Source organism: Panthera tigris, chromosome B1 (assembly GCF_018350195.1).
Source record: "Panthera tigris isolate Pti1 chromosome B1, P.tigris_Pti1_mat1.1, whole genome shotgun sequence".
NCBI lineage: Eukaryota > Metazoa > Chordata > Mammalia > Carnivora > Felidae > Panthera > Panthera tigris.
In genome coordinates, this window is record NC_056663.1 from 121,174,388 (window position 1) to 121,235,335 (window position 60,948).

Here is a 60,948-nt window from a genome sequence, read left to right on the forward strand (position 1 = left end):
ACAATTAAGACTAGTGAAAAGTGAGGGTGAGGAGACAATGAAGAATCTGTTGATAAACGTACTGGAAATGCTGACAGTATTCATAGAACATATGTTTTTTTCTCTCATCTCACCTGAAAAGATGGAATATTTACAGCTTAACTAAACAAGGTCTAACATTATTGTCGTGAAGTCGGGCTTAGTAGGCACCAAGTAAAGAGACAATGTGGGAACTGTTTGTTGGGCTGATCTAATCCCTCTACTGATAGGAACGTTAGAATCTGATGAAATGTGTTTCTTAATGCTGTTTATTAGTGGGAAAAAACCATTTTTGCTCTTTCTTCTTGAAGTTCTTTGTGATCTTAAGCCTTTATTTGTTTAAAGAGACTTCATGTTCTTTCATGTGGCCCCTTTTTTCTGAACAGAGGATAGGGGAAAAGCACGTTTTCTTCAGTTCCTTTTCATGACTCAAATTATATCATAAGGACAACTTTTCATATTAATGCAGGACGTTTAAGTGCCTTAAACAGTTTAGGAAAAGCTGTGTTCTGGGGCACAGCAACACTGAATATTGACTGCAAATTTAAATTATAAATTACTGAAAACAGGGACACCTGGGTGGCTCAGTCGGTTAAGCATCTGACCCTTGGTTTTGGCTCAGGTCATGATCTCACAGTCTGTGAGTTTGAGCCCTGCATCCGGCTCTGCACTGATAGTGTGGAGCCTGCTTCAGATTCTCTCTCTCTCTCTCTCTCTCTCTCTCTCTCTCTCTCTGTCCCTCCCCCACTCACATTGCTTCTGTCTCTCTCAAAATAAATAAATAAACTTTAAAAAAATAATAATAAAAAAATAAATTACTGAAGACAATCTAAGTCACAGTTAATGTTGTCTGTTGCTCCTCTGTATGGTACTAAATTTACCTGCATGTTTTTTAAGAGTTACAACTGTATTAGGTGCTGAAATAAAACACACATACACGCATACACACACACACACACACACACACACACCTTGATATATTAAAGATAAGGCCTAAAACAGGAAAACTGAGGCAATGATCTGCATTGTAAAATTATTACTTCTTTACTCTGGTATCTTTTAATGGAAATTTTCAGTTTGTTTATTTGATTTCTTTAAAAATCAGTATAGATGTTTCACTTTGGTAAAGTGAAAATGGTCATGTGAGATATTGCCAGGATTCTTTCTTTTTTTAATGTTTATTTATTTTTGAGAGAGAGAGAGAGACAGAGCATGAACAGGGGAGGGTCAGAGAGAGGGAGACACAGAATCTGAAGCAGGCTCCAGGCTCCAGGCTCCAAGCTGTCAGCACAGAGCCCGATGTGGGGCTTGAGCTCATGGGCGGCGAGATCATGACCTGAGCCAAAGTCGGATGCTTAACCGACTGAGACGCCCATGTGTCCCCAGGATTTCATGCTAATGACGTTTTATCTTGTTATGATGCTCTGGAGTTGAAAAAAATACCTCATGTAGTTCATGCAGTCTTTTTGTTTTTTAGGTTTATTTATTTTGCAGGAGAGAGAGACAACAGGGGTGAGGAGGGGTAGAGAGAGAGAGAGGGAGAGGGAGAATCCCAAGCAGGCTCCATGCTGTCAGCACAGAGCCTGATGCAGGGCTCAAACCCATGAACCGTGAGATCATGACCTGAGCTGAAATCAAGAGTTGGATGCTTAACCAACTGAGCTACCCAGGCACCCTTCTCATGCAATCTTTTTAGATAGCCCTAGAAAAATGCAACACCCAGAGCGAGATTTGACAAAACATCTCTTAGCTAGAAAGTATCAGTGTCAGATCCCTGTTGTCTGAATTCAATTTCCCTCTTTTTCCCCTACTCTGCCTCATTGCTCCTTCTTTTTTGTGGCCCACATTGCTATCCTGTGAACTCTTGCACAAATTCCCCTGCATGTTATTTTAGTAGAGCCAGAGCAAAACAAAATTAACAACAAAAACATTCATACAGATAAACTTATCTGTTAAATACAGCTAAGCTCAACTTCAAGAACATATCCTTTACACGGTAAAACCAGAGTGGCTGAGAAGCCAGCCTGGTTTGTTCAAATCAGATATAGGGGTTGCCCTTTATTACAAAAATGTTTAAAGGGCAAAACTATGATGCAAAACATCGTTTGGGCCCCAAACAAGGAGCAAACTGCATGACCGCAAAGTTGATCAAGTTTCCCTTTTCTACACAAAGATGTCATTTGTAGCACCTTCATTGCCATTTATTTATTTGTTTGTTTGTTTATTTTTATTTATTTACAGAGAAACAGTACAAATGGGGGAGGGGCACAGAGAGAGAGAGAGGTGGAGAGAGAGAATCCAAAGCAGGTTCCATGCTGCCAGCATGGAGTCAGATGTGGGGCTCAAATCCATGAACCATGAGATCATGACCTGAGCTGAAATCAAGAGTCAGATGCTTAACCAACTGAGCCACCCAGGCAGGAGCCTTTTGTTGGAACATTGTGAAGTAAATTCCAAAAATCATTTCCTCTTCCCTCTAGGTATTTGTGTGCATCATTTAAAGTGATACTGTAGGGGGCATTTTCTTACATAACCAAATGCCATTATTTTTTTTCTTAAGATTTTATTTTTGAGTAATCAACTCACAACCCCAAGATCCAGAGTTGCACGCTGTACTGACTGAGCCAACCAGATGCCCCAAATGCCATTATTTTATCTGGTAACTGTAATGCCCCCGATTTCGAATCCAAGAGACCACCAAGGAGCCGATACCGATGCAAACGCACAAGGGTTTATTTGCAAGCTCGAGCTTGGGCCCAAGTATACCCGACACAGCGGAGCAGGGACTTGGACCCCTAGGTTAAGAGGCGTAGCAGTTTTATAGGGGCCAGTGGCCAATGAGATTGTACCACATACACAAAGTTGCATAGTCATGTCAGTCCACACGCAGGTGGCCAATTGAATTACAATTTACCCTATAGTAACTGTTTGAACTAGCCTATCACTCTGTTCAGAATTGGCGTGCAAGGTTGGCGGGCAAAAGGTGGGGTTTACATTCTTTGGCGGTTAGGGGTTCCACATTCTTATATGAGCCGGTTTCCACTAAGGGTGTGCTCAGCGGCTTGACTAGGGTGGGGAGTGTCTTAAGCAATAAGTAGGTCATGTGGGGGTTATACATGAGATGGTGGGTGTAGCACAAAATGGAGTTAGTCTTGCTCTGCTTGTCCAGGGGTAGGGGATTTTTGTTAAATTCCTTGGGTCCCACAATAACATTAACAATAATTCCTGATTATTATTTAATGCTAAGTTCATATTCAAATGTCGCCCATTATCTAAAAACTTAAAAAAAAATTAAAAGACATCAGCTTTCAAACAAAGTTCAACACATTTTATTGGTTTATTCTGAATCTTAATTGTTTGAAAAAAATCTCTTAATCTAAAACAGCTTTCTTCTCCCTCCCTCAACCTCTCTCCTTTCTCCTTCGTCTCTGATCAATGCTATTTTCTCATCGAGGAAACCAGGTCAATTTCCCACATCCTCCATGTGGCTGATGATTCCCTGCATTGCCTGTCTGTTGTCCTTTGATTTCCAGTGGCCTAAACACTTGAATATATATGAAGTCATGTACACGGCCCTGTCTATAAAATATTCTTTCAAAAGAATATTCCAGGTAAGCTTAGAAAGAGTGTTACTTTCAATCTTCAGTGGAATATACTATAAAGACAAGATGGTTTTATCATACACTGATGTGAAGATTACAAAATAGAATTTTTTTCTATTATTTCTTCTGTGTTTATCAGCTGGAATTCTTTAGAAGTTTTTCCTCATCAGTTAGTTCAATATAAATGGAAATGTACTTCACAGTAGAACAATAAGATAAATGTTCACTTCCTCACCTTTAATTATCAAATCTTCAGAGTGATAAGTTGGTGCTATCCACACTTCCAGTGGCATCCAGTGAGTTTTCTCTCCTGTTTCTCTCTCCTTCCCTCATCCTGCCCTTTCTTTCTCCTTCCCCCTCTCCTCTCTCTGTCCTCTCCTCTCTCTTTTTTTATCTTAAATTTGAACTTATTTCTTTTTCTAAATTTAATGTGTTTGACTCAAACTTGTGGTCATTATTCTTTTGATGTTCAAATTACCCCATTTTGGCCAGCGGGAGGTTTTTCTAACTTTTTCCAGTGTTCTTTTTGCAAGGATCCACAGTCTTTGATAGTGTCCTTACTTTCTGGGACTATATAATCTCACAAGTTCATCATGTATATTTTCTGCTGTAGCTCTGGAATCAACTATTTCTCCAGAGATTCCTTTAAGTGGCAAATGGTATTTAGAAACCAAGATCTTGCCACTAAGGATATTTACTGCTATTGGCTTGTCATTGCTTCTAAGGCTTTTCCTTGGACAGAGCTATCTTTTTTAAGAGGACGGGAAAATCCTAGGTTCTCACTGATATTCCCATTCAAATATAAGATCACAGGATCTTAATTTTATTGATTTTATGCTTTTTTTTCTTATGCTAAATTATTAGTATTTAAGAAAAATTGACATACTTAATAATTTGCTTTATCCTGTAATATACATATAATAATTTCTAAAATAACAGTATTGATATAATTTCCGACATTAACTATTGAATTAAGTGTAAGACTTCTTGGTAGTTCTTTTTGTCTTTACAGTATATCTCACTAAAGATTAAAAGTAATATTATTTCTAAGTTTACTTGGACTAATTCTTTTCTATTAGAATATGGCATCAACTTAATATCCAGTTAGGTTTATTTAATTAAGTTTTCTTTCAATATTTATAGATTGCTAATTAGAGGGTTTTTTTATTTTTAATTTTTTTAATGTTTATTTATTTGAGAGAGAGAGAGAGAGAGAGAGAGACAGCACGAGTGGGAGAGAGGCAGAGTGAGAGGGAGACACAGACTCCAAAGCAGGCTCCAGGCTCTGAGCTGTCAGCACAGAGCCTGATGTGGGGCTCGAACTCACAAACTGCAAGATCATGACCTGAGCTGAAGTCAGATGCTCAACCGACTGAGCCAGCCAGGTACCCCTAGAGTTTTTTAAATTACATAAAAACATTTATAACACCCCACAGTAAAAATTGTGAAACAAGAAGTTTTGCTTCCAGTCTCCTCTTTTCTTTCCTCCCCCTTACTATAATAATTTTTATTAATTTTTGGTCTATCCATTCACCATTGATTCTTTTTGCAAATATGCAAACTTTTACACAAAACATAACATACTAGATACCGTATTCTGCACTTATTTTTCCCTAGTATTTTTAAATTTATTTTTAATTGATTTTTAATTTTTTAATATGAAATTTATTGTCAAATTGGTTTCCATACAACACCCAGTGCTCATCCCTCTTAATTATATATTTAAAAGATCACTATATTTCAGTGTGTATTTTCCATGTTCCTTTTTATAGCCCCATCTTGCTTCATTATGTTGATATACCAGTTTATTAATACATTCTCTACTAACGATAATCTGGGTTATTTCCAATCTTTCGCTATTACAAACACTGCCACAACAAATAACCTTTGCATACGTTATTTTGTATTTTTGCAAAGCACCTTCTTTTTTAAAAGTAAGGAATAATAAAAACAAGAATTCTTTAGTAAGGAATGCTTGCCAAAATTCCTTCTATTGTATAGTATCAGCAAATGAGACTAGCATTCTAATAATGATGGATCACACAGATAGAGGTCTCTCAAAGGCATGTTGTTTACATGGATTGTTCTGTGGCCATAAACAAGGTGCATTACTTAATGAAGGCTAACTGCTGTAATAAACAAACAACATTGTGGTAGTGACAACACAATAAAAGTGTTGGTCTGATGCTTCTACTTGGCAGGTGATTTTTTGTGTGATCAATCTTGAGAATCTAAAATCCTCTCTTTCTTTGGAGTCTCTTGCTTTGTGCACAGTGCTCAAATACAGAAAAAGAGAGCGGAGAAGGCGCACTCACTTTTTAAAAGACATGATGTAGAAATGACACATCCCACTTTCACACACCTTGACAAGTATCCATCACATGGCCACCCCTCCTGGCAAGACAGCCAGAGTTCTTGTGGAATGCTCAGTAAGAAGAAGTGGGTTTGGTGAAGGATGATCCAGTCTCCACCATTCTGGGCCCTGATTACCTACTTCATACACTTCAGTGGATTTACTCAAATGTATCCAAATCTAAAACCCATATACAGATTATGTCAGTGAAAAGGCACTGTTTCCTTTCAAGATAGCCTTTTGAAGTGTGTGAAGCAAATGGAGCGAGGGAATTTGTGACAGGTGCAGTCTTACAAATGTCTATATTTTTACATGAGCTATCATTCAAGGCAAAATCTCAGTACCCAAGGGTGTCTTTAGGAGATTTTGGCCACCTCCAAAATATGCAGCTTGAATAAAAATGTAGAAACTGCTTTGTAGAAGCAGTTTTAAATCATGCCCCCCAGTCTTTGAGACCAATCAGATTGCCACGGGCAAGCAACAAAGAGTAGATCCTCAATATCTCAGATCCTGTTCATCTGAAATTTTCAATATGTCATCGGAAATTGAACTATAGTTTGACTTGTCCATAAAGAATGGTCATGAAACAACTTAATAGAGAACATAAGATGTCGACATTTTCAAATATATATTTTAAAAGTTCTTGAGCTTTGAGGGGCACTTGGGTGGCTCAGTGGGTTGTGTGGGGCTCTGTGCTAACAGCTCAAAGCCTGGAGCCTGTTTCAGATTCTGTGTCTCCCTCTCTCTCTGCCCCTCCCCCACTCATGCCCTGTCTCTGTCTCTCTCAAAAATAAATAAACATTAAAAAAAAAAAAGGTCTTGAGCTTTGATACATTTACAAATAATGTTATCATAGAAATCTTTTTTTAAAGCAAATCTACTGGTATTTTTCCTTGGCAATATGTTTAGCAGCTACTTGGAGTGTTATATATATATTCATATGTGAAAGTATTATAAATGTGTTATATATTTATACTTATATGTATCATATATGTATTTATCTTCAAGATACTGTGTTTATCTTCAAGTGCTCTATAATTCATAATATTCATTAATTTGAACAAACCTTTTTTGTAGATTAAAAGTTTTACTACATTACAAAATCAGTGATGTGAAACAGGGACTTCTACATTATAATAATATATAATAACTCTGACTTGCCAGACTTTTCCCTCTCATGTATTTTGTAAAATTCCTGAATTGTCAGCTTATTTTGGAGAAAAAGTGACTCGTTTCATTTTTGAGAATTAAGATGAGTACACTGTTTTAATTTTAAAACAGGAAATAAAAAATCTAAACAAAGAGCCAGCATGTAAATTTCCATATCCTGTGGTGAAATATGATAAATGACCTGGACAGTTCTTGCCTAGAGTTGTTGGATTAATCTATTAATGGAGGAAGAGATCGTCTCAGACTGTTTCCTGCTGAGATTTTGAGCAATAGAGAGAGCTTACTGAAGAAATTAATGACTATTTCATGAAACATCAGGACACTACAAGACAGTGAAAACAGTGTTCAATTAGAAAGAATAACACTGATGTCTTAAAAGTTGTTTAGTTACCGAGTCTACATAGTTCATTTAAGACAGAGAGATTCAAGGTATGTATGGTCAAAGGCACTAATTAAGTTCTCTCCTGAGAAGCTTTTCATTGAGAATCTCCTTAAGGCAACTACAATAGCTAACAAGATGATTCTCAGATAGCTGTATGAGTTAGCTTTCCCTAGGTTGTACTGTGCTCATAGACAGTTTCAAACCGCTCCCGCTCTTCCCCAAATACCACACAAAACAAAGCTGGGAAAACCTAAGGGTGTGGAAAAAGCTTCAGCTGTTTCTCTGAGCCATTTCCGTCCAATTGAGAGGACTGTGGGGTCACACTTATCTCTACAAAGTTTTAACAATGGATGTCACAGCACCCCTTTCATATGGTTTTTGCCCTGGGGCTGAGTCTGTGGAGGGGTATGAAGTATAAATTTCATGGTTTTAGACTCCTCTTTTTTTGCACTGTTTCCCTTTCCTCCTCAGGATGAAGAAGGCATCTGGATTCCCTTTCATACTAAGATAGCTATGCGGAATTTCAAACTTAGAGAATTTAGCCAATGGGCTTTTCTTAGTTATCATTGCCTTGTGACATTGGGCATAAGAAATTTACATAGCAACCAGGAGTGTAGATAAAACCAGATTTAGTCTCAGAATCTCTAGCAACATCATCATTTTTGGTAAACAGAAGAGTAAAGATCCAAAACAGATTAATGGTCATTTCCTAGAGCTAGTGAGACACACGTGGAAATGTTTTGGACATCATCTTCTTAGACATTGTTACTATAGGGAATTTTCTAGTTTAGTAAGGAATCCTGCCTGGTGAGACATCACACACACTTAAATTCTTTGGGTCTTTTCCTTAGGTTGCTCATTAGCTCTCAATTGTATTCACTTTTTCCTTGGTGTGGTTATCTGTGGTGTTACATTAATTAAACAAGGAGGCCATTAGACTGAGGTGGCTCTATAGTCAAGGCAGCCTAAAATCTTAAGCCTGTAAATGCCTCAAGGTTATGAAATAGACTTAAGACAACCAATGAGACAACTGAGCTTTAAACTATAGCTAATCAAGTAATTTCCTTTCTTTGCTTCCACCCTGTATCTAAGTCTTTTTCCCCAGCTCCTGTCAGTGGAGGACCCCTGACTATTTTCTAGTTTGGGGTTGCTCGATTCCAATCAATCTTTGCTCCAATGAACTCTCAAACTTTTTAATGTGCCTCAGTTTATCTTTTAACAGTTTTGACAGCACTACCAAACTTTTGTGTTAGGCATACTCCTTGGGATATACCTTTGAAACTTTTTCCTTTCACAGGCTCCTGCCCTTATTTCCAACATACCTACTTGAAAATTCCTCTTGAATTTTCTTAATGTAAACTTAAATATTTCATGACTTTCCTGACTTATCTCTTCTCCCCTCTGTCTATTCACATCCACCTTCTTGGCCTCCCCATTTATTTTATTTTTAATTTTTTAATTTTTATTTTAGGTAGGCTGCATACCCATCACAGGGCTCGAATCCAAGAGTCCAAGAGCAAAAGTCATAGTCTCCACTGACTGACCCAGCCAGGCATCCCTCCCCATTTCTTTAGATGCTACTTTATATCCCAGACCACCAATCTAAAAACCTAGGTATCTTCTTTTAAGTCCTTTCATTTATTCATGTCCACCTCCCACCTTCCTAAATGTCATATCAGTTACTAAATTTTATTGATATTTTCTTCAAGATGTTTTACATCCTTCTCTTGATTACAGTATGATGCTGGTTTTAGGCTTTATACTTAAGTGACATATGTAATCTTTGCCAGGCGTCTAACAAAATTTTCCCTTTTATGATTTGCTTTATACCTCATGCCAGATTAGTATCATAAAATCGGTGAACGCTGTATTTCCCCTTTTCAGAAGTATTCATTTTTATTTTTTAGTTTATTTATTTTGAGAGAGAGAAAGAACACGAGCATGAGCAGCAGAGGGTCAGAGAGAGGAGAGAAGGGATCTCAAGTAGGTTCCACACTGTCACTGCAGAGCCTGATGAGGGGCTCCACCTCATGAACCGTGCAACTGTGACTTGAACCAGAATCAGGAGGACATTTAACTAACTGAGCCACCCAGGCTCTTCCCTTCTCAGAAGTATTAACTGGTCTCTCAGTTCTGCAGGGTAAGATTTACGATGCTAGCTTTCTCCAAGATTTACGATGTTGGATTATCATGGTTAAGATCAGGTTCAGCTGCAAGTGATAGACAATCCAAAGCGGTTCAAACAAAGTAGATGCAAAAGTTCAGAGAGATCCAGGGCAGGTTTGATACTCCATAGTGTCACTTGGTTTTTCTATCTCATTATTCCTCCATGTGTGACCTATATTCATGGTCCAAAATGGCTTTCCCAACAGTTTTCATTCCAGTCAGCAAGAAGAAGAAAAAGGCTTGTCTTTTTAAAGGAAACTTCCTGGATGTTGTTCCTACTGCTGCTTATACTCTTTTTTTTTTTTTTTTTTTTTTTTTTTTTTTTTTTTTTTTTTTCTCTTTTTTTTTTTTTTTAATATATGAAATTTACTGTCAAATTGGTTTCCATACAACACCCAGTGCTCATCCCAAAAGGTGCCCTCCTCAATACCCACCACCCACCCTGCCCTCCCTCCCACCCCCCATCAACCCTCAGTTTGTTCTCAGTTTTTAACAGTCTCTTATGCTTTGGCTCTCTCCCACTCTAACCTCTTTTTTTTTTTTTTCCCTCCCCCATGGGTTGCTGCTTATACTCTTTAGCGAAAACTCTTTTTATGGCCAAATATACTTATACTCTGATGAGCAAATGTCCCACTAAAAACTGGAAGTTCTATTCCTCAAGAAGATGGGAAAATAGATACAGGGATATGACCAGGAAGCTCCTCCACATCTACCTTCTAACTAACTGCTGCTTCCTTACACGAGCCTGCCAGTCTAGTTAAACTCTCCCCACGTCCATTGAAGCAAACTCTTCAAAAACACTCCAGCCCGCAGTTGTCTCTGTCCTTTAAACTAGAGAAACTGTTGATTTGGCAGCCAATCAGGAACTTATTTTGTAACAGCCTTATTAACACGGTCCTAATGATTAGAGCATTGTTTAAATTTTCTACCTTGTCTGATCCTTTCAGCTAGATCGAGGGAAGAACCTAAGCCCTACATATCCTGTCTCCCAACTGCTATCACTTGGCATGTTGCCTGGCACGTAATACAACTTAATGACTGTGTTCTAGTTTACCTAACAGGCTGGCAGCACCAAACTAGAATATATCACTTCTATTCCTTTATTAGGGAGGGATTTTGCATCCTGTATTATGACGTGCAGTATTTACAATTTAGCTGAAAGGATAGGTGTTGTAAGATACTAATATAGGCAAAATCTTATTTGGGAAAACAAGATCAACACATAGAGTCCCTTCCTCTACCCAATAAATCTTAAAGACCAACAATAGATAATGAAAGGATATGAGAAAAAAAAAAAGATCTTCAATATTTTATTTTAAAAAATAAAAAAACAAATTTTCAAACATTCTGAGGACTGTTAGGCATGGAAAACAAATTGAGGGCTGTATTAAAAGATGTATTGGGCCCCATGACCTTTGAATTGTTTTTTCTGAAATGGCAGTGGATTGGGGTAGAGTAGATTCAGATGATATTCTTTGTAACCTATGCCCTGTATTTATGAATTAAGAGTATGAAATCTGTGGTCATGGGAAGTGCATAACTGGACAACTGAGAATTTAAATCTATGGCCTTGGTTTCATCATTGCTGTAACACATAAGTTTCTCTTAATGTAATCATACTTATACGATGAATTTCGGGAGGATTACAGCCTTTGTTCCACAGCTAATACATTCCTTCTTATATTCTTTATACTTCATGAAATCCTTTCATAGTTCTTTGAGGTTAGTTTATCTGATGCTATGACTCTTTATTTAATAAGTGAAGAAACTGTGGCTTAGAGTTTAACTTACTTCAGGCTGTATAACAAGTGAGTGGCTATCCAGACTCAAATCTGTTTTTGTTTTCGTTCTCATTTCTTAACTCTAGGTCATTATGCTGTATTATATGACATTGGAACTCAGAGTCATTGAAGGCACATTCTTTTCTGGATGCCCTTGGTAGAGACCTGGGATTCTCATGTGGATTTCCTCAAGAGAAGAATTCTGCCATTATCTATCTAGACTAATATCTTTTGAAATAACTTGCAAGTCTGTTTGTATTTGCTTAAAAATAAGTGTTTACAGGGTGCCTGGGTGGCTCAGTCAATTAAGTGGTTAAGTGTCTGACTCTTGGTTTTGGCTTAGGTCATGATCTCATGGTTGGTGAGACTGAGCGGGTGTCAGGCTCAGTGCTGACAGGGAGGAGCCTGCTTGGGATTCTCTCTCTCCCTCTCTGTGCCTTCCCTGCCCACATTCATTCTCTCTCTCAAAATAAATAAACTTAAAAACAAAAATAGGTGTCTGGGGCGCCTGGGTGGCTCAGTCTGTTGGACGTCCAAGTTTGGTTCAGGTCATGATCTCGCAGTCTGTGAGTTTGAGCCCCACGTCAAGCTCTGTGCTGACAGTTCAGAGCCTGGAACATGCTTTGGATTCTGCACCTCCCCACTTGCTCTCTCTCTCTTTCTCTCTCCCTCAAAAATAAAATAAACATTAAAAAAAAGAACAAAAATGGGTTGTTTAAAGCAAAATGTATTTGAGAAATTTAAGATTCCCAAATGTGAGATTCTCAAATGTTCACCATAAGAAGAAAAACAACAACAGTAGTTAACATACACGCTAGTGTTTGACACGAGATAGTAACAGGTTATATAAAGTTTGGCAGAGTTAGGATAGGGCCATTAAGGAGAGAGTCAATAATATTGGGACCATCTACTTCATGTTAATTTAGATTTTTATGACAAAAGAGGACTTAAATAGCTAATTAGATATGGCATTGAACAAAAGAATTATATTGCTCTAGTATGTATATTATATACGAGTATTGGTATAAACACAAGTATAGGAGAGATAATCCAAGAATATTAACATATTTGCACCACACATTTTCCAGGGAAGCAAAAAGAGTAGGCAATCACAAAACTGCTGTGAAACTGAGGAAAGTGGTATTATACTGTTACCCAGAGGAAGAGGAAAACTATGGAATGTATTAAACTAATTTTGGATTTTAGTTTGGAGGTTGGATGACTTGGTTGTGTCTACTTGGGCAGGCCTCAGGCTCGCTACTTTCATTTCAAAGGAAGACAATGTACTAGACAGGAAAAAATATTTAGGAATCAAAGATACTTTATTTCAGCTCTCCCCAGCTTCCAGTGTAGAAGATAATCTCATAGTTATTTTTTAAAATTTATTAGTTTTTAAAAATGTACATCCGAGTTAGTTAACATATAGTGCAATAATGTTTTCAGGAGTAGAATCCAGTGATTCATCTCCTACATATAAGATAAACTCACAGTTATGATTGAGTGCTTACTATGTGACAAACACACATTAGAAGGTACATTGCATACCGTCTCTAATCTTTCAACAACTATGTGAAAGATTTCTTTAAACCGTTTTTTTTTTCAAATGTTTATTTTTGAGAGAGAGAGAGAGAGAGAGAGAATGAGCAGGGAGGGGCGGAGAGAAAGGGGGACAGGGGATCTGAAGCCAGCTCTGGGCTGACAGCAGAGAGCCCAATATAGGGCTCAAACTCACAAACTGTGGGATCATGACCTGAGCCAAAGTCAGATGCTTAACTGGCTGAGCCACCCAGGCGTCCCAATACTATACCCTTCCCATAGAAGACCAGAAGTTCCAAAGAGCAACTAAGATGACACAGTGAGAAAGAAGAGTAGAATTCATTTCTGCCTATTCCTGAGCTCATTCTATTGAACTCTATATGGTGAGGCAACAGTGAATTCCTTTAGTTGAGCCTCATAACAAAGAGAACACATTCTCTACACTAGAAAATGTACTAATGTTGGTTTGTGAGTTATGTATCAGAAAGGCTCAATGGAGGCTAGGTTAACCATCACATCAGGTTTCATAGCTTTTTATTATCATATCAGTGCAGTTGGGGAACTAATTAACTCTTGCTATTGATGACATCATTAACAATTCCTCAGTTCCAAGGGGGAGGAATACCTTAGTATCAAAATTGAGAACCTCTTCTCTAGAATGTATCTCTCAGAAATTAGACAAGTCCTCTAATTTGATAAAATCTTTCAAACTGAAAGCCAATCTAAAGTACGTAAGAATACAGAGTTCACAATTTCTTCACGTCGGATATACTGTTAAAGTGTAATAACTGTAAATATGAAAGATTTAGATCACTACAAGCATCTGGAGATGTACACAGGTGTTATTAATCTATTAGTTGGAAGACTAAGTAGCTGGCATTACGATAGTACTCTGTGTACAGGACTATTTTTTAAGCCCACCATTTGCAATTGATTACATGGACCATCTGTAACTGTCTGTGAATCATGTTAGAAGTTACCCCACTGACATTTATCGAACATTTGTCATGTAGGAAAATGTTTTGTATAGAAAAGTTGACACATAATGGGTTTCAGGTTTCACTAAATCAACTTCAGATTCCAGGCTATAGGTACAACCCATTGATGTGTAGTATCCAGAAAAATATGGCTTATGATTCGATTAAAGAATACGGCCTCGCTCCAAGCCCTCTGTGCGTAGACCAAAAGGTCTTTTGTTGACACCGAGGTGACTTTGCTCCTCCATTTGTTCCCCTGGAACTATCTCGTGGGGGGGGGGGGGAGCTTCAAAAGTGGTGAGGAAAGAAAACGTGGGAGATACAGCTAAAAATGACGTGGGAGTAGCGGGTCGTGATGGGTCGGAGGCAGGGTATTTGCCCAGGGGGAAGAAACGCGAAATGTCTGTTGAGCTTCTGGTTCACGGAGGAGTGGGGGCTACTCTAGCTCGACGCGTACGCGCCACCTGTCAGACCAGAGGAGACGCTGGGGATGGAGAGGGGGGTGGGGAAGAGGGTGCCCCGGGCCCCGGAAAGAGGCGGCCGGCGGGTCTCGTCCTTCGAAGCGCTCCAGTCCGGATGGTAGGGCGGTTAGGGAGGGGGAAAAGAGGGCGAGCTAGACCCGGAGGCCACAACACGTAACCTGCGAGATCAGGCTGGGAGACTGGGGGCGCTACCCCGCGCCCCTCCCCTGAGCCTCTCAGCTCCTCCTCCCAGACACGTGACCACAGCCGGCGGGTCTCCTCGCTCCCGCTGGGTAGCTCGCTCTGTTTCTTCCCTCCCGCCGCCTTGCCCTTCTTCTCCTCGGTTCCCATCCCTCCGCCCTCCCCCCACCTCCTTCCCCACGCCCCAATAGCGACTCGAGCTGCGAAGTGCCCGCCCCTCCGCCCTATTCTTCGTTTGTTCATTGGCTGAGGCCTCAAGGACGCGTCCCGAGGGCGGGTGGCAGCCATTGGTGGGATGAGCAATCCGAGTTCCCGGATGAGGGAACATTCTGCAGTATAAAGGGAGCGGGGAAGGCGGGAGACAGCGCAGTTTGAATCGCGGTGCGACGAAGGAGTAGGCGGTGGGATCTCGCTGGCTATCTGACTAGTCTTTTCTCTGCCTTGCTTGTTTGAGCTTCAGCAGAATTCGGAATGGTAAACTTCGCGGAAGCGCTCGCAGACTCCGCGGGTTTTTGCCGATGGGAGAAAAACCCGTTACACACGGGAGATGGGGGTGAAGTGGCGACGGTTGGGAACGCGCGGAGACAGGATTTGGAAGAGCGGGGGGGAGGTGTTTTGTCGGCGGCGAGCGGAGCAGCCTCCGATCTCGCGGCGGGCGGCGACGGTTGGGTGGCGCGCGCAGCGCCGCTGGGGGCCGGCGGGCGGACGGAGGCGCGCGGCCGCGGCGGGCGCGCAGCGGGGGGCGGGCGGGCGGGGTCGCCCTTGCAGCGCGCGGCTGGCCGGAGACCCCGGCTGGGCACGGGGCCGCGCTCGCGCCTGGGCCGCGCCGCGGTGGGGGAGGGGCACGCCGCCCTGGTAATCCTATATTCCCCGTTCCTTCTTCGCTCGCGGGCGTGTGCGCGCCGCAGGCTGGCGGTAAGGCTGGGAAGGACTCCGGAAAGGCCAAGACAAAGGCGGTTTCCCGCTCGCAGAGAGCCGGCTTGCAGGTCAGTGGTGGTTCGTGCAGTCCGGGAGCCGTGGTGTTTTTCTTTACTCCTCTTTTCTTGTTTATCTTCGCTCTAGACGGGCGTTTCGTCTTTGCGTGGGTGATGCGGTGTCGCGACTTGGTTTGCCGATACGATAAATATCGAAGGGGGGGGCGATCACGTGTGTCGATGCTGGGGCGCGTTGCTGCACCAGCGTCCATACCCCTTGCTTTGGCGCGCGTGTAATATTACCATCTTGGACGCTAACATCTTTGTGCATTTATGTTTGTGTGCTTAAAATTAAGTTCCCGGTGGGCCGTATTCATCGACACCTGAAATCTAGGACGACCAGTCATGGACGTGTGGGCGCGACTGCCGCTGTGTACAGCGCAGCCATCCTGGAGTACCTCACCGCAGAGGTAAATGGGTGTACGCTTTATAATCTGGAAAAGGTTTGGGGGGGTTGGGGGTGGCGACGAGAGGGAAGGAGGAAAGTGATGCAAGAAAAACTCCCAGGCTCTAAACGCGGCAAGAAGCTTCTGAGAACGCTAGAGGGGGCTGGTGTTCATTACGAGATCCTACTGAGCTTGGTTGAGTTTGCTGCTCTTGGAAATAAAATTGCGTGCCCCCTTTTCAAGTGTTGCCATTCAGGTAGGTAGTGGAGGAAGGCGACATTTGGTAGATGTATCTCCGTGAAGATTCGATTCTACCCCTTGGGCATTGGTCTTTAAGGAAAGTTGGAAGGAGATTGATTAGAATCTCCCTTGTAGGTACTTGAATTGGCAGGAAATGCATCAAAAGACTTGAAGGTAAAGCGTATTACTCCTCGTCACTTGCAACTTGCTATTCGTGGAGATGAGGAATTGGATTCTCTCATCAAGGCTACAATTGCTGGTGGTGGTATGTAAATACTAAATTTTACTCCTTTGGAGAAAACATTCTTCAGTTCTTAGTAGTAATTTCTAGTCCAGAAGTACTATTTTCACTGATCTTCATTGTGGTTGCATCATGAAATTTGGTTTATGTATATAACTGAATGAGTTTTTACATACTTGAGCTGTACATGTAAAGACACCTTCCAGGTTAAATGTCAAACTGTCTTGTTTTTAAGTATGGTGTGGTTTTTAAAATGTGTATATTAAAAAGTGGAATTAATCCCTGTCCCTTTCCTAGGTGTCATTCCACACATCCACAAATCTCTGATTGGGAAGAAAGGACAACAGAAGACTGTTTAAAGGATGCCTGGATTCCTTATTATCTCAGGACTCTAAATACTCTTAACAGCTGTCCAGTGTTGGTGATTCCAGTGGACTGTATCTCTGTGAAAAACACAATTTTGCCTTTTTGTAATTCTATTTGAGCAAGTTGGAAGTTTAATTAGCTTTCCAACCAACCAAATTTCTGCATTCGAGTCTTAACCATATTTAAGTGTTACTGTGGCTTCAAAGAAGCTATTGATTCTGAAGTAGTGGGTTTTGATTGAGTTGACTGTTTTTAAAAAACTGTTTGGATTTTAATTGTGATGCAGAAGTTATAGTAACAAACATTTGGTTTTGTACAGACATTATTTCCACTCCAGTGGATAAGCTCAATAAAGGTCATATCCCAAACTAGTTGTGTTTTAAATTTGCTTGATTGCAATAGGAATTCCTTTTTTTTTTCTTTTTTTTTTTGAGTAGGTATCTCCTACAACAGTAACCTAAGCATATTTCTTTTCTTGAAATTGAACTTGTAGATCAACCAAGTCAGAAGACCCAAGTATAATTTTTTTTTAATGTTATGTAATGAGCTATTAAAATTTTTTAAAAAGCCAGAAGCTGGAATGGGCCAAGTTGCTGCTGCTTAGGCTAAGCTTGACAGTCCCAGTTCAGATGGGCTGTGCCTGCTTTATGTGATGTCATTTCCCTGGTGGGCACTTGCTGTGGTGGATATGGGGAAGGAGAGGGCAGGTAAAGGAGGAAGTCCTGTGTTACAGCTACCTCCACAGAGCGAACTTTCAGTTTGGACTTTGAAACGTGTTTTCTTAGGCTACAGTGTTTTGAAGTCTACTTGAATTAAATTTTCAGTAGTTAACCCTTTGGGAGGCCATGCTATTCCCATTCTTAAGAAGTATTTCTTTGTAAGTCCTGAGTTAGGTGTTTATTTGCATGCAAACAATAGCTTGAGTATTATTTTGGTTGAGATGAATGGCTCATTTTGATACTTGCTTTGTGAGCAGTCCCTAAATTTTTTTTTTTTTCTTATATGGAGGACATTACCAAGCAATAAGTAAGTGGTCCCTTTCCCCCCTTCAAAGAGACAAACGTGACATGGTTCAGCATTTCACCAGGGAATGTCCTGAAAATGGGAGAGGGGAGAAAACCCAACAAGTAGTTTATTTCTCTGATGGTGACACATTAAAAAGGTGGCTCCCGCCTTGTTTGGGTCATAAAGGATGAGGATTTGGGCTTTTCACGAGAAAAATTTGCGAAAAGTACAAACAAAGTGTCCACACCTTGTGGATGTACTGAGAGACAATTTAATGGAATATGGGTCAGAAAAATGGGGTGTAGCTGAAATAAAATAACCCATGGTTAGGACCAAACGAGGCTCTGATGCGCTTCTAAACACCTGTGCCGGAAGCGCTGCATAGGGACTGACAGCGCCAGTACTCACCTGACCGAAACCTCCCAAGGCTTAAGGGGGCCCAGAGGCGAGCCCTTCGATCCCTGGGAATTTTCCTGTAGCGAGCGTCCCCAGACCCCTCCGTCGCCCCGGCCGCCTGGAAGGCGGTTCCTGCCTGCGCTGGCCGCCCTGGGAGGTCAGGGGGCACGGCGCTGCCGAGGCGGGTGGCCGGGTCCCCTACCTCGGCGCAGTCCCCCGGCGGGCAGCGGGGCTGGTATCGCCCGCCTCCCCTCCCAACCCCGAAGTTGGTCGGCTCCGAGCCTGCCGGCGCAGCGCACGGACAGGGGAGTCCGCACCGACGTCCAGGCCCGGGAGCTTGGTCCGGGGGCCCGGAGGGATGCAACTCGCGTTGTAGCGGCCCGCGGGGGGCGGGGAGGCCGCCGTGAGGAGGCGGAGCCGAGAGCCCGCCAGTCCGCCGGGGCCGCCGCCACGGTCCTCTGCTCTCCTCCCCGCTCGCCACCGCACGCCCCCACCCCGGGCCGGCTCGCCTCCATCGCGGCCGCGGCTTCCGTCCTCCGTAGCTGCGCCGCTGGAGGAAACGGAAGAAAGCGCAAGCCATGGAGGGGAACCGGGATGAGGCGGAGAAATGTGTCGAGATCGCCCGGGAGGCCCTGAACGCCGGCAACCGCGAGAAGGCCCAGCGCTTCCTGCAGAAGGCGGAGAAGCTCTACCCACTGCCCTCGGCCCGCGGTGAGGCCCTCGGTGTCCCTTCCCTACCTGCCGGGTCCCCAGGCCGCCATGTAGCCCGCCCCCGCCCCCACCATCGCCCCTCCGGGAACCGGCGGGGGGCCCCCGGCCTCCCAGATCCCGCCGCAAGGCCCCCGGGGGGAGCATCCCGACACACCCCCGCCCCTGCCCCGACTGTCCCGGGCTGGGCCGGGCCGGGCCTGGGATGGGCTCCCGGAGATTCCCTCTGCACCAGCTTGCCTTTGAGATGCCGGCTCTCAGCTGACTGGCGAGTGTTGCCGGTACCCCGGTCCGTTCTGTAAAGACTAGCTTCATTCTCCTAGGAGATTTGTCCGTTTTACCTGAGTCGGGCGTTATATATGGATGTTTGGTTGTGTGGCCCCCCTGCCACTGCATCCTCACCCCCAGATAAGGCCTAGGCCCCTAATGAGGTGAGGAATGGGGAGCTCTAGTGGCTAACGTACAGGTCTCGGTTCCACCACCTCTGGGGTAGAACACTGTTTCCAAAGCAAACATTTCGAATACCTGAGATGACACTGCTTTTCCCTAGTCGAGAGTTTCTTTAGAAGAGAGGAGCACAAATTTGGCAAGAATGATAGTCAGCAATGTTTTCCTAAATAGTATCTGATTTGGTAACACCATCATTCTCGATAAATGAGGCAAATCACTAAGGAATAGCGTACTGGACTGACTTTAGTTGAATTCGCTCTGTTCATGTCCTGCTCTGCAGGCTTTAAAGTAGTAACAATAGCCAGCATTTATTGAGCACTTAAAAAGTGCCAGGACTTGTGCCTAGTGTTTTATATGAATTGTTTCATTTACTTCTCAATCCTATGTAGAGGTGAAATTCATTTCACCAGGTTTACCCATGTGTAAACAGACTTTTTGATGAATGAATGAATGAATGAATGAATGAATGAAAGTATTTTACCCAAGGTCACAGAGTAATTAGTAGCAAAGTCATAATAGTACTTGAGCTTTCCAGCTGCAAAAATCCTTTAAATACTCTGCTCTATTTTCTTGCCAATAGGATACTGTTTCACTCGAGGCCCAAGGTATTTCCAGGTTAAAAAATTATTGATAAGTTAGAACTCGAGGCTGTTTTATTGTTTTCTCAATTTTTTTACATTGTTGAAGCCTTTGTATTCTTTGCTTTCCTCATTTTCTTTACATTCCTGTTGAACACTGTACCGGGGAGGACAGGAAAAGGAAGTGAAAGAAAAAGGAATTAATATTTTTTTAAGTGTGGTAAAAATACATAATAAAAGTAAGTGCTTAACCATTTTTGAATGTACAGTTCAGTAGTATTAGCCATTTTCATACTGCTGTGTAACAGATCTCCAGAAGTTTTTCATCTTACAGAACTAAAATTCTGTGCCAATGAAAACAACTCCCCATTTTCTCTGCCTGCTAGCCCGTCACAACACCGTTCTTTATTTTTAAAACTTGACTACTTTAGATACCTTATATAAGTGAAATTATACAGTATTTGTCTTTTTTGACTGCCTTATTTCCCTTAGCATAATGTCCTTTGAATACATGTTGTAGCATGTGATGTGATTTCCTTTTTAAGGCTGTATAATATTTCACTCACACACACACACACACACACACACACACACACACACACACACACACATTTTCATTATCCATTCATCCGCCAATAGACATTTAGGGTGTTTTTATATCTTGGTGTTGTGAATAATGCTGCTGTGAACATATGTGGGGAAGTATCTCTCTTCAAGTTTTTCTTGTTTTCATTTCTTTCCGATATATACCCAGAAATGGGATTGCTTGATCATATTGGTAATTCTGTTTTTAAGTTTTTGAAGAATTACTATACTGTTTTCCGTAGCAGTTGCACCATTTTACATTCCCACCAGCAGTGAGCAAGAGTTCCAGTTTTTCTGCATCATCACCAAAATTTATTTTCTGTTTGTTTTTGATGTTAGCCATCTTAAAAAGTGTGAGGTGATATCTCATTGTGGTTTTGATTTGCATTTCTTTAATGATTAGTGATGTTGAGCATGTTTTTATGTTTGTTGGCTTGTTTATATCATCTTGGAGAAATGTCTATTTAAGTCCTTTGCCCGTTTTTTAATTGGGTTATTTGTTTTGTTGTTGAGTTGTAGGAGTTCCTTATATATTCTGGATGTTAACCTCTTATCAGAGGTATGATTCACACACTGTTTTCTCCCATTCTGTAGGAAATCTTATTGTGTCCTTTGATGTACAGAAGTTAAGTTTGATGTAGTCTCGTTTGTCTATTTTTGCTTTTATCGCCTGTGCTTTTGGTGTCATATCCAAGAAATCATTTTCCAGAGTTAAAATTTTTGCATACCGTATGGATACATGATTTCATTTTAGTCATTATCTAGTCCTAGAGGGACAGTTTTGACATTAAGCAAGTAACCCTTAAGACAATACCTTGGCATTTGAAAGCTCATCTCCTCCACCTACTAGTTTGTAACGTTAATCTTGGGCAAGTAGGATAACCTCGCTAGCCTTTGGCATTTTCATCTGCAAAATGGGACAATAATGTACCAATTTCTTAGGGCTGTTGTGAGGATTAAAAGAGTTCATGCACATGGAAAGCATTTGACAGTAACCTCTCAGGTGGTTCAGTATCATTTCTATTTAACAAATGTGAGGCTCTGAGAAGCTTTAAACTTTTAGCCTGTCATTTTTATATAACCAATTTGAGGTTTTGTTATTTGTTGAATGCTTCATTGAGAAACTTTATTCTTTGACTGTTTGTTGTCATTGTTGTTTTAAGTAAGCTCTCTGCCCAACTTGGGACTTGAGCTCACAAGCCTGAGATCAAGAGTTGCATAATCTACCAACTGAGCCAGCCAGGAGCCCCTATCAGATAAGCAATTTGAATCAGTCTGCTAAAGGATACTGTAAGATCTCAAAGCACAACACAATTTTTGCTCTTAAAAACATGAATATAGAAAAAATTAAGAAAAATAACAGTGAAAATTAGTAGTACAATGCCTTGTAGAGACAGTATGTGATTACCAAGTAAAGTGATAGGTTACGGTTGTGGTGTAGTCTGAAAACCTTAGTTCAGATGCAGACTTTGCCTCTGACAGTTTTGTAACCTGGGACAAGTTACTTAGCATCTCTAAGCCTTGTTTAGTTATATGTGAAATGAAGATTTCATCACAGGGTCAATGTGAGCATTAGCTGAAATAAAGTTATGCACAAATACTTAGCAAAGTGTATGTTACATAAAATGTTCTCAGAAGAGGTTTATTGGAATCATTTAAGAATTTAGGGGAGGGAAAGGTCTAGAACATTTGTGTAAGTCCTGAGAAAATATTTAATGTAGAAAGAAATTGAAGCTGTCAGTTAAAATGAAATTTTAAAGTGTTATCCCTGAATTTCCCTTTGCTCAACTACCGTGAAACTCTTATAACTCAGAGTTTTGACTACAGGTTTCTCTGGATGTGTTTTCATACTAAGATAGATAAAGGAAAACATTGCATTTTGACTTCTGTTATTCTTATACAGTGAATGGGAAAATGTGAGACTAAATTCTAAGTAAATTCCAGAATTTTTATTCTCTTTACATTTTATTTTTGCCAGGTGAGCAGTCTGATTGATAAAACACTTTAAAAAATTGGCAAGAATTTTCCTTGAGGAAAAACTTGATCTTCAAATGGATCTAGGGCATTATTGCTTTCTATGTTTTTCATTGAGGATATTATTTTATGGATCATTTATTGCAGTGGACTTCTAAGTGAATTGAGTTTTATAAATATCCAAATATTTTCATACTGTGAATTTAATTTATGTTCAAAAGGATTGATATGTAATGACTACTACATAGGAAATGTACATATTCTGGAAAAATAATTTCAGCAGGCAGAAAAGTAAATTACATTTTAGTTTCTTAAGCTGTATATTTGTTGAATTATTGATATATTTGGACTTGCACAGAGGGATACAATCTCACTGTTTTAACGCTTTACATTGCTGTTTACTTAGCATTAACTTTAATGTTTCATACTAATCAGGGGGCAATTTTTAGTATAGATTTGTTTGAGGAGGGTTTTATTTGGAGAAAAGTATTTTGATTGTTTTTAAGAATTTCTTAGTAATTTGAACCAAATGGTGGCCTGCAACTTCAAAAAAGGCCATCCTGTGTCTGCTTTAATGAGTGGATACTCGTGTGATTTGCAACATCTCTCGGCACTATAACAATTAAAATAGTCCTCTGTTTTTCCCTCATGTGAGAGATATGTGTGTAGATTTTTCCTTTTTTTTGCTACGTTATTTTAAAATTTAAATCTAATAAAAAATTCAAAGTTCTGTTCCTCTTTTGTTACTTAAAATAGTAAAATAAAGCTTTTTAAACTGTCATTACACATCTGGAGTATTAGCCAACCTATTCCTTTTAAGGCAATTCCATTTTCTTTCTATTTCTGACTTAATTAAAATTTAGTGACAAGTACAGATTATACATTCAGAACAATTATTTCAGTAACATTGAATTAAGTGTTATAAAATGATTTCCAAATTTCAGCTAATAGCCAACTGTTTCAGACAGTATAGTTAAGGAAAGAATACTAGGTTTGGTTTTGAACCTTAATTTAATAGTTGTGTGACCTTGCATATGTGACTATCTTTTAGAGCCTGAATTTCTTCATCTATAAAATGGGGATACATTTATCCTAACAAAAAGGATCTTACAGTAGTATCCTTTAGCAGACTGATTCAAATTGCTTATCTTTATCAGCTATAAATTGGGGATACATTTATCCTTACGGAGTCCACACTTCTTTGTAGCTGGGGAGACCATGAAAAATAAGACAAAAAGCCCTTGTCCTCTTAGAGCTTCCATTCTAGAGGAATGCAATATAAAGTATCTGCTGTACTAATAGCAGCTCAATTCCTGTCATTCGCCTTTTCTTTGTGGAAACTTAGTTATCTCATCTGTAATTTTCACAGGATTATTATAAGGATAGTATGTTATTAAGTGCTGTAAGAATGTCATGTATTATTACTATGGCAAAAGTATTTGGATACTGCCTCGGAGTCAACAGTATATTATTTATCTCTTTTCTGTCATTTTTAGTGACCTCGAGTACAAAATAATTGCTTTAAGTTAAGATTACTCTCAATTTATTTTTATTTAAAAAAATTTTTTTTTAATGTTTTATTTTTTATTTTTGAGACAGAGAGAGACAGAGCATGAACGGGGGAGAGTCAGAGAGAGAGGGAGACACAGAATCTGAAGCAGGCTCCAGGCTCTGAGCTGTCAGCACAGAGCCCGACGGGGGGCTCGAACTCACGTACCGCGAGATCGTGACCTGAGCCGAAGTCAGACACTCAACCGACTGAGCCACCCAGGCGCCCCAAGATTATTCTCCATTTAGATTCAATTATTCATTCCATGCTTAGTTAACATGTGGTTCTCCCTGTGTTGCTGCATTCTTTCCTTGTGCTATGTATATAGCTGTCCTTTTCCTAGATTAAAAAGTCCTTTGCCATCAGGAACCATTTTAATCTTTATTTATTCAGTTTTTTACCTCCTCAGTACCTGATAGTGTTTGTTTTGGCATATATAAGCCAGTATTTTCTGGAGTGATAACCTGTTTATTTAACTTTATTTCCTTCAATAAAGATGATTTGCTGAATAAGTAATTAAATAAAAATCTTATAGCTGTAAGGCTTATCATGATAATGTATTCACAAATGAAGCTTTTCAATAATTGGGTAAGTGTGCAAAAATGTATATATAAAAATTGTCACTAGCAAAATTTGGAAAGAGTATAAATGTTCATCAGTGGAAATTGATTAAATCACATTGCTCTCATATACTATGCACCTACTAAAAATGATAATATGCCTCAGTAATTTTCCACCCACTGATCCCTTCACCCTGCTTATTGGCCATAAATCCCCAGCAGTCTTTGCTGAGTTTGGAGTTAAGCCTGATCACTCTCCTATTGCAATAGTCCTGCATAAGACCTTAAAAAAAAAAAAAAAAAAAGTGAACCAATATTTATTGCTATAAAATGAAACACAGGGATGCCTGTCAGTCTGTTAAGCGTCCAACTTGGGCTCAGGTCATGATCTCACAGTTTGTGAATTCAAGCCCTGCCTCCGGCCCTGTGCTGATAGCTCAGAGCCTGCGGCCTGCTTCAGATTCTGTGTCTCCCTCTCTTTGCCCCTCCCCTCCCCTGCGTTCGCTCGCGCTCTGTCTCAAAAATATGCAGCAAAAAATAAAATGAAAAACATGATGTATTATAAATTAAATAAAGGTAAGCTATAAACGTAGATTATTCTAATTTTGTTTAAATAGGTATAAAAACTCGACAGTTAACTAGAGTAATTAGAATTAAATATATCAGAATGGTTGAGTGATTTTTTTGTGTGTGGGATTTATAAGTGATTTTTACTTTGTTATGTCTTTTTTGATGAGCTGAGAAACATTACTTTTATAATCACAAATAAAAGCTGTTTCTAGTTTGTGAAGAGGAGGGAAAACATCCATTTGTTTTTCAAATTGTGTATTTTTATTTTTAGATTTAGCTAATTATGGACACTCTACATAACAGGTGTGCAGTAGAAACTTATGAAACACAAACATATCTTGGTTCTTCAATTTTGGCTTATTTATGTAAACATTTTTAATATTGTTTATTTACTTTTTTACTTGTCTTTAATATGAAGTATACTTAAATTAAATGCAGATTCCATCAGGGGTGCCTGGGTGACTCAGTTGATTAAGCATCCGACTTCAGCTCAGGTCATGATCTCCCAGTTCATGAGTTCAAGCCCTGTGTCAGGCTCTGTGCTGATAGCTTGGAGCCTAGAGCCTCCTTCGGATTCTGTGTCTCCCTCTGTCTGTCCCTCCTCCACTCAAACTCTGTCTCTCTCTCAAAAATAAACATTAAAAAAACTTTTAAAACATGCAGATTCCATCAAAACCCCAAAAGCAAAGCAATAGGTGTGGAAAGTGAAGGCATAAAATGATGTTGTATAGTTTTGAAAACAAAAGTGAATGTAGTCTGGTGTATAAGTACTGTATCTGCCCAACTAATTGCACATTATTGCAGATGAAATCTCATGTGATAGCTAAGAAAAATCAGATATGTTCTAAATTCTGACAGTATTTGAACTGAATCATATTACCTTCTCTGGCATTGGTTCCAGAGATTATTAATACAGAAAACCTTACTGATTCCATTTTTAAGATGCCAAAAGTGGATATTGAGACCCAGAGGTAATGGAACTTGTCCAAATTTTCACTCTTTGGAGTCAAAGAATGTTGGGTGTGAGTGCATTTACACATGTAGCCATTGTTAAGCAGAGCCCCTATGCATGACATCGTAGAAAAATTTTCAGTATCATAAAACTGTTGAAAATAAAAAACAGTGGTGTGATCCTGCTTTAGCAATACTCAGCATCTATTAACATGGAAGGTGTCCAGAAACACACTGGAAGAGTATTTTTGTGCTAAGAAGGAAAGGGAATGTGCAGATAACGTCTAACTTGCATGCATAGGGACTTTGTGTCCACCTGTAAATACTAAACACATAAAACCATTTTCATATCTGGCTCCACAAGTTTTAAAAAATAATTTCTTCATTTATTAGCTCAACTATTTCTATAAAGAGATATTTCCCCTTACCTCTCTTAGGGTTACACAGTAGTGTAGTTCATACAGGAAAGACCAGATAAGTGCTTGATTGCTTTTATTAGTTTTCAAGTAAAGGAGTTGGTTCCCTTTGTTTTCTCCAAAAGCAGCTAATTGGCACAGTTGACCCTGGAACAACATGGGTTTGAACTGTGTGGACCCATTAATCAAATTTTTTTTCGATAAATATAGGATAGTACTGTAAATGTATTTTCTCTTCCTTAATTTTCTTAGTAATGTTTTTTCTCTGGATTTTTTTTTTTGTAAGAATAAAGTATATAGTACATACAACATACAACATATATATTACTTAATTATTTATGTTATCAGTGAGACTTCCTTCCAACCAATAGTAGGGTATTAGTAGTTAGGTTTTCAGAGAGTCAAAGTTACACAGGGTTTTGTTTTTTTTTTTTTTTTTTAAGTTTATTTACTTATTTTGAGAAAGAGAGAGAGAGCATGAGTGCAAGTGGGAGAGGGGCAGAGAGAGAGAATCCCAAGCAGGCTCCACGCTGTCAGTGCAGGGCCCGACTTGGGGTTCAAACTCACAAACCCAACCTAAAAATCGTGAGATCATGGCCTGTGCTGAAATCAAGAGTCAGATGCTTAAATGACTGAGCCGCTCAGGCACCCCTATGCAGGTATTTTTAACTGCATGTGGATTGGTGCCCCTAACTGCTGGGTTGTTCAAGGGTCAGCTGTATTTCTTAGGTCTTTGGCCAGTAGGGAGCCCCTTTAGATTAGCTCCTGAGTATAGATTCCCAATAGTCTTTAATAGTTTTTTTGCCGTTTGGTATAACAATGTTTCAGTCTCTTCTTATACTTTTTCTGTAATAGATCTGGAATCAATTATATCTCCAAAAGCCCTTGTTTCTTTTAGTGGAAAATGGTGTTTCAACATTACAATCTGGCACTAAGGATGCTGTAGCTACTAGATTGTTCAGTGTTTCTGGGCCATTTCAGTGTACAGACTAGGAAATAACTTTTTTTTTATTTTTTAATTTTTAAAAAAAAATTTTTTTAACGTTTATTTATTTTTGAGACAGAGAGAGACAGAGCATGAACGGGGGAGGGGCATAGAGAGAGGGAGACACAGAATCTGTAACAGGCTCCAGGCTCTGAGCGGTCAGCACAGAGCCCGACGCGGGGCTCGACCTCACAGACCGCGAGATCATAACTTTTTTTTTAAATTAAAACAGCTTATGAGTTTATGCTGTTACTTGTCATTCAAATTAAGCACTTTGGCATGTTAAACTTCTCTAGATTGTATTTCTTTCTTTATCTCTTTCTTTCTTTCTTTCTTTCTTTCTTTCTTTCTTTCTTTCTTTCTCTTTCTCTTTCTTCCTCCCTCCTTCCCCCTTCTTCCTTCCTTCCTTCCTTCCTTCCTTCCTTCCTTCCTTCCTTGTATTTCTATCTCTTTTCTTCCACAATGGTAATACTTGTTTTCAACGCCATGGCAAATGATAGAATGTGTCATGATTATTTTTTTGCTTTCGGCTACATCATATATATAATAGTTTCAGAATAGCATTACCAACACTACTCCACTAATACAATTATTGAAGACAAGTAAATTGTTTTGCATATACTCTCCCCATTTTAAGTTGTTTTTTTTTTAATTTTGAAATAATTAAAAATTTCTAGAAAAGTCACAAGAGTATTATAGACTTCCCTTGTGTATTTCACTCAGGCTTCCTATTTGATAAAACTTACTACGTTTGCTTTATCTTGCCCTTCCTTTGTTCTTCCCAGCTATCTCCCCCCTCCCCACGCATATAGGCACAATTTGTTCTGACTATATTTTTTCCTGAACCAATTAAAAGTAAGTTGTGGACATGATGTCCTGTTACTCCTCAGTAATTCAATGTATATTTTCTAAGGCAAGGACACTCTTACCACTGAATATAACCACTGAATAACCATCAAATTAATGACTGAGCTACCCAAATGCCCCTGGTTAATGCTAATTTTGATCGCTTGTTTGAGTTGGTGATTGTCAGGTCTCTCTATTTGAAACTTCTCTTTCTTTTCCCCTTTGTAATTAATAAATGTTTTATAGGAAAATACTTTGAAACTGTGTAAATGTCCTGTCCCCCAGCAAACTCTCACCAACTCCTTTTAGCATCCATTGATGAGTGTTTCCTTAGTGTCTTATGGTTGGCAAATGGTAGTTTTCTAATTCTGTCATTCTTTCTGTAATTTATTAGTTGACATCAATTTTACTTATTAGTTTGGATTCATGGTTTCTTATTTAATCCATTACTATCATTTTTAATTTCGGCAGAAGGAACCCCTTCAAGCTGACTCCTGTGTCTTTTTGACATGTCTTCGTCATTCTTTGAGCTTCCTTACTCTCTGGCACAAAAAAATTTTCAGGCTCACTTTTTATTTTATTGCCCTGGGAATCAGCTATTTCTCCAAGGAGCTCTAATTATTTTTAGTGGACAATGGTACTTGGAAACTAAGATATACACACTAGATAGGCTCCTTGCTACAAAGGTGTCGTTGCTTTTAGATCCTCTCAGTAGACAGAGGTAGGAAATACATGTTTGTATGAATATATGTACGTATATGTAAATCTCTGTGTTATATGTGTTTGTATGTGGGCATATGCACATTTATAGTAATTTAATCTTTATTAACTTTGATATTTGTTTAAGACTCCCAAGCCTGCCTTTGCAGTCCACCAGAGTTCATTTTAGCCTTCTCCATCTCTATATTTGTAATTCCATTCTCTGACAGTGAGAAATGTGACTCCTGTTATCTTCAGTATACTTATTTGTTCATTTTCCCCTATATTTAATGAGTTGCCTCCTTAACCCCTTTGGGGCAGGCCCTATCAATCTCAGCCATGTTTTTGGCTATACCTGCTTCTTGATTCCAATAAACTTCCTTTGTCCCGGCTTCAGCTGCCAAATGGTAGAGAAGGGAAGGGAAGAGAAGACCAATAATTTGTTTTTTCAAGTAAGAAAGCTGTTCAGTTGATTTTACTAGAATATATTTGGGTGTTGGTTATTTTGGGTCACATATTCTTGAATATGTGATTTGCCCTTTCAGTCAGTTAAGCATCCAACTCTGGATGCTGGCTCAGGTCATAATATCACAGTTCGTGGGACTGAGCCCTGCGTTGGGCTCTGCTGCTGACAGCACAGAGGCTGCTTAGGATCCTCTCTCCTCCCTTCTCTCTCCCCCGCTTACGCTTGCTCTCTGTCTCTCAAAATAAATAAATAAACATTAAAAAATAAAGTAAGATAAGCTCTTACAGGCATAGAAACTCCAGTCACTGCAAACTCTCAAAACTAGTCAGTGAAAACTCTCGTCCAGAACAAAGCCATACTGAGAACCTGATGGGAACAGGACCCAACTGAAGAGAGCAGGGGCAATAGAAGAAATGAGTAATTCCAGATAAAGAGGGGAAAGAGAAAGGAGTGAAGAGATCTTATATAGCAAGGAGCCGTATTTTCAAACATTACCCAAAAACTGGAGAAGGATCTCTGTGTATTTAGAAAAGCTAACTACCCTAACATAAAAATGACTTTAAAAAATGAGTATAAAAAAATGATAGAACTGAAACTTGATACAAAGTTATTGTGAGAAAAAAAAAGCAAATAGGAATAAAATAAATCTCTAAAGACAAAGAAAATACACCACAAAGACTTGCCAACAAAACAGGTAAATGCTATACACCAGTACTTCAAAACAAGCTGAAAAGACTAAAAAGTTACAAACAATATGAAAGTACACCATAAATTAGAATTAGAACCGCCAAAATTATTCATTCAGAGCTTAGATGATAAAACTCAGGAAAGAATAAGAATGAAAAGAAAAAAAAATCAATTCAAAAAAGAAGACTAGAAGAAAAATTAATAAACTACAGTTAATGTTGTGTAAGCAAAAGAGAGTATTAAAAGGAGGAAAAATTTTAAATTAAAAAAATTAGAAAAAATGGCAAATACTGAAAACAGTTAAAGGACATCCAACAAACATATAATAGGAGTCCTGAAAAAAAGAAAAATAAAGCAAGGGAATAAAGCCAATAAAACAATAATTAGAGAAAACATTTCTGATAAAAAAATCTAAAACCATAAATGAAAGGCACCCCATATGCCTGTAGGAGTTTAGTGTTGATCCTGTCACTCATATGCTACTGTAGTGAGCAAAACTCATTCTTTTTTACACACTTTCCTCAGTTTTGTCTTATGTGTTGTAATATAGAAAGTCCCTGTAAGTTATTTTGGAGTTCTTTTGTTCTGTGGACTAGCAAATGTTCCGTTAACACCAATGGCAACACCCACACAGATCTTGTAGCTGTTGGTGGTTCGTCCCTCCCTTCTGGTATTTGGGGATTTTGTGTATGAGGTTTTGATTTTGCTATCTAATTGCTCAGACTTTATGAGGGAATTGGCAGAGATTTAAAAGTTTTAGCTGCTGTTACATCCTTCTTCCCAGAATTCTCACAAAATTTTTCCCATTTAAAAGTTGTGAACCCCTAATCTCCAGACCATGCTGGCTTCTGCACTCAGTGTTAACATTATGATGCATTAAATACAAACTAAACTATAGTTAACAATTAACTATATAACATGTGTTACACTTATCTTGTTAGTAACTAATAGGTTGGTGTCTAAGAACTTTTTTGTATTGTCTAAAGCTAGATATTATAAAAACTGAATTTCTTATGTATTTACTCTTGAATGCATTAACTAGGGAAAAGATACACTGAAAGAAGTACTCATATATACAAAATATGAATGGGGCGCCTGGGTGGCTTAGTTGGTTAAGTGTCTGACTTCAGCTCAGGTCATGATCTCCCAGTTTGTGAGTTCGAGCCCCATGTTGGTCTCTGTGCTCGTAGCTCAGAGCCTGGAGCCCGTTTCGGATTCTGTGTCTCCTCTCTCTCTGCCCATCACCCCACTCACTCTATTCCTTCTTAAAAAAATAAATCTATATCTATCTATCTAGATAGATAGATAGATAGATTGTGTGTGTGTGTGTGTGTGTGTGTGTGTGTGTGTGTGTATGAATAAAATAAAACAACTATATGTTTGCAACCTGCCAACACTGATGGAATCTTTAAAAAAAAAAAAAATATATATATATATATATAAATTTATATATAAAATATATATATATATAAATTTATATATATATATAAAAAAAAATATATATATATATAAATAGAACCGCTTTATTGAGATACAATTCATTCATTTAAAGTATACCATTCCAGGGCTCCTGGGTGACTCAGTTAAGTGTCTGACTCTTGGTTTCAGCTCAGGTCATGATCTCATGGTTCATGGGTTCGAGCCCTGTGTCAGGGTCTGCTCTGACAGTGTGGAGCCTGCTTGGAATTCTCTCTCTCCCTCTGTCTCTGTCTCTCCCATGCTCTCTTTCTCTTTCTCTCCTCTCAAAAGAAATAAATTTTAAAAACGTGTTATTAAAAAAAATAAGGTGTACCATTCAGTGGGTTTTAGTACATTCATAATTATGCAGCCGTTACAGCAAACAATTTTAAAACATTTTTTTTCACCATGAAAAGAAACCCTGTACTCATTAGTAGTCAGTCCTCATTTCTTTTTTTTTTTAATTTTTTTTTTTAACATTTATTCATTTTTGAGAGTGAGAGAGACAGAGCATGAGTGGGGGAGGGGCAGAGAGGGAGGGAGACACAGAATCTGAAGCAGGCTCCAGGCTCTGAGCTGTCAGCACGGAGCCTGACGCGGGACTTGAACTCACAGACTATGAGATCATCACCTGAGCTGAAGTTGTACACTTAACCAACTGAGCCACCCAGGCATCCCAGTCAGTCCTCATTTCTCCCTGATTCCACCCTTTTCTCACCACTAGCCCTTGGCAATGACTAATCTACTTTCTATCTCTATACATTTGCCTATTCTATACATTTCATATAAATAAAATCATACAATATTTGTGACTGGCTTCTTTCACTTTCATCTATGTTGTAGCATATATCAGTACTTCATTTCTTTTTATTGCTGAATAATATTCCATCATATGGATGTATCGCATTTTATTTATCCATTCATCAATTAATGAACATTTGGATTATTTCCAATATTTTTCTATTATGAACAATGCTGTTATGAACATTTGTGAGCTAGTTTTTGTGTAGATGTGTGTTTTTATTTCTCTTGGGTATACGTCTTTTGTATAATGTATGATTTTGCATGATTTCATAAATAGGTTCTCCCTTTCTGTGGATTATCTTTTTACTTTATTGATAATATTATTTGAAGGGATAGAGTTCTTAATTTTGATGAAGTCTATTTTCTCTTGTTTTCCTTTTGTTCCATGTACTTTTATCTAAAAATGTTTTGCCTGAATCAAGGTCATAAAGACATACTTCTATATTTTCTTCTGACAGTTCTATAGTTTTAGCCCTTACATTTAGGTATGTGATCTATTTTAAGCTAATTTTTGTATATGGTGTGACAAAGGGATCCAAATTCATTTTTTTGCATGTGGACATTCAGTTGTCCCAACTCCATTTGTTAACCCACATGTTCTGATAAGTAGTACGTTCATTTTTTTTCAATTCTATTTTTTCATTTCTATTATGATTCTTTGATACATGAGTTGTCTCAATTTTTTTTCTAACCCATTTGTGATTTTGCTACTTAAATTTTTAAATTGATTTCTTACTTAAATGCATTGTGCTCATTCGATTGTGGAACATATGACTAATTCTTAAAAATTCAAAGAGAAGTCATACAGAGAAAGACAGATACCGTATGTTTTCATTCTTATGTGGATCCTGAGAAACTTAACAGAAGACCATGGGGGAGGGGAAGGGGAAAAAAAGGAGGGAAGGAAGCAAACCATAAGAGACTCTTAAAAACTGAGAATAAACTGAGGGTTGATGGGGGGAGGGGAAAGTGGGTGATGGGCATTGAGGAGGGCACCTGTTGGGATGAGCACTGGGTGTTGTATGGAAACCAATTTGACAGTAAATTTCATATTAAAAAAATTCAAAGACAGTAACATAGTCTAAGTATATAATGTAGTCAATTTTTATTCTTTGTGTGCCTGTATAGAATGAATATTCACCAATTGTTGGAGATAATGTTATGTCTCCTAGCTCAAGCTTGACAAAGTAGATGTTAATATCATTTGTATCCTTGGTGAATTTTTTCATCTACCCTATGTCAGTTAATAACTGACATTGAATTGTGTTAAATTGTGTTAAACAGAAATATACTAAAATCTTTTATATCAGGGTGGATTTCTGTTTCTTTCTTTTATTTTTTTCCCATGTTTATTTAGTTTTAACTTATCGAAAGTTTCAAGCATACACAAAAGGAAAGAGAATAGTATAATCAATTCCTATTGCCCTCTCATCTTTTATATGGCCAATGTGTTTTCTCTGCCCTCTTATGTTCCTCCAGTACTTTAAAGCAAATCCTAGACATAACTTTTTATTGTTTTATAGACTCAATGTTTAGATTTTTTTCATACATTTACCACAGTATTTGCATGCCATTCCCTTTCACATTTTCACCTATCTTGAAGCATTTTCCTTCTTCCCAAAACGTATACATTACAGTATCCTCTAGTGAAATCTTAGTGGTAAGTTTTATTAGTTTTTGTTTCTTTGAAAATGGTTGTAATCTTGCACATTTTCTAGAAAGTAAGTGCAGAATTCAAGTTTGACAGTTATTCACCCAGAACATTTTGAAGATACTATTCCCATGTCTTTCAGCGGCCATTATTGTTGTTGAGAAATAAAGAGGAAGTCTAATTTCTGTTTCTTTGTAGATAATTTCATTGGCTGCTTTAAAGACTATCTCTTTTTCTTTGGTATTCTGTAGTTGCACCATGATGTGACAAATGAAAGTAGGTCATAAGGAATTAAGTGATAGTAATTTTGAGTTTTTAGGTTTAATTTAGTAATATTCTGCTTCTAAGTGATGATTAGTGGTATGTAAACAAGTACATAAAGGAATTAAAAAAGGAGCCTTACGGTAAATTCTTTCGGAGTACATGATTCTTAATTTGTCAGGTTTATAACTTTCTTCTCAAGATCATATGTATGTACATGATGTTACATGGCATAGTGTGCTTTATCTTTCCACAGCACTATTGGAAATAATTATGAAAAATGGAAGCACGGCTGGAAATAGCCCTCACTGCCGAAAACCATCAGGTTGTGGTGACCAAAACAAGCCTAATTGCACGAAGGACAGCATATCTGGTAGTGGTGAAAGTGGAAAAGGCTACACCAAAGATCAAGTAGATGGAGTTCTCAGGTAGGGATAAACATGAATTATATCTCAACTATAATTGATACTAATGTAACTTTTAAATGTTGTAACACCTAAAAAAGTGTGTGAACTATTATTCAGTGGAGGAACAAACATGGAGGAATTGAACTCTGGGTGTCTTATATTTTATGTTATTTTGTCACATCAGTCTGTAAAGTACCGACTCTATGGAAGGTTCCATCTTTTAAAGTAACTATAAGACACAAAGTTGCTTCCAGGTATTTTTCTCTTGAGGAATATTATTTTTATTTTTTGACACAGCATAGTATTTAGATAACTGTATTGAAAGAGGATGAAGAATTGTTTTGTCTTATGTATGCACGAAAGCAGGGAATTTCATGAGAGGAAAATTGAGGACAATAGCAACAGCATTTTCAGTTTCCTACTTATATTAATGTAGAATAGTTTTTTTTTCTATTTATATTCTTTCTTTAAGGGCATCTTTATACATAGGCAAACATCATAATGTCCTCTCCTTCTTTAAAAATTTTAAAAATTTTTTTAAATTTAATTTAATTTTTTTAATTTAATTTTTTTTAATTTACATCCAAATTAGCATATAGTGCAGCAATGATTTCAGGAGTAGATTCCTTAATGCCCCTTACCCATTTAGTCCATCCCCCCTCCCACACCCCCTCCAGTAACCCTCTGTTTGTTCTCCATATTTAAGAGTCTCTTATGTTTTGTCCCCCTCTCTGTTTTTATATTATATTTGTTTTCCTTCCCTTATGCTCATCTGTTTTGTCTCTTAGTCCTGATATGAGCGAAGTCATATAATATTTGTCTTTCTCTGACTAATTTCACTTAGCATAATACCGTCTAGTTCCATCCACGATAGTTGCAAATGGCAAGATTTCATTCTTTTTGATTGCTGAGTAATACTCCATTGTGTGTGTGTATACATATATATGTATATATATATATATATATGCATATATATATATACCACATCTTCTTTATCCATTCATCCATCGATTGACATTTGGGCTCTTTCCATACTTTGGCTATTGTCGACAGTGCTGCTGTAAACATTGGGGTGCATGTGCCCCTTCGAAACAGCACACCTGTATCCCTTGGATAAATGCCTAGTAGTGCAACTGCTGGGTCACAGGATAGTTCTATTTTTAGTTTTTTGAGGAACCTCCATACTATTTTCCAGAGGGGCTGCACCAGCTTGCATTCCCATGTCCTCTCCTTTTAATATTTTTCTTACTCTAATTATTCTGCCTCAGTATTTTTAGTTTTACCTCCTGATACTCTTCTATTTACAGAGAAGAATCAGAGTTGGAAAATTGTGAACTGGGTTTTGGGGCTCTGGCTTAACTGATTTTATAATTAGGAAAAGATTTTCTGGGAATAAAATGAACCTTTCAGTGTGAAACACTAGAGAAAATAATGTTTTGTTTTCTGCTACAGCTTAGGGATGCCATATTAATATTGTACTGATCTCACTCTCTAGGGAAAGTAAAGTGTAAGAATGAAGGACTCTAAATCGTGATTAATCAGATAATTCACATAGAGAACGAATTATAGTACAGTGAACTAGCTAAGTGAGGAGTAGGTAAAACAACTTAGATTGTCTTTCTCTTTACCTGTTTTTAATCTGTTTTTCTTCTAATCTTATTTCCTGTTTTTCTCACCTTTTTTTCTCCATTGCTTTTTGTTTCATTCTTTTTTTTCTTACCGTAATTTAGAATTGAAGTCCTTTAAAATAAAATATCAATGTATTTATATTTTTCTTTTTTCCCCTCTATATTTAGATGCTAAAGCTTGATTGTAACATTTTATCTGAGTGTGACCACAGATGTTGGTGTTTGGTGGGAAAAAAAAAGAAAAGAAAAAAGACTCCCTAATCATGGTAAAGCCATTATGAACATGAATGGTAGTGAAGCACTTTTGGGGTATAAGTAATGTTGCTAACTACTTTTATAACTAGTATTGTGTCAGAGGTGGCTGCATAAGTGAGATTAAGTGGATGAATAAATGAGAGACTTCCTTTTGAATTTCTTCAAGAAGAACCTTTAAACAGTGTGCTGGAATGCATTCCGGGAAACCATATCTGTTTGAAAACCAATTGTATTTTCTTGTAGAATTTACTTTTTATTGGGAGGGTATGTTCTTAATGAAAGACCTAAATGAAGTTAATTGTATTATATGTGATTTCTATTTAGAATCATTTTTGTGATTTCTTTTAAAAGACTATAGAACCACTTACACATTTTGAAATATCACCAAAAGAGAGTTGAAAGTTTGGGAGCATAGGAATCCCCTAATCTAGCACTATTTTTTAAGAATCTTTTTTCTTCATTACCTCTGCTGTCAGTTGGAAAGGAAAAGAGGAGTAGTTCAAGTCATAGTAGAAATAAGGAAGGAAGAACAGTGCTTTGTTTTGCTGTCTCTTTGAGTATTTAGGCATGGGGACATTTTGAGAATGGAGGAATGAAAGATGATAGTGGGTACAGATTCACATTGCTTTGGGCCAGCATTGGAAAGATGCAAACACAATGTTGAGGAAGTTTCTGGCTTCTATATTCTCTGTGAAATTGGAGATGAGGTTATCTCTGGGAGTTAGAAGAAAAGAGATGAGATTGAAAGCTTGAGGAGAGTGGTACAAGGATGGAAAATTTACAGAGAAGAAAGGCAAAGGGAACAGAAGGGTCTCTGGTTAGCGTTGAGGCCCAGCCAAGTTTGAGACCATGAATTCTTATTGGGTATAAGTATTAGCTTAGTAGTATAGCTGTATTAGGGATTGTTTTGTCTGGTCAATAATTTTATTATCCCTTTTTTTATTAAATGCAGTTTTTTTTTCTTTTGAGGACTAAATATGATTGGAACATTCTTTAGTAGAATCCCTAAGTTATTCAGAATACTTCAGTTGGTACCTTACATGAGTTGCTTAGCTGAATTATGTAACACTTATTCATTACAGTAGCCCTTGTAAGTGTTGCTTTAGTAAGGTAACAAATCACCAGCAAACACTTACGTGCTGTATGTTTTTGTTTTTTGTTTTACCTATACACAGGGGATTTTTTCTGAAGAAAGCCATGTTATCTTGTGGTAGCACGATTATGCAAACAAGTTGCTCAGTGACAGTTTGGCTCAATGGGAGAAGCCATGCAATAATACTGCAGCCATTGCATAAGTACGAGCTAGCTTACAGTAAGACTGAAGAAAAAGTATATCACTTTGTAAAGCTAATATTCTGTGTCGCTAAACCCTGTTTGTTGTCTTTGAGTTGAAATCTATTGAAAAATTATTGAGAAGAAGTGTCATGGATCTAATGTGAAGAGGTTTTGAATTTCTCCCTGAAGAAAAGCCCATCTTTTATTTTAAAACTTTACCAGATCAGTGTGAAAGCATTAACTAACTGGGTCATCTTTCTATTTATCAATTAGGAACGCTTGTGTTACAATTATTAAGTCATTTGAATTATGGGGATTTGATTAGGATTTGATTTAAGCTCTAGCTCTGTAGATGAAAAGAAATCATTTTGCTAAACTTATAAAATAAATAGTCCTTTGTCTCAGGGACGAACAGCTATTTCCCCAAACACCAGTTAAATTTGGAGTCTATTCAAATGATCAGCTATAACGTGAAAAAAATAATTGAAAGAGGACCGTCCTGCCCTACGCACTACGCTTTCATGCACGTAAAGGAAGATGTAAAGGCTGCACCAGACTGACTTCTCAGTTGTTGAGCTTGCAGTCAGATCTTTCTGGACTGGTTGTTCATATCTCCTTCCAGAGGAGGTAATAGATTACCTCTTCTTAATTTATTTTCTTGTTTATTTCTTTCTTTTTAAAAAAATTCTTTGGTGAAGATAGAGAAGAAGGCTTGAAACTTTAAGCAAGGAGTGAACTGTATATATATATATATATATATATATATATATATATATATATATGAAGTATGACAAATGCATTGAGTTGATGAAGGCACAATGATCAAAAATATAAATTGAAATAAATATATGAATGGTAATTCATTCATGTGTGAAATATTAAGTAAATGAGTGTATTTGGAGCCTTACTTGAAATAATGGAGTAGTCTGCAGCCTGTCTACTGGTGATGTCAACTTTATACCTCTCTGCTGGCTTCTCAGAAAATTTCTCTTGTAAACATGTGATGAAAAACTCAGTGCAAGGAGGATATAGTAGAACTAGCTACACTTAAGAATTAGTGAAATAAGGGGTACCTGGGTGGCTCAGTCAGTTAAGCGTCTGACTTCAGCTCAGGTCATGTTCTCACGGTTTGTGAGTTCAAGTCCCACGTCGGGTTCTGTGCTGACAGCTCAGAGCCTGGAGCCCTGCTTTGGATTCTGTGTCTCCCTCTGTCTCTGCTCCTCCCCCACTTGTGCTCTGTGTCTCTCTCTCTCAAAAATAAATAAACATTAAAAAAAAAGAATTAGTGAAATAATTGTTTTTCTACCTCTTTTTGTGACAATTCTTAGCTTTAGACACATCTGCAGAAGATTGTGAATTCCAGCCTAATTTCCCTACCCTATCCAGCAGTCCTCTCTTGGGCTGCCTTTTTCTATTGCCTAGCCTTTTATGCTCAGGAAATCTCAACAAAACAATTTTGGAGGGTTAGTCTGGCATATAATCTATCATCTTGTGCATGCAAACCAAGTAATAATGACTTTAGGATTGTTTAGTGTTTTATCACTGCCTTTTGTTTTCTGCATTCACATAGTGTCTATCATATTCTTGGCTCTATTCCTTGTCCCACGGTCTGTTCTCCTCTATTCCAAATTAACTTTTTTTTTTAATGTTTTATTTATTATTGACAGAGAGAGACAGAGCATGAGTGGGGGAGGGGCAGAGAGAGAGGGAGACACAGAATCAGAAGCAGGCTCCAGGCTCTGAGCTGTCAGCCCAGAGCCCGACGCGGGGCTCGAACTCGTGAACCACGAGATCGTGACCTGAGCTGAAGTCGGACGCTTCACCGACTGAGCCACCCAGGCGCCCCCCAAATTAACTTTTGATGCCAACTACATTATAGCACTTACCACCTTTGACCGTTAGATCCTAAACGTTTCTGCCTTCAAATTGGGCCATTCATCCATCCGTCCATCTATTATACATCCATTCACCACATATGGTGAACAAGACATAATCTTTGCTTTCAGGAGGTCTATAGTCTAGAAGAGGGCTCGGACCAGGTAGGTGCAGTACACTGTGGTAATTGCCGCGGTAGGGCTCAAGTCCAGAGGGTTTTGGGGAAGATACAGCAGGAGCACCAAACTGAGTCGTGAGGAATTGGAGTTCTTGAGAAAATGAAAAGCCAAGCTGAGGTCTGAAGCAGTTGTGGAAACTAACTAAGCAAGAAGCAGAGAAGGCACGTTCTGGGCACCAAAACCAACATTTGAAAATACCTGGGAGAGAAAAGTCTGTTTAAACACTGATAGGAAAAGCGGATAGAAAGGAAGAGGCGGGTTACTCTGGTGTCTGAAGGGTTCCTTTTCCTTACCGTGGTTCTGAGGGCAGAATTTTCAAGTCAGACAGACTAAGGTTTGAGTCTTTACTTGTGAGGCCTTTCCTCATCATCCTATTTAAAATGGCTGCCTTCTTGTCCATTCTCTAGTCCCCTTTGCCACTTTATTTTTCTCTATTTATCACCATACGATGTACTTTATATTTTACTTGTTTATTTGTTCATTGTTCATCCCTCTCCCAATTGTAAATTTAATGTGAATCATGATTCTTTTGACTATTTTATTCACCACTATAGCATCTGAAATAGTGTCCGCAGAAAGCAGTTGATCAGTAAATTTTTGTTGAACAAATAAACTCAGTTCCCCTCTTTTACTTTGTTATATGACTTTTGGCAACTTAACCATTCAAAGCCTTGATTTTCTCATTGGTTAAATAGGAATAACATCTAATGAGGAGGAAATGAAACAATTTATGTAAAATAGCCAGTATAATATGATTCTGCAATTCTCTGTGTGAAATCTTTGTGGACCAAATGTAGTTTGGAATTCAGAATTGTTCATATTTTAGGAAGATAGTAAGGAGCATATATTATACATTACATAGCAACACTTAACATCTAGTGAGCAGCCCAGAACCTAATAGTAACATTTCTGCAGCAACATATTCACACCTAAATGGGATAAATGAAAACCCTATAGCAGCTTCACATCCAATCAGGTCAAATTTTGCCTCTGAAAGAGTTCAGTCAGGTTTCTGCATCAAATTGGTTATAGAATAACTTTCGTTTTTCAGAGCTTTATGGATTTTGGAACATGGATATGTGATTGTGGACCTGTGCCTGACACACAGTAGGTGTTCTATAAATGTCCCCTTTCATTTTTTTTCTGTCACATAGTTTCTAAACATATCTGGGAGAATGGGTTCTACAAAGGCAGGAAGCATTCTCTGTTTTATTCACAAATATATCTCAAGTGCCCAGAACACTGTGACATAATTGGTGCTCAATAAATATTGCTGGTTAAACAAAGGAAATATCATGTTTATGGAATAAAATGTTAATAATTATTATCAAAGTAGAAACATCCAATTTTAATTATTTTTATCATAAAGAAGACCGCAAAACAGATTTTTGTTGATGTGTGATTATAAATAGATTTCTATAATCTTATACAATGTCTTCTTTTTTTTTTTTTACTTCGTTCATTTAACAAGTGTTGAATACTGTCATTATTTTTTTTAAGTTTATTTATTTTGAGAGAGAGAGAGGAGCATGTGTGAGGGAGGGGCAGCGAGAGAGGGAGAGAGAGAGAATCCCAAGCAGGATCCGTGCTGTCAGCACAGAGCCCAAAGTGGGGCTCGATCTCATGAGCCATGAGATCACGACCTGAGTTGAAATCAAGAGTCAGGTGCTTAATCAACTGAGCCACCCGGGTGCCCCTGAATGCTATCATTATAAAAGGAGGGCTAAGGCTCATTTATTCCAGAAATATTTACTGAGAACCTATCCTGTATCAAGCACTATGATGGCTTATAAGTTCAGTAGTAAAATAAGATCAATCATGTCTCAGAACTTTAAGTCACTCTGCAGTTCTTTAGCTGCCAGTGAACAATTATGCCTTAGCTCTTTATCCTGTTGCTACTTCAGGCGACTCACACATGGAACACATCTAAAGTCATAAAGTACTCCGCAGAAGATGTTTAAAATGTTACTGTATTCTAGTGAAAAGTCATAAAGTACTCCACAGAAGATGTTTAAAATGTTACTGTATTCTAGTGAAGGAAAATTAGTAAGTTTGGGGGAGAATGTTAACATTTAAAAGTATTAGTGTTCTCTGCTCCAGTCAGAGTATTTTATTTCTTCATACTCTTTAAAGACTCCGGGCTTAAATCTGTTAACACCTTTAGTTAGCTATGTCAGTAATCTTTAAAAGTATGCTCATCAGAATGAAAATTGGGTGTAACAAACATTTTTGAGGCCTATGATGTATATTATTATGAGGTTTTATCTTTCTTAGAGTGACACAGATGAGTTCTCTTTAGGATAGCCAAACTGAGTTAATTTGCATTGACGTTGAAACCATAGAGTACTTGTAATTGTTTTACATGCACTAAATTGTTGCTGTGATATTTGGTGAGATCTGCATTATGTGACAATAGAACTCTTGGAATGCAGTGTGTATTAAATTAACCTTAGCTACGACATACTTGGGAAGAGTTTTGGAATTTCTTGGTGCACTTACAAGTACTATAAAATTATTCTCACTCTCTCATTCTAGCTTCAGTGTGTGCTCTGTCCTTCATCCATGATTGTTACGGGCTTTGCTACTTCTCTGTAGTTGGGATAAAAAGCACCAAGGACATTCTCATGGCCAACTCTCTGTAGGCTGGAAAGAGGTTAAGGGACTGGTCTGTGGTCAAAAAAGAGAATGAAGCAATAACCTTTAACGGGATAAGCTATCCTTTGATACTGAGGAAATAGTCCACAGACAGTTCTTCTTAGTATTCTAATAAGTAAAAAATTAGAGATATTTCCTGAAGTTCTTCCTTGAAATTTACATTATAACACACTCTCTTGTTCACAGCATAAACAAATGTAAAAATTACTATGAAGTACTTGGAGTTACCAAAGATGCTGGTGATGAAGATTTGAAAAAAGCTTATAGAAAGCTTGCTTTGAAGTTTCATCCAGACAAAAACCATGCACCTGGAGCAACAGATGCTTTTAAAAGTAAAGTAAACCTTTTAAAGCAGTTTTACTAAGCTCTTTGTAGAATCCACTTTACAGTGTTGTAGAATGTTAAATTCTGCCTTTAGACTGGTTCATTTAGAAGCCAGCTTAAGCAAGTGTCCTCAAAATCCTTTAAAACTTTATTGTTAATTTGTTATACCAAGAGCCAAACAAATACAGTGTGGTTCACAAGAGCAAAATGCCAGTTTGGGCAAAGTCCTAAGTAACTTTTCTAGATAATCATGCATGCTTTCTAGTTTACTACACTAGGGTGTGGTATACATAAGCTTCTAGTGTATTACCATCTGCTTCCAAGGGCACTGAAACAAAACATAGCTTTTGCGAGTTTTTAGGATAATAGAGACTGTCTAAAATTGGAAAATTGCTTGGAATTTCTGTTTGCCCAGTGTTGTTATATTTCTGTTAACTGGCCAATTTTTGCATTTTTTTGTATGTGGTTCTAACTATGGTGATTTTTTTTTTTTCTTTTTAAGAATTAGTTTCTTGGGGCACCTGGCTGGCTCAGTTGGTGGAGTATGCAACTCTTGATCTTGGGGTCATGAATCTGAGCCCCATGTTGGGCATAGAGCTTACTTTAAAAAAAAAAAGTCTTTTTCCTTTTGCTACTCATTCTTCCTCATTTTCTTAATATTATTTCAAGGTTTTTTGTTGTCGTTGTTGCCAGTTTCATGAATGAATGTCACCTCATTTTATAATTTCGTATTTTGTTACATGCAATTTGTTCATAGTAGTTAACTTCTAATTCATAGGAAAATGCTTAAATTTGTCATTGCTCCCAGGAGCCTGGTGGCTTGGTCGGTTAAGTGTCTGACTTCAGCTCAGGTCATGATTTTGCGGTTTGTGGGTTTGAGCCCCACGTCGGGCTCTGTGATGACAGCTCGGAGCCTGGAGCCTGCTTTGGATTCTGTATCTCCCTCTCTCTCTGCCCTTCCCTTGCTTGTGCTCTGCCTCTCTCTCTCTCTCTCAAAAATAAACAAACATAAAAAATTTTTTTTAAAAATTTGTGATTGTTCTTCTTGAGAATTTGGCATTTTTACAGTCAGCATATCATGTTTGCAGTGAAATGCTGGGGTCTTGCAATGACAGGATGGAGACACTAATTTTTAAAATGCTCCTAAAACATAGATGATTCCATTGGTCTTTCACAAAATACTGTTGATATTATTTACAAAACAGTTTTATTTCTTGAAGGAAGTTGCCAAGTCCAATGTATTTTGGCAATTATTAATATATTCCAATAAAAGCAGCTGCCAAAGTGGTGCCGGTAGAAGTAAAATATCCCTGTGACAGTGAGCACCTTCTCTGTTTTCTTCAGTTAAAAGTGGCATCTTGAAAATAGAGAAAATGTTTCTTTACTCCAAAGCACTAACTTTAGCACATAATGTGGAAAAAAGATAATTTTTTTCCACATTATGAATTAAAATCATTTAATTTAAAATTGTTGTTGTTGTTGTTGTTTTCAGTTTTATTTAAGTAATCTCTACACCCAACATGGGGCTCAAACTCATGACCCTGAGATCAAGAATCGCACGGTCTTCCAACTGAGCCAGCCAAGCACCCCAAATTGTTGGTGCTTTTAAGTAGTGAAAAATATCTTGGCAGTGAGTTATTTGCATGTTTGTGATCTGCTAAGTGATTCCAGTTTTAATTCTTCATTAATATTAAAAATGTTAAACTGCTCTTTCCTCTCACTTCATATTGAAGTCGTGTTAGCATTATTAGTCTTGAAATAACAGTGAGTGGATCTACCAATATTTTTACATGTTATGTTACATTTCGAAGAGGTGAGCAGCATAAACGTCACTCCAGCTAGACATTCGGAAGGAACTTGACAAAGGTGATTATACTTTGATGTGGTACATTTCAGAGTCTAAAGCTCCGCTTTGCAAACTAGAAACTTAATATTTATCAACATGCTGGGAGGTGGTTCCTCTCTAGAGGAGAGGCTCACATTATTCAGTACACAGGAGGTTATATGTAAATCAGAATGCCAATTTATTAATCCCAAAGAGGATCAGAATAGGGAATTGGTTGATGAGCGCGTTTTTCATTGAGTGGGTGGAAAACTCGGTTGTAATTCACAGATGCTTGGTGTGCAGAGGTAGTTAATTAGAAGACATTATGGCTAGTGTCATCATACAGAAATCGTTTATTCAGCACCCAGGATCTTTTCATTATCTTCTGAATCCTCTTACTTTATTTTATTTTAAGTTTATTTATTTATTTTGAGAGAGAGAGCAGGTGAGGGGCAGGGAGAGAGAGGGAGAGAGAGAATCTCAAGCAGTCTCTGCACTGTCAACACGGAGCCCAACGAAAGGCTCGATCTCATGGCCTGAGCCAAAACCAAGAGTCGGTCACTTAACAGACTGAGCCACACAGGCGCCCCTGATTTTATTTTATTTTTAACCAATTGATCCTAACTTCTGTTTTTGGAATACTAAGTTGTTTGTTTTAAGCAAATATTATAGTTTTTTCTTTTGTATGAAAGGTAAGTATAGATTGATCACGCTGTAACTGCCGAAAGACATTTTACAGAAGATGGACACCATTTGCTTTTTATTTCCTTCAAGAATAAAAAAGAGGAGGTAATCAGTTTAGGGAATTAAATTAGAGAGAAGAGATATTTTCATTTGTGTGGGTCTTTTGTTTTGTTTTGTTTTGTTTTTTAAATAAGCTCAATGCCCAATGTGGGGCTTGAACTCACGATCAAGAGTCACACACTTTACTGGGTGAGCCAGCCAGGTACCCCTTCATTTGTGTGTTTTGTAAAGCTTTAAAAATAAAAGATAGGTTGCTATCAAGGAGGATAGACTAAACGAACTCTTAAGTTCTTTACAGTTAGGATTGTAACTGAAGTTTCTCAAAGCGGGGAATATTTTGTTTACATCTAGAGAGTAAATTGTACAGTATATATGAACATACTTGAAAAAAATATTTGAATGAAATGGATCCCTTTCCTTCTGTCTGATGTGGATGTCTTCAAAATATACCCCATCTACTCTATCTTCAAAGACTCCCAAGTATTTCAGAGACCCATTTGAACAACACCTATACTGTATATATAGTTATACACCCTGACCAAGTAGAGTTTATTCCAAGAATGCAAGGCTGATATTTGCAAAATCAGTCAGTGTGACCCACTATATTAATAGGCTAAAGAAGAAAAATCTCATGATTGCATCAACCAGTGTGGGAAAAGCATTTGAAACATTTCACCACTCATTTGTGATAACAATTAACAGAAAAAAAGCCCTGACAGAATAAACAGGAATAGAAAGGCATTGCGTCCAATTGATACAAGAGCAACTACAGAAAACACTATACTTAATGGTAAAAGACTGAATGCTCCCCCCCAAGATTGAGAACAAAGCTAGAATGTTTCCTTTCACCACACTTATTCAGTGTAGTGTTGGAAATTCTAGTCAGTGCATTAAGGTGAGAAAATAAAAGAGAGAAATATTGGAAAGAGGTAAAACTGTCCCTGTTTACAAATGATCTAATTATAAAAAATCTCAAGAATGTACCTCACCCCCAAATTTGTAGAATCAATATATATATTCTGCAAGATTTTAGGATACAAAAAGCAATTTTTCTCTTTAGAAATATTTGGTACATTTCAGTATACTAGCAGTGAATATATAGATACAAATTAAAAACTCATTAAATTAGTAATCAGAAACTCCCAAAAAGAAATCAGATGCCTTTCCTGGAGAATCCTACAGAACTTTTAAAGAAAAATTTAAACTAATTCTACGGTCTCTTCCTGAAAATAGAATCAATGTGATCAAACACATACACACAAGAAATACTTAGGTGTAAATTTAACAAACCTTTTACAGGATTTTTATGCTGAATGCTATTTAATACTAGCGAAAGAAATCAGAGAAGATGTAAATAAATGGAACAATATATCATGTTCATGGATTGGAAGACAGCATAGTAAAGATGTCAGGTGTCATCAAATTGATATGCACATTTAACACAGTTCCTGTCAAAATCCTAGGAAGCCTTTTTTTTTTTTTTTTTTTTTTTTTTTTTGTAGATTAAAGTAAGTTTGCTCTAGAACTCATATGGAAAGATAAAGAACCTGAATAAATAAGAACAATTTACTAAAAGAATGGAGTGGAGTCATCAGTTTATCTAATTTCAGGGCTAACTTTATAGCTACAGTGATCAAAAGAGTGTGGTATTGGCAGAGGGATAGACAAATAGATTAGTGGAACAGCATAGGAAGCCCCGATATTGACCCATACAAATATACCTAACTGGCTTTTGACAAAGGTGCAAAAACAATTTAACAGAGGAAGGATAGACTTTTTAGCAAATGGTTTTGGAGCAATTAGATATTCATAGTTGAAAAGAGTTAACTTTGACCTAAATCTTATACTTTTTACAAGAATGAACTTGAAATAAATCATAAACTATAAAACGCTTTTTAACTCTTAGCAAAAATCATGGGAGCAAATCTTTAGGATCTTAGGCTAGACAATAATTTCTTATACTTAACACCAAAAGCACAGCTTATAAAAGGAAAAGTTGATAATTTGGATTTCATAATTTTTTTTTTTTAAAGTTTGCTCTGTAGAGACCTTATGAAGGATGAAAAGACAAATACCAGGATGGGAGAAAATATTTGCCAAACATATATCTGGAAAAGACTACTATCTAAAATATATAAAGAACTCCTCAGACTCAAAAATTTAAAAACAGACAATTCAATAAAGAAAATGAGTAAAAGACATTTCACTGAAGATGACAAATGGAAAGATACAAATGGAAAATAAGCAATGAAAAGATATTTAACATCATTCATTAGCCTTTAGAGATAGTGTAAAGTAAAACCAAATGAGATATCACTGATGACTAAAATAAAAAATAGTGACGGGGCGCCTCAGTGGCTCAGTTGGTTAAGCCGCCAACTTCGACTCAGGTCATGATCTCATGAGTTCGTGAGTTCAAGCCCCGCGTGTGGCTCTGTGATGACAGCTCTGAGCCTGGAGGCTACTTCAGATTCTGTGTCTCCCTCTCTCTCTGCGCTTCCCCCATTCGCTCTGTCTCTCTTTCTCTCTCTCTCTCTCTCTCTCAGAAATAAATAAAACGTTAAAGAAATTTTAAAAAAAAGTGACAACATCTTTGGTGTTAGATGTGGATGTGGAGAAACTGGATCACTCATACATGGTGGATGGGATGTAACATGACACAGTCATTCTGTAAAATGGTTAGTTTGGCAGGTTCTCAAAAAACTAAATATTCAGCTACCATACAACCCAGCAGTTGCGTTCCTGGACATTTATCCTAGAGAAATGAAAGTTTATGTTCACACGTAAACCTGTACATGGATGTAAATAGCAGTTTTATTCATAATACCAAAAACTAGAAACAACCCATTCAGTGGGTGAATGACGAAACAAACGGTGGTGCATCCATACCATGAAGTACTACTCATCAATGAGACAGAATGAACTATAGTAGTCCCTTCTTACCTGCAGGGGTTATGTTCCAAGACCCCCAGTGGACTTTTGAAACCACAGATAGTACTGAACCCTATATACACTGTTTTTTTTTTTTCTATACATACATACCTGTGATAAAGTGTAATTTTATAAATTAGGCACAGTAAGATATTAACAACAATAACAATAAAATACAATTTTAACAACATACTATAATGAAAGTTACGTAAATGTGGTGTCTCTCTCTCTCTCTAAATATCTTATTGTACTACATTAACCCTTGTAGTGATGATGTGAGATGATGAAATGCCTACATGATAAGATGAAGTGAGATGAGTGAGGTAGGCATAGTGATGCAGCATCCAGGCTACTATTGACATCTGATGATAAGTCAGAAGGAGGATCATCTGCTTCCACACCATGGTTGATTAAGGGTAACTGAAACCATGGATTGGAGGTAAAGGAGAGACTATGGTTTTGGCTTACCTAACAACCTGGATTGATCGCCAAAGAATTATGCTAATTGAGAAAAGCCAATCCCAAATGGTTTCATTCCATTTACATGCTGTATTATTTTTCTTATATAATATTCCTGAAATGCCAAAAATACAGAACTAGAGACTAGATTAGTGGTCTGGTCGTTAGGGATTAAAGGGGATGGAAGGGAAGGAAATGGGTGTGGTTTTACAAGGGCAACGAGAGGATAGTAGTGGAAATGTCCGATATCCTGATTATATCAGTATCAATATCCTATTTGTGATAATTTTAATTTTACAAGATACTGCTATTGGAGAAATTCGGTAGCAGGTACAGAGGATCTCTCTGTATTATTTCTTACAACTTCATGTAAGTTTAAAGTTACCTCAGAATGAAAGTTTGATAAGGGGCGCCTGGGTGGCTCAGTCAGTTAAACATCTGACTTCGGCTCAAGTCATAATCTCACGGTTCATGAGTTCAAGCCCCACTTCGGGTGAGCTCTTGTCCCACTTTGGGTGAGCAGGAGCCCTACTTTGGGTTAGCCCCACTTCTCTCTCTCTCTCTCTCTCTCTCTCTGGTCCTCATGGGATATTCTCTCTCTCTCTCTCTGTCTCTCTCCCTCCCTCTCCCCCTCCACTGCCTCTCTCTCTTTCTCTCTCTCTCTCTCTCTCTCTGCCTCTCATGGGATTCTCTTTCTCTCTCTGCCCCTTATGGGATTCTCTTTCTCTCTCTCCCTCTCTCTCTGCCCCTCACTCACTTGAGCCCTCTTTCTCTCTCTAAGAAAAACATAAAAGAATAAAAGTTAAATTAAAGAGAAGAGAATATGGTGGAAGGTACCTTTGGTGAAGTAAGTGAGACTGGGGTAGAAATGTATTTTGTACAGCTTTTGAATGCCAAAATAAATTTGGGGCTTAATTTTTTAGGTAATAAGGAACTGAAAAAAAAATTTGTATTATGGGTATAGAACAAAGTAAATGAATAGAAAATTAGAATAGATAAATTGTCTTACATATACAATTATGGGTTATAACAGTATTTCACATAGATTTTCTAAAATAGCTTGCTGTTTGGAAATTACTTTTTTAAAAAACAAAACCTGTTTTAAAATAGGATTGAGATGCCAATATATCAATGATGTAAAAAGTAACAGCATTATGAAATTACTTGGAATAGTCTATTTGTATATAGACTGATATTATTGGAAGTACAACTGATATTACTGGAAGTACAACTTTGGCAGATATTGATAGATATGCTTCTCTCTTAGGTATGGTTTAATACCTTGGTGTTGTTTGTAAGTACATTGTTTGGATCTCTGATCATGCTTTCCCGTTAGAGCAACATTATAAATCGTGGCTATATTTCTGAGTCATAGATCTATTTGAGAATCTAAAGAAAGGTTTGGACTATCTCCTTAGATAAATGGACCATCAAAGTAATTTTTCATATACTGGGATTCACGGAGCACCTGCAAGCTATCTCTGAATCCCAGGTTTTAGTTTTAGAATCTCTATAAGAAGAAAAGTTCCAGAGTATATGTGTATAATTAATTTCAGTGTGATATCTAATCATGCAAAAATAACTATCTAATGAGCATCTATTTGCTTGCACAGTACCTATGGCAGCTGCCACATGGGATCCAAAAAGTGTTTTTAAAATACCCCATATTGTGAAAGGCTTACAATCAACTTTAATAAGCAAGCTGTATTTATGAAATGATTATTAGAAGTGTCAGAATGAGAATAGGGTAATTCCTCCTTGGATCAAAGCATTACAGCTTTCGTAAATTACCTCAAAAAGACATTTTTGTAACCAACATACCATTGCCTCTTTTGGACATGGGAGTATGAGAAGGGAAATAGAATTCTTTATAAATAAATACCACAAACTTAGTGAAGTGAGATAGGAACACTAGAGACCATCTGGATCCATTCAGAAGCAAATTCAGATTTTACAAGTGCACCATGGGGATACTGTGGTGAAAACATAGACATTGTCCATACCCTCATGGAGTTTCCAGTTTTAAGAGGAATAAATTGTTCATGAATAGAATGAAAAATAGCACATTGTGGGCTGGCATGTGCAACGGTGTAGGTTGCATAGAGTATACTTACTGCGCCAACAAACATTTTGACCTTGAACAAGTTTCTTAACCTTTTTGAGGCTCAGGAGGCTCATCTGTAATTTAGGGATAATAATGAATTATGTAATAAGATACTGTGTTCAAAGTGTGGCAGTTGGTCACTGTTACTATTATTGGTTTGAGTAGCTTTAATGAATGACTAAATTAGGATATTCAAAAGGAAGAAGTAGGATGTTAGGGGATGGACCACAGTAGTAAGAAAGCAGGATGTACATTCCTTTATATGCAAGATAGTAAGGAGACTTACCATCTCATAAAAATTTGATTGGGAGGTAATAATATGTGTAATGGCAGGCAATGTATAAGTCTTTTTAAAAAATGTATACGAAAATAAATTATTAACTGTTTTACTATTTCTTGATTAGCCTTAAGTAGGATTTGTTGTTGTTGTTTTTTTGTTTCTTGTGTGTATATGTGTTTTTTTTTTTTTGTTTTTTTTTTTTTTTGTTTGGTTAACATGGCAGTAGCTTTTATATGGAGAAGTCTTTTATAGTGTAAAAACTTTGCTTACCAACTTTTACTCATTACCTTTTCAGAGATTGGAAATGCTTATGCTGTTTTAAGCAATCCAGAAAAACGAAAACAATATGACCTCACGGGCAATGAAGAACAAGCATGTAATCACCAGAACAATGGTAGATTTAATTTCCATAGAGGTTGTGAAGCTGATATAACTCCAGAAGACTTGTTTAATATATTCTTTGGTGGTGGATTTCCTTCAGGTATTTTAATGTTAGTTATAAATATTATATTTAATGAAGCTAGAGATTCTCACCTCCAATTAGGCTATGTAGAGATTTATCTACTTTCTCCACTACATTTCTTACAGTATTATGATCCTCCGATGATTTTTCATGAAGGTAGAAAAAAATGCTAGACTTACTACCTTCAATATAAGTCTGACTTTTTTCTAGAACATGTTTTAATTTTTTTAAAAAAGAAATGAGTACAGATATTCTCTATTTTATATAAAGCTGAAGAAAGGATGTATAAGTAGGAGATCCATTGGCAGTGTCTTAATTAAGTGCTATTACAATTACAGGAGGTATCATATACCCTAGATGACAATTTGACATTGGTTCTCTGAAGATCTTTGTAGATATTTCATTCATCGCATTATAAATTGCTAATTTGGACATATGTAGGGGTACTTTTCATTGAAATATTAAAATGTTTGATTCATAGGTTATATATAAAGTAAGTGGGTTTTTAAAATTATTTAAGATAGAAATAATTGGTTGAATTAGGCTATCAAAGTAAAATATTGTAGAAGTACTACTAAATGAATAGATTTTATAGTACCAGCATAAGTTGTATTGAATGCTACTTTATTTACTATGAGTTGTGTGAGAATTAATGTTCTCTGAGTGTATAGCTCCTGTAAGGTAGTTAAAATTATAGCTCCAGTAATGTTGACATCATTTATTTAAGGTACTAAGTTAAACATTCGATTCAAAATTAGGAGAATCTTCATGAATATAGCAGTATAATTTGGCCTGATGGCCCTGCCTGAATATTATTGAGAAAGATTGTGGTCATTGACAGGGCGTTTTGTAAAGCATCCTTGAAGGAAAGAGAATGTGTAAATGCAAATTAATGAATGAAAATACAACATGTATTTTGACATATTATGACATATAATTACTTCTCACAGAAAAGTTATCCAGACTAGTAATTTTGATGGTAAATATGTAGGAACAATCAAGAATCTTTTGGGTTAATAGTCAAGTTTCAGATAGTTGAGTTACAGTTCTTTTGCTTGTTATGACATAATTTACTTTGTCAGAGGTAGCTCTTTCTGATTGGTCACCTTATTTGAAAACAACCTGATTGTCTATCAGCAGGAGAATACTTGAATAAATTGTGGTTCACCTCTACCATATTCTATTATACAGCTGTTTGGTTTTTTTGTTTTTAATAAGTTATAGCACTGTCTTGGTTTCTAGAGGTATTTGTGATTCATTGATAAATGCAGAAAGCAGAGTTTGAAAGTAAGACCCAAGATTTGTAAAAACAACCAGCCACAACAAAGTCCTCTATGGATGCAATATTAGGGAGGACTCTTACTTAGGTGTTCATAAAGAACTTCCATCTCCAAGGAAGCAAAGTCTGGGAAGAATCATTGCTGTTTCTATCCACCCTTTACTCACAGGAGGAAAGGGCAATAAGCATTCACTACTCAAACATGTATTATTTTAGTAACTTTTAAAAATTAAATAAAAATGTAAAAAATATATCATTTTTCTGATCACAGTTTCTCTCCTTAGTTTTACCTTGCTTTTAATTTTTTAGGTAGCGTACATTCATTTTCAAATGGACGAGCTGGTTATAGCCATCAACATCAGCATCGACATAGTGGACATGAAAGAGAAGAAGAAAGAGGAGATGTATGTTTATGATATGATTAGAAATCTTCAAAATGGCACATTTCAGTTCAGGAAAAGCAATTAGGGTTGTCTGAAAATAGGGCAAGTTGTTTTAAAAGGAAGTAATGAGTTTTCCCTTACCAGAGGTATTCAATAGAGACTAGACAGTCCTTTAGGAATATTGCGGGAGCAGGGGTAGAAGTCAAGGTAAGAGGGTGGTGGGCAAAATGATACCTTGGAGTTTGGTGTTCTATGATTCTGATGAAGATACCCCTGCAGAGTGCATGCTTTGAAGAAAGCTTCTCGTTGTTGGTCCTAAAGAATTTAGAATTAATACTGAAAAACTTAAGTTAGAAGTTACTTTCCTTGTTCTAATACAGTTATTCCCAATTGCATATAGCACTTAAATTACATGAAGTAGAAAGGTAAATAGAAAGAACGCTGGACTAGAAATCAAAAGGCATGGGCCCCAGCTCTGACACTCGTCTGCTTCATGTACCACTCTGAAATTCAAGGGGAAAATAGTTTTGTAAGAGAGAGAACTTCTTCATCTGTTACATGAGGTCAGTTTATATCAGTGTTTTCCAAATCAGGATATCTACAGATCTACATATCTGCATATCTCCACCTGGAAAGTGGTGTTTTTAAGAATCACTCCAGGAAGCTGGTATGATCAGGCAGATTTGAAAGCACTGAGCCAGATGATGTCAAATGTCCTTTCTGCCTCTAAAAATATATGACAACTGTTGGATTATTGACAACTACAGTTATATTACAATTTGTTGTTTTTTGATGATTTTTTATAGGGAGGTTTTTCTGTGTTTATCCAGCTGATGCCCATTATTGTATTGATCCTCGTGTCATTATTAAGCCAATTGATGGTCTCTAATCCTCCTTATTCCTTATATCCCAGATCGTAAGTAGCTAAGTGAAGTTTTACACACACACACAAAATGTTGTTTCTTATCTAGCTTCCTTTAAAGGGCCTTGTGCTCTCTTCAGCTTTTAAGTAATTTTCTATTACTACAAGTGTACCAGATTTTACAATTTCTAATTTAAAAAAATCGTTGTTCAAGTGATAAATTTGTATTATCTTGTTAGTTTACATTTCTGTTCTATTGTGGCTAAAGACAGAAGTACTGTACTTGAGCTTAATAGCAATTTATGTAATAGGTAATATGTTGAGATCAAAGACAAAAAATAGTTTGAAAGACAGAAGTAGAATTATAATTGATGTTACATAGATTTTTATCATTGAGGGGTAAACCACTTCACTCTTTTGTTTGTGAAATGTTAATTAAATAAAAGCAAATATTACTTTTTTGGTATAGGAGGTATTTTTCCACAATATACTTTATATAAGATCAGGACATAAAGGAAATGTAATGCAGCATCCATTCTAGAAAATTTTAGTGTAATACAGTGAACATACAAGAAACTTGATAAAATCATATTGCCAGTGATTTTACAGTATTAAAAACAGATTGGTGTAAAAATAAGAAATAACTTTTTCTTTCTTCTAAATAAGATTTTAGTTAACTAAAAATTGAAAGAACTTATAAGAACGTATATTAAAATAGGATTACTTTTTTATTACATGAAGGGTGGTTTTAGGCAATTAGAAATAATGTAAACAAATGATTACTAATATTAACTTTTTAATTATTTTTAGTTGTTTTGTTAACTTGGTTTGTAGTAGCAGGATCAGAATGTACAATTTTAATTAAAAAAATAATGATCAAGCATTTCTTTTGCAGTGGATCAGGGCAAACTATTAAAATGCAGACAGAAAACTTGGGTGTCGTTTATTATGTCAACAAGGACTTTAAAAATGAATATAAAGGAATGTTATTACAAAAAGTAGAAAAGAGTGTGGAAGAAGATTATGTGACTAATATTCGAAATAATTGCTGGAAAGAAAGACAACAAAGTAAGTTTATGAAATGTTTAACATTTAAAAACTTATTCAGAGTCTTTGGAATTGATTATTGTAGATTTCCCTACTCCAGAAATGTTCTAGAATTGCCTGGCACGTAATTGGAGCTCAGTACTTGAATACGACAATACATTTTAATGTACATGTGGCCTTATGATAGTGTAAACACATAGTTTACATAGAAAGCACTTAATAAATGGTATGTATTGTTATCAGTAAATATTTGGTTGAATAAGTGAATAATTCCAAATTTCATTGTATTTAAGATGTTGTCAATTGTAACATGCATCATTATTTTATGTATCACTATAAAAGAAAAAAATTCTGGCACATTTGTTATGTCATCGATTTTAATATGCATCCTATTTCAGAGTGAAGTTTGAAACTTCATTAATTTAGCTTAAGCATTTAACACTTAATGTATGAGTTTTGTTGACATTTTGTTTTATTCTGTACGTGAAGTCCTTGGGAACACTTAATCAATTTGTTTAGCCTTTTCCAGCCTCAGCTTCCTTAATTTAAGAAGCAGTTCCACCCATAAAAAGCTTGACCGTAAGAATTTGCAGAGATGGTGCATGTGAATCTAGTATTGTTATGGTTATTGTTTTTCTGACTGTTCCGTATAATAATGTAGACCATATAAAGTAGACTTTGGGGTTAAACAGACTAAAGTTGAATCCCAGCTCTGTAGTTTTTAGCTGAGTGATTAGGACCAAATATTCTAACCTTCATGAATTTCCTCCCTCAGGTGTGAAATGGGTGATGCTGACTAGTGGGAAGAGGAACTAAGTGTCATTTATATAATACTTAGTTTCAGTCACTGCCCCAAGCACTTTATATATATTAACTTATTTAATTTCCACAACACCACTGTGAAGTTATTATACCCATTTTATATATGACGAAGCTGAGACACAGAGAGATTTAGTAACTTGCCCAAGGTCATAGAGGTAGTCTGTGATTCAAACCAGTCAGTCCAGGCACTGTGCTCCGTAATCTTCTCAATAATGCCCAACTTTATGGGTTTGTCATAAAAATTAAATCAGACAATAAAGTGTTTCACATGGAGTAAATGCCCAGAAAAATGGTAGCAGTTATCATCGTCTCCCATCCAGTAGGGAAGAGTCAATAAAACATAACCTTTGTATACTTCCAAGAAAGTTCTTGTCTCTGACTTTGGAGTCCTCATCTATATAGTGGCAGTTAGAAGAGAAAGTGGAAGTTAGAAACCTTCTTGGTTTCCAAGTCTGAGTCTGTGAAATCCATCTGGTCTCAATGTGGAGAAGGTTATACTAGACTATTGGTTTTCAACTGGAAATGATTTGCCCCTGCTTCACAATATGTTTGGTAATGTCTGGAAACTTTGTGTGTGTCACTATGGGGTGGGGGTGGGAGAGATTGCTGCTGGCATCCAACAGACTGAGGCCGTGGTGTGCTAAACATCCTGCAGTGCAGGGGACAGCCCCCACAACAAAGTTCTCTGGCCCAAAATATCGATATCACTGAGGCTGAGAAACTCCATTAGCGGAAGGTCTTAAGGACAGAGCACACCAAATATTATTTATTTCATTTTATTTCACTTTTTGGTCTCTAGTGCCTTGCACAATCCTTGGCATATCTTGGCATATCGTAAACTTTTGATGGATATATGAATAATTGGATGAAAGATTAATGAATTCATAAGAATGAATGTACGAAAGACCTGTGTATTTTGTGTTAAAAGAACGACTAGCACGTTAGATCTGTCACCTTTCAAATACGAATTCTAATCTTCAACCACATATGGGTGATTTGGGGATTATGCATACTTAAATTCTGTTACCTTAAATAATTGGGAAATTGGCTGAATAAATAGAAAGAAGGAAGGAAAAGATATTCATGTTTGTGGAAGATAGTGTAATGTTATGGTAAGAGTGAAGGCTCAGAGACTGCCTTGCAAGATAAGATCCTGGCTCCACCAATATGTGACCTAGACCAAGTTACTTAACCTCTCTAAATCGTAATTATCTCATCATTAAAATGTGGACCATAACAGATAATATATGTTACACTTAACATAATATCTTGCATCTGTAAGTGTTCAATAGTATTACTTATGGTATTTATAATCATTTTTTATTCTATCCATACTATGAACCGAGTGTTTTTGCTTGGCATACTTTAGTTTAATCTTTTAGTAATCTGGCAGGATTGGTATTAATGTTCACAGACTTTGAATCTGTTCTGTTTACCAAGTTGTCTGCAGCTATATTGTACACAGTTAACATGTGTGTCTTTTAAAGTTACTATCGGAAGGAAATTTTAACTAAAATCTGATTTTAGTAAGTCATTATTTACAAAACCACTTGGTTGCATTCAAGAGTATCAGTGGAACAAGACAAAAAGACTAAAGACTTAAAAACTAAAAAGAAATGACAACTAAATACAATGTATGATCCTGGATTGGCTCCTGGGCGGGGAGGGGAGGAAATGGCTGTAGTGGACATCCTTGGGACGACTGGTGAAATTTGAGCATGGACTATACATTAGATAAGAGGATTCTACTGTTGTTGAATTTCTGAATTTGAAAATTGTATTGTGGTTATGTAAGAGAATGCTCTTGTTAGGAGAAACATGCTGAAGTAATTAGGAATGAAAAGTCATGACGTCTGCACCTTATTCTCAAAAGGTTTTGTAAAGTAATAATCACCACCACAACAGTAACAGCCTTTATTATTGAGAGAGCTGAAGCAGATTTGACAAAAGGTGAAGAATTGGTCAATCAAGGTGTAAAGGGTTTTAGAGCGTTCGTTTCAGTACGCTTTAACGTGGGTTTGGAATTTTCAAAATGAGATTTAACAAATTTAAGTGAGGATGGAAGTGGGAGGAGCTCGGTATGACACTAATTAATCCATTGATTGAAAGTTTTACTTGTTGATTGGGATGAGCTCATCTTGTTTTATAAATTGATGTCATCAAAAAGGTTGTTGGCCAGTAGATTTCTTTTTACCAGAGTTTTCCTGTTCTGTAGTCACTTTTAACACTGTGTAATGTCTAGATTGGTAAAATAGGTGTTTTATAAAACACAAGCAATAATTTGAAGTAATGGAAAGAATAAAAGGGTGGCGGTTTGGAGGTTTGGCTTGGAATCTAGACCCTGCTGTTGACTAGCCCTGTGAACTTTGTTTTATCTACCTCATCTGGGAAGAAACATCTGCGAAAGGATTTCACAGATGCTTCATTTGTAAATAAAAGGGATGGATCGATTTTGACTGAGTTGTTAAATCCTAGCTGGATTGATGGAATAAAGATCTGTTCTGAAGATCTTTGCCAGTAGAATACACTCTTACTGTGAGTATTATTTTGAATGTGGTCCTGACTGATGTCTTTTACTTTGGCCATTGTTTTCCAGAAAGTAAGTGACTTTTTTCTGGGTCTTGTTACATTTTTTTCCTAAGTGCCCCCACCCTTTGGAAGTGTTAATAAACAGTGAAATGACTGAGAGTAACGGGAAGATAGCAAGGAATAGTTCCCGGAAGATCTCTCGGAAGATTCCCATTTGTTTTTTTTAGTAATGCTATCCACATACTGAAGAACATCTTAGTACTTATTTGCTAAATACCACTGCTATGATTCTGTAGCAAGCTATTTTCTGTTATGTGTTCCTTCAGTAAGATTTTTTAAATTTAATTTTTATTTTTTTATTATATATTTTTTTAAAGTTTATTTTTATTTTGAGAGACAGAGAGCAAGCAGGGGAGGGGCACAGAAAGGGCGACAGAATTGCAAGCAGGCTCTGCACTGTCAGCGCAGAGCCTGATGGGGGGCTCAAACTCATGAACTGTGAGATCATGACCTGAGCCAAAATCAAGAGTCAGACGCTTAACCTACTGAGCCACCCAGGTGCCCCAAGATTTTTTTTTTTTTAATTCAAGTGAACTCAGGACAAGATTTCAATTTTTTCCACTCAAGTCCTGGCATAATGAATTAATCTGAACCCTTAACAAGAGGTCACAGCAAAAACAACCACTAGCAGGATTGAATAGCATATGATATCTTCAGGATGAAAGGTCAAGACGATGCTTTAGAGCAGTAGTTTTTAAACCACTGGAGACAGGAGTGAGGGAAAGGTTGATAGGATTTTGTTTTCATTTTCTTCCCAGAACAGCTCTGTGTTGGTTTTACATGCTAGGCTTCCAAAGGCTTTTTAGGAGGAATACTTGGATTTCTTTCTTTAAAAAAAAAAAAAAAAAGTCAGTTAATAGAAATGTATTGAAGGGCTTCTATTAACCATCATTTCAGTTTAAATAGCTAGGTGACCTAAATTAGTATCTACTTAGCAAAATGTTTTTGTTTGTTAACAGAAACAGATATGCAGTATGCCGCAAAAGTGTACCGTGATGATCGTCTCCGAAGGAAGGCAGATGCCTTGAGCATGGACAACTGTAAAGAATTGGAGCGGCTGACCAGTATTTATAAAGGAGGATGAACTGGGATTGTGTTTATACCTTCTAGTGTACTCTTAATTTCTTCCGTAAGTAAGTTTAGTTTCATCATGAGAGCTAAAGAAAAAGATTGGATGTTAACAACTAAACTGAATGGTTGGTCCCTGAAATCTTGGACTGTTTGTGACCTACTGGCTCCTTTAAATAGTAAGGAACTGAAAACTAAAAGTAACATTTTAGTTATGCTTCTGCAGTTATTTTCACTTTAAAAGCTTACATTATTCCTAAATAAAATGTTGTGAGAAAGGATTATCACACCTGTGGCAGTTTCCAGTTTTAGTAGTTCTCCATGTTTCCTTCTGTCATGTAAATATTTCTGGAATGATCATTTTGTGTACATACGGGTTACTACATTTTTATTTAAATTCTTTCAGCATTTAGCTCCATGAGACACTTTAGTTTAAACTGATAGAATAAATGTCCTATGAGAAAATCACGTTTTCCTTGTCAGATGTCGAATGTTGGTGGAGTTTAAGCAATGAAACTTTTTCAAAAAGAAAAGAAAAAACAAAAGCTGTTTAACTTTGTGTAAATCTTGTAGCATTATCAGCTTAGAGGGAAATGATATTTTTAATATCGCCATTATATTCCAGAATATATATTGAGATAAATGAACTGGTGTAGAGTATCAGTTTGCTATTTAGTTTTATGAATTGCTAAGCCATGCATAGAAATGAAATGCTATACTGATAGATTTTAAAGAAAATATGAGGAAATGGCTATGTAGATATTAAACAGAAAGGGTCTTCAACAGTAAATTGCACTTATGTCATTTGCAATTCCAATAATTATAAGCCCCTCAAATGTTTATATATCTGTCATTGAAGGCTGCTAAGATTTATGAAGAAGAAGACCCACCTGTTTTGTCCCCCATGGAAATTTTAGTTTTTTTCTTAGTTATCATTTAAGCAGGATCTCAAGTAAATGGGTTCTTCTACAAATGAGTAATAAAGGAAAATACTACTAAAATGAAGCTTCGTGCCTTTTAACCTGATTGCCAACTCTTAAA

At 37.3% G+C, this 60,948-nt stretch overlaps 2 protein-coding genes across 6 annotated transcripts; both read left to right on the top strand.

Moving 5' to 3' along the window:
* The first annotated feature begins 14,949 nt into the window (after positions 1-14,949).
* LOC102967302 (histone H2A.Z) lies at positions 14,950-17,222 on the top strand. The gene is made up of 5 exons (XM_007080958.3): positions 14,950-15,121; positions 15,556-15,633; positions 15,918-16,031; positions 16,383-16,512; positions 16,786-17,222. Exons 1-5 carry the CDS (start codon positions 15,119-15,121, stop codon positions 16,845-16,847), a joined length of 387 nt encoding a protein of 128 aa, XP_007081020.2. The 5' UTR covers positions 14,950-15,118; the 3' UTR covers positions 16,848-17,222.
* A 1,315-nt stretch (positions 17,223-18,537) lies between these two features.
* Positions 18,538-60,194, top strand: DNAJB14 (DnaJ heat shock protein family (Hsp40) member B14). Of its 5 annotated transcripts, none has more exons than XR_006216842.1 (9): positions 18,542-18,966; positions 34,710-34,881; positions 42,914-43,059; positions 51,690-51,875; positions 53,446-53,540; positions 54,326-54,435; positions 55,277-55,449; positions 58,643-58,785; positions 59,799-59,868. XR_006216842.1 is itself a non-coding variant. In XM_042984131.1 (9 exons), exons 2-9 carry the CDS (start codon positions 36,701-36,703, stop codon positions 59,921-59,923), a joined length of 945 nt encoding a protein of 314 aa, XP_042840065.1. In that variant the 5' UTR covers positions 34,793-34,881; positions 36,657-36,700; the 3' UTR covers positions 59,924-60,194. The 5 variants fall into 5 exon arrangements, 3 of the variants coding, with proteins under 3 accessions (XP_042840064.1, XP_042840066.1, XP_042840065.1); XM_042984131.1 differs by lacking the exons at positions 18,542-18,966; positions 58,643-58,785 and adding exons at positions 36,657-36,754; positions 41,124-41,179 and having other exon boundaries at positions 34,793-34,881; positions 59,799-60,194; XM_042984130.1 differs by lacking the exon at positions 58,643-58,785 and having other exon boundaries at positions 18,544-18,966; positions 59,799-60,194.
* Positions 60,195-60,948: the final 754 nt, after the last annotated feature.

What these genes read in the sequence shown, in the direction of transcription:
- LOC102967302 (XM_007080958.3), top strand. An exon ending in CGCAGAGAGCCGGCTTGCAG is followed by an intron (nt 15,634 to 15,917) that starts GTCAGTGGTGGT and finishes CTTAAAATTAAG; the next exon opens with TTCCCGGTGGGCCGTATTCA. An exon ending in GGCTACAATTGCTGGTGGTG is followed by an intron (nt 16,513 to 16,785) that starts GTATGTAAATAC and finishes TCCCTTTCCTAG; the next exon opens with GTGTCATTCCACACATCCAC.
- DNAJB14 (XM_042984130.1), top strand. Translation starts at nt 18,834, where the DNA reads ATGGAGGGGAACCGGGATGAGGCGGAGAAATGTGTCGAGATCGCCCGG. An exon ending in TGGTGGTGGATTTCCTTCAG is followed by an intron (nt 51,876 to 53,445) that starts GTATTTTAATGT and finishes TTAATTTTTTAG; the next exon opens with GTAGCGTACATTCATTTTCA. An exon ending in TATTCCTTATATCCCAGATC is followed by an intron (nt 54,436 to 55,276) that starts GTAAGTAGCTAA and finishes TTTCTTTTGCAG; the next exon opens with TGGATCAGGGCAAACTATTA.